The following is a 72089-nucleotide window of genomic DNA, read 5'->3' as shown; positions in this document are numbered from 1 at the left end:
GTGAGGCAAGTGACCTCGAAACGTAGGAGTAGACGCCTACAGTGATGAATTATCGCGTGTTCTTTTCGTCGCCTTAATTGGCACACGAGAGTCGTAGCTTGCATCCTTTACCGAATTTGCTGAAACGGAGCATATTACAAGTGAAAAGTGGAATCTGAGACATTATATTAAGGCCGTCGATGGTATGGATGTAGCTACTTGGTTTGTGTATTCGCTGGACGCCAAGGAGCCTCGTTCGGGGAATTTAAACGGAAGCACTCGCGCTCAGGCATAAAAATGTTCCACAGATCGAACGTACAGAACGTACAGTTTCAAAGGACACTCAGTGTGTACCGCACCGGTTTGCTCTCAAAAACGCCGGTCATCGGTCCTGCTTGATCAAGTTTAGCCCAGTGAAAACGGTGATTGGTATCGTGACCGAATGGCTTCGCGGTGTCAACGGCGGATGACGCAGGCGCCGCTGTTTTTGCTTCTGAAACCGCGCGACTATTCGAGCGCGACACCGGTGCCCCCCTCATCTGCTGCACAGACTGAAAGAAAACCAGTGATCATGTGCCTAATGGTGAATTCCACTCGTAGATCTTGAGCGCTTTCCAAAATCCGCGAGGGAGGCAAAATTCCGCTCCGTGGGACCTGCTCCGTATCGACGAGGGGAAGATAAACTTGCATTTTTGGAGCGACCTCCCCAACACCCCTCCCCACCCCTTCTCCTTCCGCCGTTCAAAATGGCCGCTGCTCGAACTTGACCAGCCCACCAACGCCTCAGCCGGCTGATCTTTCCGACGACCAGTGACGACTGTCACTGCTTAGCTGCAGAAGTAACACGCAACACAGGCCGGGCGGAATTATACGTACCACGGCGCCCATGTCACAAATAGCGAAGAAGTCCGCGTTCGGCACCGTCACATACCTTTCGGCCGCCTCGAAGCGGCGGGGCACGGACAGCGATTGCCAGCGGTGGAGTTCAGATTGCTAGTACGACTTTAATAAACACAGAGGTAACAAACCATCACTTGCGCGGTCGTTGCCTAACCACTTCTTGCTTTATTTCACGGGAAAACGCCGATGGAATGCAGTGTAAAAAGGTAAACAATCACTGGCTGCAGAATGAATAGGCCTAACCTTGCGTCTGCCTCCGGCTTTTCTGTCGTTCTTTTTTTCGTTCTTCCTCGGTGATCACAGATGTCAGCGCTTACGATTTGCCACGCTCCACATTCCCGGCTTTTTATCCCTGATCTATGCGAGGTAGAAGCGTTCGAGCCGTCACAGTCCAGAGTAAGCAACCGACGCACCCGAACAGATCCAACTCCACGACCCGACCGTGGCCCGACCGGCCCGCCGATCTCTCCAACCTCGCCGCGCATGCGCACCGCCGATTTAGACGGAAATCACGTGGGCCGCTCTGTCAATTTCCGGAGAGATCTGTGAAATCCCGCAGAGCAAGTTCGGCGGAGTTTGGGGCGCTCCGTGGAGCGGGCGCTGCCAGAGATCTACGAGCGGAAGATGACCAACTTGAGCCAGATCTGCGAGCGGAATATGCGCGCTCCAAATGGAGCGCTTTTGGAGCGCTCGAGATCTGCGAGCGGAATTCACCATAAAGTGCGCCGTCGACACACTTCTGAGAGCGCTCCTGCGATCCTTGTCACTGACACACACACACGCCGAAGTTCCCCGTTAATATCAGAAGCGCTCTAGCGATATCAGGCGAAGCCACGAAAATAAACGTGGCGCAATATATAGTTGCGCAAGCCGTCCAATATCGGCTTGAATGAAGTGGCGAACACCAATCACTCCTAACGACCTTTCCCTTTGCGGCGAAAGAGGAACCGAGCATAGCGACGATTAGCGCGACAGTGTTTCCCTGTCGAGGAACCGTCGAATCAACCAACCGCGCAAGTACGGTTCATCAGCGAGACTGCGCCGAACAGTTTCCAGTCCGCCGCCTCTCGGCTCTCGTACATTCTCGATACGTGCCGCAGCTCTCGACTCCCGCTTTGTGTGTGGTGTCGACGCACGGAGACAAGCTCGGGAGCCGCGCACACTCTAAAAAGAATGAGCCGCAACCCTTATCTCCTAAGTCATATAAATTAACGGACGGAATGCAGTATTCAAGAAGTGATCGTTTCCATTTGTTTAGAAGACATCAAAGAGTCGTTTCGGGGTGTAAGGAACATATTGTGAATTTATTGACATCACCCTCCCTATAAGTTTATCATGCAATACGCAGAGTATCGGTATATAATAAATGTACCAAGAGACGTAGGACAGACTGGTTAACCGGTGCGCGTAGGAAGTCGTCAGCTGACACAGATGTAGAGTCTTAAAAATTGAGATACAAACCGAGATGTCCTAGGTTCGTTTCTCGTAGGGGAAAAGAATATATTGGTTAAATCCGGAGGAAGTGTTTGTGTGTGTTGTTTTGCTTTGTGATGGTAAGAAGGTTAGTTTCGCTGATATGCCTTAGCATGGAGTATGTTGGGTGCATGGAGAGATGGACGGACGAAAGAAAAAAAAAACTTCGGGAGGTAAGGGGTTTATAAAACACTCTGTGCTTAAAACAAAACTCAGCATGTTTGTTGTTTCCTAGTACACTCCTGGGTTCAATCCCCACCCCAGCCCGTTTCGATCTGGATGAGCATCGTAGCTGCGTGCGGTCGTGTATCACTACTGCGTGGTGCACGTTAAAGACCCCAGGTTTGCGGTTGTACCGCACTGGCTAAATTGCTCATCTACAGCGAGTGACTCGTCGCAATTTTAAAATGCCTGACCAATTACACGCTGTGTAAATATTCACACAACCGGAATTATTATTCCTAGTACATTGAAAACTGCATTCTGCACAGGAACAATATTTATGCCACTTCACTTGATCATTGCTACTTTTCACGTATCGTGCTTTTGATTAAAATTGTTCGATGCACCACACTATTTGCTGCACGCGTCGTGCAGAGTATTGTGATTGGCCTGCGGCGTGCTTTAAAAAAAAAGTAGGCGCAGAGATATGCATTCTAAACATGCATATGTTTAGAATTCGTTGCTCGAATTACTGCTATACGAGAACACACTCTCGGGTGTTCCCGCATGCGTGTACTGCCCGCAGTACATTAGGAGCACCACTTTGAACCGTTCAGTCATTAACGACGAGAGATATCTCAGTGGAAAAATGGCGTTTACTTGTCTTTTTGCCACTGTCTTAAAACATACTGATCTCACTAGCCTGTTTCGATACGCCGCCGCTGCCGCATTCAATTGAGGGAACTTTAATATTTCTGCATGTGGGACAACCACTGACGTCTATTGTAGCAGGCTGGATTGCGGATTGAGGCTTGTTTTGCTGGAGTCGAATGGCACCAGCGGCGGCCATTGCTTGACACCAGCACATGCATTGAACCCTATGGAAAAAGCGTGAAAAAGTGCGAATTCTGTACTTTGTTTCATTTATTAGTCTTACTATTCCTGCGAAACCTCACACAAGTTTCGTTACAGGACACTTCACAAAAGCTTAAAATGTTGAGACTTATTCATTCCTCCCATAGACTCGCACGTATTGCCTGGTGTCAAGCAGTGGCCGCCAGTAGTGTAACTGTCGGGCTCCCTATCCACGATCCAGCCGATTACAATAGATATCAGTGGAGACAACCTCGCTACTGCGAACTAGAATATAGGGGCAGTGGAAAAAGCGTCGGCGGCGTCCCTTCGGCAGTGTGAAGCCAGAAGTGTATCTGCCGCGTGTGGCGGTGTTGTCGAAATCCGGAGGACATAACTACTGTAGCATGGGACATGGCGTCGCGTACATTCTCAAATGATTTCTGTGGCGTCTACAGTCGTTTACACAAATTGTTTTCGTGAATGTCAAGTGCTTGGCATTGTGATTACATAGGTTCGAGTCTTGTCGCTAAGGAATAAAAACGAAGAGAAAAAAAGACGGATCCGCACCGCTACGCGCCAGCGTGCAATACTTGAATCCCCTGTTTTCACTACATTGCCCAAGTAAGCTTTAACCATTATTTCATAGATGTCGAAACACCCATAAAGCATACAGAGGCCACACAAATGAACCGCTAAGATCAAAAACAGCTACGCTTGGCGTTAGCTTCGCTGGCAGGAGTGCTCCGAAATCGAACCCCAGCGCTACCTGGTAGGTTCTACGCAAAGCGCCTCACCTGGAGGCCGGCTATTTTTCCACTATACTCCTATTCTAGTTCACTGTAACCTCACCGCGGCTGTACGCGTGCAGAGCACGACACGGCGCGAGTCGCATCGTGCCCTGCGGCATGCGTCCTGTGAACTAAAGTTACGGCTCGGTCGCGTGTGCAGGGAAAGGTTATTGACATCGACCTATTGGGGTGAGATACTGTTCGTTCTACTTCGCTAAATAGAAACTGGTGTTTCTAGGGTACCTTCATGTGCACTTTGCTTAGGGTGCAGACATCTGGCCATTTTGTCCTACACGTTTATTTTTCTTTTTTGTTCAGAAGTATGTGAAATAGCGTATTCCTGCACGGGCTTGTGGCGCTGACTGTGCTATTGTGACATTTTGTTTTGTCGATCTTTTTTTTTTTTTGTATTTTAGCCGTGAGCGCGTGCTGTCGGTATCGGGTACTACAGAGGGTGGCATCTCCATAAGCAGAAGGACATTGAGGCACCCTATGTGTTTCCAGTGCTTCGCTGTGAGGCACACACCCAAGGATGTCAGAGAGTATAAGAAGCTCTCAATGAGCATAAAGTTCCAAAGGCACAGACTACTTGAGGACTTCTGAATCAAAACGTTTTTGCTTCCCTGGCTGGTTTACACCTTTGCGCGTGAGCGCGTTTGACTGCGTCGCAACCACTTGTGACTGCTCACAACAGACAACACACTGGCTTCACCTGTCGGATATCCCTGGCTCAATTAAATGCGCCAGGCGTATATTGTCAGAACTAGGCTGAGGGTTTAACGCTACTCGCGATATCAGATCTGCGCGCTATCTATAAAAATGGTGGTTCATAATATCATAACTATTTTGAGCTCATGGAAAAAAGATAATGCGTGAAAAATTAGAAAATACACTCAGATCCGAAGTGGGCCAGGGCTGCCCGAGTGGTTAGAAGACAGTTGGTCACACCCAAACACAAAAGCCTGAACCAGCGTTTAAGGGGGGAAACTACGCAGAAAAAAAAAATTTTGCAAAAAACGTTGATTTTGAACAATTAGATATTGACATCAACCAACATCTAGAGAGTATTTTCAGAAATGTTCTTTAGTTTACACTGCTTCGTTAATTTTTATAAATTATTTTCTGTCTACCGAAGCCTAAGAAAAGGTAGGGTTTGGAGCACTTTAAACACATTTTTCTCCGTTCCACTTTTTGGTATAAATTCCATTTTAGTCAACTTATCGTTTGATAATGGCAATACAAGGAAGGCTCGTTCTTCGCTTTTCCTGACTGAAATTTAATAAGGAATGCGGTTATGGAATATTTTTGTGACTTTACAGACGCCTTCTATAAAAAATGTTGACATTTTGTCAAAGACAGAACACCAAAATGTTGACCGATTTCGCAAAAGAGAACATTGATAGAAATAAATGACTTTTCACAAAAAGCTTTTTATAGCCGCACCTTCTAGGCATTCTGCTACATATCCAGCGAATAAAAATCTTGACTGTCGTGATAGTTTTGCGACCACAGATTAACTAAACAATGCAGGCGCGTTGCTGATAAAAGCTGCTCTAATTTGCTTCCCACTTAACCGACAGACATGAAATTTTGTTATGCACCCTCTAGCATGACCGCTAGCCTACCTTGTAAATTTAATTATTGTTAAGCCAAGGGTTCAAAAGTTGACCCTTCTGGGGGGGGGGGGGGGGGGGGTGTCCCCTTAAAGAACCTTTAAAAAATCGCCATCTGCTCTCAGCAATCTTTGTCTGCTAGGCTACAAAACGCCCTTTGAGTCTGCGCTGTTCCTCTGGTGTGCGGAATATCAGACGCTGCGCATGCGGCCACAGCAAAGTGACCCAGCATTTTTTGCCCTGAGTAATGAGCTCCGGAAATGGATTTACGCTAGACGGGCTCCAGAGATCACAATACGTCCCGCCGCGTGCTCTGGCAGAAAGCGGACTCACAGTCATTTCTTTTTTTTCGTTTTCAAGAGAGAAATATATCATGAAGACAGTGCACGACCAGACATACACATTACTGAAATAAATTAACTAAATACTCGAACTCGGTACTTAGTAACAAAAGGGGGCAAGTGCGTTATTCCTCTCTTCAATTTGAAAGGAACGCGTTAAGTGAGCCTGAAATGAGCGCGTCATTTTCTCCTTATACTGAATGTGTCACTATGGCGCGTCAACTGCTTCCAATATTTGCCGTCGTTAATGATTCCTCGCTTTTCAACGCGTTCATTCGGGCATAACTATGGCTAACATAAGATGCCTCGTGCATATTTTGTACGGTCTATCCAGTGCTATCTCGTCGTTCACATTACAGGCGCGAGCCGGGCTGAGAACTAGGTTGGGCGTTGTACACCTCCAGAAGTAAGAAAACGCCGTGACCCGTTACTTGATAAAAAGGAAGTGACAAAAATGCTCGTTCCAAGTCTTAACGTGTAGCTAGGTTTTACTTCGTTACCGAAAAAATTACGCAAGCTTGAGCGTGTTGATGGACAAGCGATCACGCAACGCGTTCAGCACAGGCTACCACGCCGAAGAACCCTCTCGAAGAAATTGACGCCATATGACTTGAGGTAACATGACGTGGAGACGTCAATTTTCCCGCGAAAATTAGCGGGAAAAATTGACGTCGTATGACTTGAGTTCTCATGATGAGGTCGCGCGACATCACTTACCCGCTAAATTTAGCGGGTATCACGTAATTTTAGGTCACGTGACGTCGTGTGACACGCCCAGAGTGTCGCTCGTTCGCGACACTAGTTTATGACGCTCATTCTCGTGGAAAACGACCCACAAAACACATTCTGTATTAAAAGTAACTCGGTACAAGTAACTCGTTACTGGTAACGCGTTAGGTACAAGTCTTTGCACGACGCTGGAGCGTGGTCGACGAACTGCTCCTGCCGCTCCGTTGGCGAGTCGCTGAGATGGGGACACCTCGGACTGCGCGCACACCGGCGGAACCTGGGCGATCGGCGCCGCGGCAGAGCGGACGGCGATTACTCGACGGGTTCGCGAGGGGGTGCCCCGCTGCGGCCGCGCTTCCGCGGAAGCCAGGTCCGGGCTCAGTCGCTCTCCGAACCGCGGCGGGGAAAGGTCGGTCTCCGCCGCCGCCCCGCTGAGGAGGATACGCTTCCGCCGCGCGTCGGGATGACGCCTCCTTGTGCCGCCAGATCGATTGATCAGAGACAGCGTCGTCGAGGGTGAGTACTGCAACCGAGCAGTTCATTAAGTGGCTGACACTCGACCCAGTGCTAACAGACGCAAAAAGGTACCGCGCGCTTACCTTTCTGCGTAGCTCTGAACTCTAAATCTGCGCTCAGACTGTTAGGATGTCGTACAAAAGTCAGTCTATAGTCACTCTCTGAGACGTTCCTTGTATGACGTTCGAATTGGCCGTTCAAAAACTGTCTGCAGGCTCTGCCACGAGTCGCGTGTCTTTTGCATCGTGTACGAGCACTGGGATAGCGACTCAAAACTTCCAGCGCGTCTACTTTTCCACAAGGCACTAGGGACAGCGAGTCGCTGTACTGCATGGACGGAACTGGGAGAATGACGAGGCTGAAAATATGTTTAGACCTAAAAAACAAAGGAGAATTGTCTGCGAAGTGACGTTTCGCTCGCTTACGTCTTGCTTTGTGTCGCAGTTCAATCTGTCTTTCTGGGAGTCAGCCACGTCATTCGCCGAGCTGCCTCTGCAGATTGCAGGCTCTCCCAAATGCTTTGCGGGAAAGTATACGCGCGAGATGTCTTATAGCATCCTCGATCATCCGCACCGGTGCGCACCGGGGCACTGAGGTGCGCCCCTTCATCTTCGATCAAGTGCACCGGTGCGCACCGGACGTCCTCGATCAACGAAGCGCACCCTCCCGGTGCGGCTTTTCGTTGCCCCAACGCGCACCAAGAAAATCGGCGGTGCGCCGGGGGGTAGTCCCTCAGGCATTGCGGCCAGGAGCGGGAATTGAGAAGATGGCGGGAGTAGCAGACGCGCAGACTATCGAGATGGCGATCTTGCAAAAATGAACACGCCTCGCAGCTGCACCAGATGATTTCCTCGGGTCTTCTGACGGCGAGACGACGAGCTTCTCACCATCGCCGCGATTACTGGCGATTGCTGCAGTGGCAAGGAGCGCCCGAAAAGCACGAACTTCGTGGAAAGCGGCGCGAGGCATTTCGATGACAGCGAGGTACGGCTATTATCTGGTGTTTCGTTTTCTTGAACCAATAATGATAGCCAACATATACAGGGTGTCACAAAAGAAAATTTACACGGTCTTTTTTACCGCAAAAATGAACTAGGCATCGCCGAACGCTCATTCTCCGCCCAAAGGTAGAGCTAGAGGTCACAATTAGGTGCCAAAGTTTCAGCCCGATCCGATAACTTAATCAAAAGTTATCAGTGATTTTCTGAAAAGTTCAATGGGAAAATGGAGCCCATTTTTGCCTGTTTTCGGTTTCTGGTGCCATAGAGCCCCATGTGTTCGAACACTCCGTCGGCCGCCATTTTCCCATTGAAATTTTCAGAACATCTTTTATAACTTTTGATTAACTTATCGGATCGGGCTGAAACTTTGGCATCTGGTTGTGACCTCTAGAGCTACCTTTGGGCGGAGAATGAGCGTTCGGCGATGCCTAGTTTATTTTTGCGGTTAAAAATACCGTGTAAATTTTCTTTTGTGACACCCTGTACATGTGGAATTGTCACCCGCTTCGTGACCCCATGGACAATCACGTCCACGATGTTTATTTCTGTGGGACCGTCAAATCCGCGAGTAAAAAAATAGAAGAAATTTACAGCAGACGGGCACCGTTCGCTGACCTACGCAAGAAAAAACGAACAAAACGCGAAGTGACGCAAGATGGAGCTTGCCGCGGTGCACCGGCGCGGCGCAGTTTGTCCTCGATGTTGCACCGACATCGCGCTGCACGACCGAGGAGCGCTGTGCACTGTGCTGGTTTCAGGGCGATTCCGGTGCGAGTTGATCGAAGATGCTATTAGATGATTGTAGTGTCCGCTGTACGTGAGGTGCTTACGGCGCCATCTCTTATAAGTCTCCACGTGTAAGCTGTGTCACGATGCAATCGGAGCTTCGAATATTGATCCCTCTTCCCTTATCCAGGGATTACTTTCGTCATTCTTGTCCAGCTCGCTTGCACCTTTGCATTTAATTGCATTATAATAATCTCTTCAGTCAGTTTGAGCAATCTGAACGAGTATCGTCTTCCAGTTTCGGTGGTCAAAGCGGGCGAACGCCTTCCCGCCACTGAGAGTGCGTGCGTGACTGACTTTGATACCGTTTTCTCTTCTGATTGGATAAACTGATTAATCGAATAATTGGTGCTCCGAGTGCATCGCGAAGCAGTGTTCACACGGAACATTTGGTGAGTGGTTCAGGTAAGGTGCGTTTGCAACATCATGTTGTTTGACGGTCACGTGCAAGAGCCTCGCCCATTTTCTGTTATTTTTCTTTTATAGCTTAGAAGTACGGCGTATAAGCGAGTGGGTTCGCGATAAAAGAAATAAAACGTTGTAAGAGATGGAAAATTTAAGATAAAATCGAAAGAGCGAGCACAATGATATATTTCAAGCACAGCTGCTTGAGTGTCCCTTATTTGTATCTGTGTATTTTAATCGACAGTCGACGATCTACGCGAGTTCAGTTCCTTTCTTCTTCTTCCAAGAGTGCAGCTGTTTTGTTTTTTTTTCTACTTTGTTCATTGACCTTGCGTTGCTTTGAAGTGATCATTTATTTTGCTGTTGAAAAAAGTTCTCTGCGTCTGCTTTTCCACACAGCATTCTGACAAAAGTTCCTATACATTCTCCTTGCTTTTTGCGCCGACAGTGCGACGATGCATCGCCGGCTTGCTAGAAACAGAGTTTTCGCCAAGACTGTGTGAAAGAGAGCTCTGCCAAAGCTACCGCACGACCGGAGTGGCACGCGACGTAGCAATCTCGCCCAGATTGTAGGAAGCAAATGGCGCACAGCAACCGAATGGACACACTGACTGCATTTTGTACCCTCTTTATGTGCTTCGTAATGCGTGTTGTTTCTTTTTACTTGTAAAAGAAAGCATCAAGAAAGTTCAATTATGAGAGACGATCTCTGCCATCTATGGATAAAGCTGAGCGAATGACGAAGGCGGGACGAAATAATTTGACTTAGAAATGCAGTGCACATTGTGACACTGAGGATAACATGACTTCTTGAGATGTCACGAAAAGCTTCACTGCGCAGACTTTATTTTCTGGTTCAAAAGTTAACTTTTGGCCTTGGGATTTGCTGAGCTCCAACCGTCAATTACAGCTATTAGCTTTACGAGTTCTTTGATTGAAGTGAACGTACGAGATTTTATTTACTGGTTTGCCTGTTTAATGGTTAATTTGTTTTACTCGTTGAATACGATGTCTTTGGACGCATCAGGCAGTGGACAGTTCTTGTGCTTTCTCGTCTAGTTCCAAGTGTAAGTTTTTTTTTTTTTTTGGTCGACCAGGTTTTGGTCACATAGGTTTGAATTCTATCCCTGGTAATAAATCTTACATCGGAAGCTCGGAAGCATTTCAACAAGAGCGATTAATTAGCGGAGGAGTCACGTCAATTGCTTTAAACTAACAACGCAATACACATCTGCGGGAATGATTAGAACGAGATATAATGGCACAGGCGCAGGCCCAATAAGGTAAGTCGAAAACCTACTCATTAAGACACAAACGCGTGCACACCGTGTTACAAGGTGATCAAACCGTCACACCGGTATAACACACTCTGCAGTTTCTTTATGTATTTTTTTTTATCGACACTATATCTTATGCAACATCCTGTTTATGATAAACTCAGGTAAGGAGCGATAAATACAAGTTTCATGACGGATGCATGTCTTTGTTTTCTTATTTAGCAATTTTAATTTATCTCTTGTGCCGTACAACGTTTTTTAGAAGCAACCGGGATAGACAACACTTTGTAAACAAGGCAATATATATATATATATATATATATAACAGCATCATTCTATTACTTTAGCACTCAACAGATTTTATTGCTCTTTATTTCTTCATTCGTCTCCCTTTTTCCTGGCACCAACTAGCACACCATCACAATGCCGCACGATCGATCTCTTTATTTTTTTTTTTTCAGTGAACTTCTCTCTAGAATAACTGACAAGGGTAGTTTACAAACAGCATGTTGCCGAATGAGTCGGCGACCGGTGCTTCCCGATCGACTCTTGACCGCTCTTCCTCACCGATGCTGCAATGTCCTACATGTCGCGGTGTCAAGGAGGTGGTAGAGCTGGCCTTTCCCCATAGATCATTTGAATAACCGCTTTCTGAGAACTCCCATCTTTGTATACTGGGCAGCGCTGTGTAAAAGGAAGAAATCCCCTTTGGCCACCCTCGTTGTGGTCAAAGGCGTGGTTTACTGCATGTACTGTGTGTAATTGGCAACGTAGCGCTCAGACAAAAAAAAAAAATGATGTAGATAATTTGTTTAAAGCGGCATTTATTTTATCACGGGTATCATACATGGCCAGTGGAAGGAAAATACAAAAGATATAGGTCTGTGCCGGCGACATTTGCGAACGCGGAGCACTCGGTGTTGAGAAGCGACCGGTTTCGAATATATGGTTCGTGCGATAGCCTCTGGCCTGAGGTTAATAATTCACAAAGGCAAAACCAGAGGGCGATTTTTAAATTTCGCATAGTGCACGCGATTAAAATTACAGCGCACTTTATAAACCCTGCAGTATTGTGTGCCTTTTCGGTTTTTTCGGCTTTATTTATTTTATATTTTTGCTTTTGCTGCGTGTTACGATTTTGTGTTAAGGCCCATTCACACTCTTGCGACCGGGTAAGACCGAGAGAGACCAGACCGGTTTTTTAGCCTCTTGCGATCTCTTAGGACCAGCTCCGCTGCAGTGCATCCGGTCATAAGAAGTCGCAAAAGGCTTAAAAACCGGTCTGGTCTCTCTCGGTCTTACTCGGTCGCAAGAGTGTGAACGGCGCTTTACTCTCGCTCGACCTTACTAACTTGTTTGAAGTTTAACGAGGTCCTGACCATGCCTGGCAGCATATCTGCTCCTGCGCGAAAATCCCCTCACTCTTCCACAAAATACCAAATCCTAAACCAAATCCCCCGCCTCAGCGCCTTCAACGGCTACTAAAAAAGAAACGAAGTAAAGGTGACCTTGAGCGCGCGAAATTCGGATAGCTGAGACGGCGCCTTGCTCAGTTAGAATGCACATAACCTCCTATATCACCATGCTTGATTGTCCTGCTTAGCAGTGTCCCGGCGATCCGTAGTTCACATCACGAAGCCCAATTATTACCCACCTGCAGCAAATAGTTAGCGAGTGAGTGACGGATTGATAACTACGCTAGTCAGGCCGTTGCGCGCTACCTACAGTGCCAGTCGTCGCATCTTTCGACCATCCAGAAAGTCCAGCGAAACTTTTGGCTATGCGGTACCATCTTGCTGTAAGATGAGTGCAGGTCTTGGAATTGCCTGGAACGGCACACATCGAAGGCTACATCACTCGCGTCGTAAACGAATAGCTAGCATGCCTCTCCTGATCATGTAATATGGCGAAACCGAAAACCAATAGCCATTTGCATGGTCTAACAAACCACCTGGATAGAAGAGGGCTCCCGTACCGCTCAGAACAAATAATTAGAATGCTCAACATCCTCAAAGACAGAGACCGCCCTTCTCACTCAAAAAGAGCTAATTTCTGAATCTTTTGAAAACAGAGAAATTACACTTGGTGTGTTTATAGATTTTTCAAAAGCTTTTGACTCCATAAATCATAAGACACTTCTTTTAAAACTTGAGTCCTACGGGTTTCGTGGAACATGTTTACAAATAATCAAATCATATCTAGAGTTTCGCTGTCAGCAAGTTGTAATAAATGACGAATTATCAGACCCCAAACCCATTTCTGCCGGTGTTCCTCAAGGTAGCATATTAGGACCTTTACTCTTTAATCTTTACATCAACGACATTGTTCTTATTGATTCTAACCCAACATTCGTTATTTACGCCGACGACACCAGTTTATTCTTTAGTGCCGCACAAGCGTCGGACCTCGAAGAACAAGTTTTCCATTGTTTGCGCTTGCTTCAAAACTGGACCATTTCAAATTCGTTAACCATAAACACAAGCAAATCTCATGCAGTACTCTTCAGACCCCGAAATAAATATTCTGATGTTCCCACTCTTGATCTTAAGCTTGGCTCATAATCCATTCAAATTGTTTCAGTGGTCAAAAACCTAGTAGTGTTATTTGAAGAGCATCTCACATGGAATCAGCATATTGATATGACTGCCGAAGAAATCTCCAAAATTGTAGGTGTACTGTCTAAATTACGTTATTTTATGCCTCAATGTATTAAGAAACTTTTGTACAACTCATTATTTTTTCTCTGTCTTTTCTTATTGTTTTTTGGTTTGGGGCACAACGACTTTCTCCAGCATAAACAAACTGCATGTAATTCAAAAACGAGCCATTAGAATCATAGCAAACATACCATATGATGCCCATACTAAGTCTGTTTTTGAAACACACAAAATACTCCCAATACCTCAATTATATAACGATATTTTACTAAAACGGTACAATATGAGCATCAGACAACATAACATGGCAATTTTAAATTTATCATATCTACAACGTAAGGTACACATACACGATATACGTTCCACTTGTCACTGGATTATTCCACAAACAGGTACAAATTACGGTCGTCAGATGCTTCGTTTTAACTTACCATCTTTATTAAATAATCTAAATGTTGATTAGCATTTGCAAGTCACAGTATGTTCTCTTTTTTCTGTTGCTATACCGCTCTTACAGTGTTTTGTTCGCAAAATTGAGACGCACCTCCAATGCGATTATCCATTTTTGTTATGACGTGCCTCTGTTGCAATGCTAAGTTTTTTGCAGGGGGCGCAGACCCTTAGTCAAGCCTTTTATAGGCTTTTTGTCTGCGCCCCCAACATCTGTGCGATGTTGAATAAAGATTTGATTGATTGATTGATTGAAAATATTTGCGGCGGATGTGTTATCATGCAACGTGAGGAACTGACGACCCGTCGAGAGACTTGCCAGGTTAGCAGAGCCAGCAGTCTGCAACTCTCCTCTGCTAGTCTACCTACAAACAATGAGGCTCATCGCCATGAACTTGTTCAACTCATTTGCAGAAAGTTCTACGGGTGACCACTAATAAACTATGCCTTCAGCAAAAAAAAAAATGAAGAGTACACGAAGTTCAGTGCGAAAGCCAATTTCTCGTCAGTGTCAAATCTTCAGCTAGAGACCTTCCTCGGTGTGGTTTCTAATAAGCGGAGAGACACAGTCAATGTACGCTGCATTTTGTCATACTCATTCGCAGCCAGGATACTTGCGTCGCAGATCCCCTCCGTGGTATATAACAACCAGACGAAAGACACTGGCAGAGGTCAATATCTTGCCCGTTGCCTTCATGAACGCCATTCAACGCAGTGCCACAATTGAATTTTAACTATATAGGTGTGATCTATTAGACCTGGTTTAATGTGTGCTCTGTCAACGTGCCGTCAACTCCTTTCTCGCTATTTTCAAAATAATAAGTTCCCATTAACAAGCCTCCTGATTCGAAACTTAACATGACACGTCTAGTGTCAGGATTTTTTTCGCTCGCGTTTTAATTCGTCTATAACGAATTTACTGCCGGTCGCTTCCTTCTATATTTCATCTATGCAGAGCTATAATCTCGGATGCCTCGTAAACCAGCAACAGTCCGCAAGATTGACGCGAGCGGCTGCCAAGGGCTACTCGCTTAGCCGGCAAGATAACCCATTCCCCGGCGTAAATGCTCCCTGCAAAGCCACTGGCGCTGATTAGCGCCACCAGCCGGGAGCCACGCGCACTTTTTGCCAGCTGCCCTCATATTGGGCGCGCTCTGTGTTGACAGGCATTGTGAAACTTCTGTAGGAGGCTCTGCCCTGACCCATTCGCGTTTTACAAACACAACTACGATCAAGCCTTAGCTCGCTCAAGCTTGGCTCTAGGCCTACGGTCCAGCTACACAAGTAGTGTTTCATCCAGCTACACAACCGTTCCTGTTTCATCCAAGCAGCGCTTCATACGCTGCTTGACTCAAACAGCCTACGTGGCTGATGTCTTGTAGTTTGCCTTTTCCTAGTTAGAAGTGGTGGTATACAAATCATTATTCTTTTGTCGTCAAAGAGTACAAAATTTTCTGAGAGATCACGGGGTTGCTACTCCGTCGGTTTTAGCCTCGGATCACCGGGTACGTCTGTCATAAGAGACACGTAAATGAGCCCTAGCATAATAACCCGGCCTTTAATTCTCTCTTCAACGCTTACCGTTGGTACCGTTTACGGGTAGAGATTTATGCCATCGAGAAGGCCGTGTAAATGCAGTCTACACATAGCGTCTATTGCTTTGATCCTCTGATTGCAAGAACCTGTACATACGACTTGCATATAATCAAAATGTATCACGCACTGGGTCTTCCTGATTTCTGATTCACTCTACCTCTGTCACGTAATCCAGCTTCAAGCTCCGAATTTACTATTAAGTGAAAGCCCGTATGCTTTGTTATGGCTACAAAGTTTTCTCGAGAGAGCGTGTCTTCAGATAGCAGTCCACGTTCACGTACGCGCTCGCATGATCGAGCGATCCAATCAAGCACGGCAACTAGCGGCAATATTGACATCGACTCAAAAACACGACAACAGAAGGACTGACAAGAACACTATACGACGCACGCCAAATAAGGCAGGCCTCCGTAATCAATTGCGACTGCGATTCACTTTTAGGATCAGACATTTACACTTTGCTGAAATAGTGTAACTGAATACTGTTACTTCTTGCGCTCTCGAAAAGTAACTAGCTTGTTGTTCGTTACAGCTACTCAAAAGGAGCGCGTTACATCAGCTTGAGAGTGACTAGATATTTTCTGGTTACTTTGAATCTGTCACTTTTATGAACTACTAGCCGCCTGCAATATTCGCCGTCGCTAATAATCCTTCATTTCTTACAGCGTCCAATCAGGAATAACAGTGGCCATAGTGATATACCTTGTGCGCATTTTTTCATGGCCTTCCTAGCGTTTTGCTCGTCGCGAAAATTAAAGGCGCGGGCCAGGGTAAAATGCAGGTTGAGAACTTGGGTTGTACAGGTTCCCCTCCAGTTTAAAACTAGTATTTGTGCGTCTGAAACTGAACCACCAATCCATATCGCTCGTGCATGTGATAGTCCTCCTAACCTTAAGGCCGACCTACATAGGACGTACTCTAGACATATTTACGTACATTTTTGCGGGCGCATTTGCTCCATTTGCAGGGCGCTTCTTCGCAGAAGGAAAGAGGGGAAAGTCGTTAAACCGTTAAACCACATAAGCCGCTTTTTGTCGGCACCTCCGAGCCATTTGGTACAATGCAGCAGGACTCGCGCCACTAAATAAGAGTTTAAATAAAAATTATAAAACAAGAAAGAAGTAGATCGGCTGCTCTATTATCGCGTTCTGCAAAGGGACAGAAATAACTGAATGGTAATCAGCAACGAAAGCCTAATTTGTTAACGCTTGTCTGAAAAAAAATGTGCATTGCAATTGTTAAGTGGGCAACAAGTTCCAGGAGGAGTACGATTGGAATCTGTGCTCAAAACCCTTTTTTTTATAATTTATTTCTCAAATCGTCCACCATAGAGAAAGCCCCTTTTCCTGTCTCAGTCGTTCATCGCTCGTTCGGAGGAGATAGGGCGATTTCATGCAGCTCACCGATAAACCGCCGAAGGCAACATGCGAACGGCACTATTCGGCAGCCGAGTCGAGCAAGCCAGCGGTCCGCAAAGTTCGATAAGCCCATCCTCAAGCACGTTAAGCAAGTTGCGGCTGTCAACTCACAACCTGATTGGCCGGCACTGCGCCGTACGCAGAAATGTCAAGATCTGTCTCGGTCGGGTTTTTGAAAACATACGTATTTATGCCGACATTGGGAGGCGTCGGAGATGCGTACGATTCAACGGCCGCCATACATTGAGAAATCAGTGTTGGAGGTAACGCGTTGCTAGTAACGACGTTTCTGGTAACGCGTTACATTTTTCGCTAACGCAGTAACGTACTCGTTAGTATTCTGAATGACTAACGAGTAAAGTATTTCCGTTACTTTTTTTACGCTATCGGCTGTCAAATTACGTTACTCGCTACTCGTTACTTTTGACCAAAACTGGTGAAATCCTGCACGAGCTTATCTCAAAATCCTGCACGAGCTTATCGCTGCACGGAACCAGCATCCGTCACAGTAAAGTAAAAAAAAACAACAACAAAAAGAAAGAAGAAAAACCTCACTTCTCGAAAGTGAAAAAAACCTTCGGCTGCCAGCTAATTCCGTTCATCCTCCTTTTTCTTTTTTTTTTTTTCCATAGTGTCACCACCCACAAGGCTTGAACGACCGACTGCGCTACAGCCTCCTCCCCTCCCTCTCTTCCTCCCCTGCTTTGCGCAGCGGAGGTGGACAGCGGGGGGGGGGGGGGGGGGGGGGGGGGCGTGGTGAGACATCCGTTTACAGCAGTGGACAACTAGTGGCGAAGCTATTTGCTCATCTCTCTAGTTAAAAAAAAAAAGGAACCACCCTTTGTGTAATTTTTTTACCCTCGTTCTCCCACTCGCTGCCTGAAAGTTCCTTACCCACTTTTGTAGACAGAATCTTTCGCTTGATTAATCTTTAATTTCCTAAGGTCACGATAAAAAAAAAAGAAAAAAGTTTTAAACCTGAAAAAAAACTTACAAACACGAAGCCTTTTTTTCACAGAAAAACTAAGAGCTACTGCTGGTAAGAGGCAGCAAGTGATTATAGCCATTGTGCTGGTAACCGGTGTCCTGTTCCAGATAGTGAAGTAAATCAGTCTCTGGTACTTCTGCAACCGCCTCTTCACCTTTGTCCGTGAAGGCGCCCGACGTTGTTCGATCGGGTTAGTTGCCCCTCGACGGGCTGCGGTTCCAATCTGCCGGCACCTTGAAGCAACTCCTTTAGGACTGATATGATAGTTTATTACATATTTACAGCAAGAAGCATGTTGAGTCCCGCTCGGGGTCTGTCCCCCTGACAAAAGAGTCCCCTGCTTTTATAACGTCCAGCCAAGGGCGAGAACGAGACGTCAGTCACGTAGACCGCGTAGCCCGCATGCAGCTAGACTATCCGGTGTCGCCGGAACGTGCCACACCGCCGTTCGGATGAGGCGCTCGCGGACCGGAGCTTGGCCGTCCCGACCGTAGTCCAAGGCCGAGGAAACGACGGGGTGTGTCGTCGACCGCATCCCGTACGGTAGGCCAAGGGCGCAACGCGCGCGCACGTAGCACCTCCGAAGACTACACCCGCGTTCCCCGGCGTGTGTGCGGTTGAGGTCATCGCCGTCAGTCCTTGAGGTTTGCGCCGTTGCTCGGTGTTGCGTCGATCCCAGGTGTTCCGCCGCCGGGCGCTGCATCTTGAGCAGGCGGCTTCAGCACAGCGTGATGGCCTTGTCTCCTCCAACCACGCGCTCCATCTGTGTCAGGAGCTTTGTACATGCGCAGTTGAGCCCGACACTGGTAATACTATGAACCGGACTGTTACGAAAACCGGCGTACAGATGAGGGGTGTTGGTTGGCTGGTTGTGTTCCAGCAGTCCTCGTTCGCCTGCTGTATTTTATAAAAGCCGATTGACTAACATCTCCGACTCATTCTGCGCGTGAGATGGACATGAATAACGAAACTCCGTCGCCATGACCAGCAGGTCTGAATGAAATGTATCAAATAAAAAAGACAGAATCAGGTAAATTACAGTTTCAATGCCTGTTTCGCGCGTCAAAACACTATGAAACCACTCCGTAAATTTCTATCTTTATCCAAGCTTGTTAAGGAGGCTTATCATACATCTCTGCCAGACATATGTACTCGAACACAAAAGTAACGTAAAAGTAACGTAAAAGTAACGTTCGTTATTTTTGAAAAGTAACGGTAACGGTATATCGTTACGTTTGTAAAAGAGTAACGTAGCTCGATAACGCGTTACTTTTTACCAAACTAACGAGTAACGCTATTTCGTTACTTTTTTTCGGTAACGGGCACAACACTGATTGAGATTACGCCCGCTAAAACCCCGAAAAATGCCTCGAGAAAACGCACGATGTGGTTCGGCCTTTAAACTCTATCGAGCTGTTGCGTGATACTGTTAACGCTATTGTATTCGTGCTTCAAACCCCTCGTTATTTGTTTTGGCAATTTTAGCAAGCCAAATATTAGTTGGTCTCAAGGTACTCCTGTTTGTGTTCCTTCGTTACCTGAAAGCGAGGAGTTTTTAAACTCTTATGACGACTCTGACCTCGCGCAACTGGCCCCCCACTGAGAATCACATCTTCAGCTGCCGATGTCATTGGTCTTGCCTTAAGCACGCCTTGTGACCCCGTGGAATCGATTTCTATTTTACCTGTCATGTCTTAGTATAACCATTTAATCCGAATGTTTTCTTTCATTAAGTTACGAAGCATTTTCTCTTCAAATCTGCTAAACGCACTCGTGATTACGCCAGAGCCGATTTTGATAGTATTAACCATGAACTGATCGATGTCATGGACTCGTACCTTTAGCATTTTTAGACTGGACTGTTGAAACCAAATTGGGTTAAAAAGTAAGTTACATTATAGACCACCAAGTGCATTACTTGCCGTGTTATTAAATCGAACTTTAAATCGCCTCGACGTAATGCTGCTCTGGAGAGATTGAGAAATAAAACGAAGCGTTTGTTCAGAGCAACTAAAGAATTGATGTAATCTTGCAGTTGGTGAAGGCTAAAAGGCTATCAATAACGCTAAAAACTTTTAAACTCAAAATTAGTGTCCACGTTTACTAAAAACCGAAATCAGTTTTGAAGCATTGTCAGTCTTGATGGAAATCATACTGTAGAGCTAACAATAACTGCTCAATCAGGTCTATTTTCCTTTTGCGACTGTGCTACTCCTCTAAATAAATGCATTGTTCCTTTAGTGATGTGTTATACACCACTTATTTGTACTTCCTCATTTAGATTTATTGCCAAAGTTTTCAATTGTATTTTACCCTGCCGATACAACCGCAGGCTGTCTTTGGCATTGAAAGTTGACGAAATAAACTCGAATTTGCTTAGAAATACTGTTTCTCTTTTTCTGTTTTAAAAATCACTCAATTAGGATGTATTACAAAACGAGCGGCAACCAGAGAACGTAGTCGTACTTTACAAAGCCGGTGATCGTTTTTCTCCTACAAGTTACAGGACATCAAAAATTCTTTCACAAGTTTTCGACCCTTCAAATCCGCTGAGCACATCACTTTCTATATCTACTGTCTCGCTTTTTCAAGTCAAATTCCTTCTTCAGTACTTATTAGCATAGATTCCAGCAATCATTGTTGTCCTAACCTTTATTCAATTCTTGATCACGGACCTCAGACTGACTTCTAACCCTGAACTTCAAAGCATTCTACAAGGTGTCTCATAAACCGGTACTATACAAGCTTAGTGCTCTCAATGCAGACCCTAAACCTTTATCTTGATAAGTGTGCTTCTTAAAGGCTAATCCACACACTTGGGTTTGGTTGCAACCGGGTGCGTTGCACACAGTGTTGTGCTCTCTTACGACTTAAGACGGACGCCATTGATCGGTTTGAAACACTTGCGATTTCCGTATATATCCTTTTTTTGTCCCGCGCGCCATTATTTCGCGATGGGCACGAGACACTTTTGACAATATTATAAACAACCACTTCACATAGTATGATCATTTGAGTGCAGTGCAAAACCTTCAGGATGTGAAATGAAGTTCCTGAATTACCGCATAAATGACGCCATCGTGCTTATGCGTTCTCTTCTCATAAGACTTCATAAGGGGGCGCAAGACAGCACTTCGCAGTCGGTTGCAACCCAACGCAGATGTGTGAACTTGCCTTGTTTCACCAATCACAGTGTGTAAGCGGGAATACCGGTTAAAGTACTCAAAACACAATTTGCTGCTCGATATTTGTTTTCTTTTCCGCTCGAAAACAGCCGGTCGAGAATCGGTCGGTTTCAGTCACACTCACTCTCGTTTCCATGGTCACGTGGCGTTCAAACTTTGTTTACGAACCATATACGAAGTCGTGGATTATCCAAGCCACAGATTGAATATTAAATACACAATATATTATGAACCCCACTGTTTGTGGCTTCCAAAAAACTGCGAATACGTTGATTGAAAAAAAAAATTATAGATCACAGGAAGTACATGTGCGCGCCATTTTCAATATGGCGACTTACCGCGGGCTGGACGATGCAATGGCGGCACACGACGAAAGAACGTTGCGACGGACTTAGGGTCGCCACTTCGGAACTGTTGTTTGTGGTACCGGCCAATCGGCCTTCAAACGCAGTACATCAGCTGAACAGACAGAAGTGCGAAACAATCGCACGACAAACGGTTCACGCAACTTCGTCGTCGTCTGCTTCAAAAACAAGAGAACCGGAGGAGGGAAAAAAAAAGAACGCGGTCGGGTGGAGCCACGTGACCTTGACACGGTCCGTCGCCGCTTCCGGAAGGTTTTACCAAACAAAACTCGAGGAGCGAGCAAGGTGCGCGATGTGTCACCTGTGCCCGTCGGAGTACGGCGCTCGCACCGGCTGGTAGGTTTAACGAGAGCAGCGTGAAGGCGAGACCGGCGAAAAGTGCGTGACTGATGGGCGGACGATGTACCACGTCAAAAGAACAAGCCAACTAAAGTGTTCGGCGTTGCCGAGACCAAGATGGGACTTTGCAGCGTGAACGGCTGCAGAATTCATCCGCTGCGAATTTCGTTCACCGGCACTCCCCTGTTGGATTACGTCCTGAACTTCGCAGCAACAACATATAAGCGGTTCTCTTAAGATTTCCGAGAGCCACGGGGCTGCGCAAACGACGGATGTCGGCCATTTGTAACAACAGTGAGTGTAGTTCATCAAAGTGGAGTTTCGTTCGCTTCAAATCTCATGACTTCGACAATCGTACCAGGTATGCCCCTGGCAAGTTAAATTGAGTTGATCCAACGTTGGTCACGATGCATATTGATAAAACACCCTAGTCAAACTCATCTGCATGGTTCAATGTTGATTTCGATGCATGCCAAGAGCACCCCCAGCGTTTTATGAACTTGTGTGACTGTGTGACTCGACGAAATATTTCACACGGGCGTTCAAATCGTAATCGTTGTCAAAATTCGTAAGTATATATATATCTTATTCAAAACACATTTCTCAAGCTGAATGAAGTTACGCCCATCGTTAGAACGCTGCTATCCACTGGCATGAAGGTAACGGAGCGTAAAAACAAAACAATTTCTTGAATTTATTTTTACACGACCAAGTACAAGGTAGCTAGTCCAATCAGCTGCCGCGATTCTTAACATAACCATGGTAGAACCTGGTGCCACTTAGTGTGCAGGCGCAACTATGTACTATTCAATGGTCACGTGTTGTTCATATTTGAAAGAGGGACTTGCGAGGAGAATGAAAAAGAGGCGAGTGACACGGGAGGCTGGCTTTTGAAAGCTACGTTGTGACGTTACTCGCTCCCCGTGACTGACGCAGCATGGGCGACGTGGTGTTTGCAAAGCTCTGTGTTACGTAAGGGTTACGGGGCTTTCGCTCGGCAATTCTTTGCTGAACCTACCGCAGTCGAACCGCGTTACCATGCAGCTGAAGGAGTAGATAGGAAAAACGCTCATTGCACCGCTCGCAATGTGCGTGAACGCTGCGGTCTGCCTACCGCTAAGCCTTACACTTCGCGCAGTTTGTCACCGACGAACGGACGAAGTTCAAAGAACCGCTGAAATTGTCGCCGTGCACTAGACATCAATCAGTAGGTTATAAATTTCTTCCCACAATAGCACTGATTAAAGGTACTGTTTCCATGGGACGATTCATCGACGGAGGCAGCGTGATCGAATTTGGCTACGCACTTGTACTCGCTTCCGTATACCCCGCAGAAAAGCGCGGTTGACCAGGCAGCTGCGGCTTGGTTTAATTTCAAATAAAATGTTTGGAAACGTTTTAAGTTTCAATGTTTTTTTTTAGGAGCATAGTTCCGCAGGAAGCACTCAAATCAAGGAGAGTATGCGAGATATCCTCCCGTCAGCGTGTACTAAATGCACTGTGATACGGAACGCACAACTCAAATCGGTCCGAGCAGGTAGTTTTTTGCGTGCGCTATACTATTGTGTATAGCCAGCAACGCTATAATAAAAGTGTCAATTAATAAACAAATGTGAACACCACAGCCATGTCTGAGTTCACACATCTTCAATAGTTCGAATAACTAGAATAAGGCATCTAAAAATTAGTTTCCATTCATTTCTAAATAATTACCAGGTTAAACAAACTTTAATATCAATTTCTTACACCAAAGCGCGTAAGAATACAATGGCATTCAACCGAATTACTCCAGCAAACAATACCTGTACGGGCAAGGGAGATTAAAGTAGTTGATGGGCACCGAGAAGAAAGCTATTGATCTTGAGGGGGATAATAAAAATGTTCAAATATTTAATTGCAGATGTTTCGAGGAAGGGCTGTATTGCCCAAATTCACGTTGAGAAAATAAATTTTAAATGTGCGAAGTGTGTTGCAATACACTTGGATCAAGGAGATTTGATGGCACACCAGCCGGCGCAAAGGACAAATGGCATCGCTCCAGCCCCGTTTTCAGCGGACAGTTGCGGGGCCACTTTTTCCAGAAAACTCAGAATTATGTAAAATAAAGTTAGGTGTTCTGTGGGGAAGCAGAAGCAGAGGACGTTTTTGTATTTTCAAGTTCTTACTGAAACGCTGGACTCAAGTTTGCGCACGTCTTAAATTAATGCGGAAAGGTTATCTGGGAACACAATTTTTGTGTATACGTGGCGTCTTCTTTCCTAAATTTACGTGTGCAAGTAGTTACGCGCAAATAAAAATTAGAAATATAAGAACAACAAACAGCCCGAAATATAGTTATTGTGCTTATTTGCCGACCTAATAACAAAATAAGTTGGCCAACTACGTGCGGGCTGGCTTTGTGGTAGGATTTTCATGTAGCCGGATTACACAGGCTTCAGTAAAACGTGCTTTAATTTATTAGTGGGATCAAAATAACCAAGTATTGGTGAAAAAAGAGTGCAACCTGTGCAGTACTTTATTAATCACTGTTTTTTTTATTTATCAATACTAATTTTCATATGATGTGCTATTTTCCAGCATTATTGTCAGAATTCAAGCGCAGATGCAAGGCGGCATTGGGGTGATTGGGCATGCTCGGTGCAAAAGTGGTCGCTGAAGAAGCTTGGAACCATGATTCTCGTTATTTTCTTTTTGAATTAGTTACACGCCTGATCGTACACGCACAGCATTTCTTAGCGCTACATGAGAAAACAATGCATAAAACAAACAGTAGTAATACGGTCAGATGCAAGCTCTTCGGTCTCCAGAGCTCTTTGAACCTTGCTTCCTACCGAACTAATGCATTCATTCATTTATTTCTGAAACCCTTAGAGAGGTTAATGGGAATAAAAGGTGTTAAAATACCACACCAATCCTCCTCGCTATTATAGATTTTTCCCTTGTCCTAATAGTTCCCGTTTGAATCGTTGATCTTGTATCGTTATTGTTTAGAATTACCTTATTTTTCTTGTTGTTTAGTTGTTTCTGGCCGTCTTATTGCCTCTTGTTATCATGTTGTATTATGTTGTTTCATTGTTCTAGTTCATTTTTGCTCACTGTTCTCTTATTGTTTAATTTCCTGTTATACTTTCTTGTTTTATTATGGCGTTTGCTGCTTGTTTTATATTTGTGTTGTCTTATATTGATAAGGCAAATATTGCCAAGGTGCAAGCGAGCTTGACAAGAATAGTAATAATAATCCAAACAGAAGGGAAACAAAGCGGACTCTCTGACAGACAAAAGCAGGGGTTTGCTGGATGTGCCCAATACAAAATAGTAAAAAGAAGCGTTGCCTCTATGTGTCTAAAGGCGGCTATCAAGAAGTCCTGCACCCAAGAAAGTTTTGAGAAGCAGGTAGCGCGGCTGGAGAGAGCGGGATTCCCTCAGGGCACTCTGGTTCAGGTGGCAGGAAGCCTGGCAGAAAAAATTCAATGGACGCAAAAGCAACCCCGCTTCAGAAATACTGCGAGGCCGGTTTTAATTCTGTACGTGCACACCGTTACGCTTAATCTTAAGAAAGTGGCCGCTCGGTACGATGTACACGTGGTGTTCATTGCACCCAATAAGGTGTCGCGCTTGTTCCGTAGGATCAACGATCCCAGAAATTCTATAAACCTTTGAAAAAAAAATATCGCCTCCTGCCCGCTGCCGTTTTTTTCTGCCGGGCTGTGGAACGCTTTCTGAGCATGCGCTGTTGTTCTGCTGTGCAATATATCAGACGCTGCGCATGCGTCCACAGCTCAGTGACTCAGCATCTTTTGCCCGGGTGATAAGTGATAAGGTCTATCCGGGCACCGCACGAAATACAAATATATCACACTAAAAAAAGTCTGTGTGTCTACTTTCCCGCAGAACACTCGGAGATCCAATCAGCGGGGAACTTACGGAGGCAGCTCAGCGAATGGGGATGCCCAGACATATGTTTAGACCAAAAAACGCAGTCTGAGTTATGACATTAAGCAATGCCAAATGTCACGCTCGCATTGCTTAATGTCAAAACTCAGTCTGCCTTTTTTGGTCTAACCAGATCTTTCGGCACCGCCATTCGCTGAGCTGTCTCCGTAAGTTGCGGTGATTGGTTCTCCGAGTCTTGTGCGGGAAAGCAGATGCACGGGCTTTTTTTTTTAGAGTGCAGACAGGCGAGTACTTCGATGATCATGCACGCGAGCATGCCGCAGCCACGCAAGCAACCTCGCCGAGACACCGTGCCACTCACTGCAGTCGTTGCCCATGTGCCCCGTCATATAGCGGCCGGAGAGTTTTGGCTAGGTATCCAGATAGGTTTTCTAGACATCTACGTGAAGCTTTCGAAATTAAAGCAAAGGGTGATAAGTGTACAACTGACACGTAACTGACTTTATCCGCAAACGAGTATTATTGTTTTCTTGTTACGTGGTTTACACCGGAGTCAGCAGGGACTGTCTGTTTGGCCACGGCTATATATGAGCATCTTTTTAAGAAATAAACGTTAACTTCGAGTGCGACCTGTTTCATCTATTTCATTCTCCCTGTGCTTTTTAGTGCTTGGCTACGTGATTATGAACTGGCCCAAATAGGAACTTTAATTGAATGTTGTAATTGTTTTTCATTCCATTGTGTGCCATCCTTCAGATACTTGATTCGTAAATAAAACGGTTACGATACGGTCTAACTTAACCCAGTGGTCTAGTTAACAATTGAAAATTTGGCGCTCTCGTGCGAACAAAGCCCTGAACATCAGGCGCACGTATGATCCGAGTATGAAAAAGAATAGCCTATGCAGAAAGCTCCGCATACTCAAAGAAACGGCGCCGTCGACATGCGCCAATCCAAAACGCGGTTTGGGCTCGGCGAAAGAGCCGTTGCTACGACCCTAATGTTTTTTTGTTTTTTTTTGTTTTAACGATTGTGTTAACGACAGTTTTCGTGTTAACGATTTAGCAATTTTAGCGCTATCCCAGCTTTTTGATTTGACTTCGGGATATTTTCTAGTCCTCGGTCACTTCGGGCAGGTGAAATTTCTTCAAATGAATCCCACTGATTTATATATTATGTCTCGGTGAATTCAGCTAGCCGTTAGCGGGAGTATCTGGGCATTTACGGATAGTTAAGCGGACGACATTGGCCGAATGTGAATTGGGATACATGCAAAACACATTTGGCGAACCCCAACTCGCGGCAATTCCAAAGTATGGTCACTCTCTGCATTACGGCTGGGACGTAGGGTTATATGACATGACGTCCGCTGCTTCTCATGGCAGAAACGATGTCTTCGTCCTTACGTTCGCTGCATAAAATGAGAGCTCGAGTGATGTGGTTGTTTCATTTCATACGCGAAGACATCACGGAATTCATGCGCGCGGCCAACTCATGGCATCTTTCGACTCTTCGGAGATCATTGTCGCTGACCGCGTGACGTTAGTTTTTCCCATTAAACACGCAACAAAATATAAGAAGAAGAAAAGAAGCGAAGTCGCGTTTGTCGTTCCCTGCTCTCAGTGACTCGACGAAAAGTCAGTTCTTCAGTTATTTTCTATTTCTGCAATACTCCGTGTCAGACTAAGTCGGACCACACCCGACGCTACGATCCAATTAGGTCAATCAAGCAAACGCCAAAACTGCTTCGTCACACTTTGCTGTCGGTATCTGAACCAATCGCGCACAAAAAAAAAAAAAAGCGCAGGATTTTGGCGCAATCACTGCACGTGATCAGTTTATTCAATGGTAAAAGAAAAAAAAAAGGCGATGGGTGACGTAACTATGGGCTTTTGGCGCCACTTGATTGACTCCGCCGGGTCGTAGCGTGGGCTGCTGTCGGACGTGAAACGGAGAATAGAAACATTCCAAGATGTATACATGTTTCCGAAGAAAATCCTTTGTGGAGAGCAAGTCGTCTGGTTCTTACGCAGGAGTTGCGGTAACGTCAGAACAATGCCGAGCTCTGATTGGCTTTGGTTGAAAGGATAGTGCCCTTACAAAAACGGGTCTCAACATTCTTTTTAATTTTTTTAGACTTCTTATTGACTTTCTGCGATCCTACTGAATTCCTTTATAAGCGCACTTTATTTTGACTATTGTCAAAAGACTTTCAAAAGAAAAAAATATAGAATTTTTTTGTAGACTTATATATAAAAAAAATTAAAAAGAACTTGTAAAGACGTTTTTCTATAGGATATTTTCTAAACAAATTCAAAAGGAAAAACAATAGATTTTGTTTTGTAGATTTATTTATAAAAAAATTAAAAAGAACTTGTAAAGACGTTTTTCTGTAGATTATTTTCTAATAAATTTAAAAGAAAAAACAATAGATATTGTTTTGTAGACTTATTTATAAAAAATAAAAAGAAGTTGTAACAACGTTTTTTGTAGCTTATTTTCTAAAAAATAAATAAAAAACCTATTGGCATTATTCCTTTATAATATTTTATAAAAAAAGACATTTTTTTATTATTTTATTTGGTCTGCGGTCGTGTGCAGGGTCCGATATGACGGATGTTTTTTTTTTTTTACTTTTTATTGAAAATGTGTTGACTTCTTGTTCACTTTAATTACTTTATTTTGACTGACTTCCTGTTGACATGGTCAACAAAAAGTTCGTTGATTTTGTGTTGAAACTTTTTTATGATTTCTTCTGCCTCAGTCAAAAGAAAAGCTATTGACTTTCTACTAACTCTACGTTGGATCTTTTTCTGTTGACTTCCTCTTGAAAGTATTATCAGAAATACTGCAGACGTTCTATTTACTTCGTGTTTAAATTATTCAGTTGACTTTCTGTAGCCAGTGTCAAAAGAAAAGCTACAGACTTTCTGTTGACTTTTTATTGAACATAATACTTCTTGACTAAATGTCAAAAGTCAGTAAGTTTCTCAATAGTCTCTGACAAGTTGAGAACCGTAGGGAGGAGCTTCCGTTCTCCTGCCTCCAGCGCGAGCCTTCTATCCTTGACAACTCTTCGACGTCTCGCGCCCCTCGAGCTCGACTGCGCGGTCAAAGCACGACGGAAGGCATGCGGCGCGTGCTGGAGGCCAGGCGTTCGAAGTACACGCCCTGCCGTTCTCACTTTGTAAATGACTATCTTTGCATTATTGACCCTATTCAACTAGTAAAGAAGAGCTAAATAACTATTTTAAAGTGGAGCAACCGCCTTGACTGGCTTCGTCTCGAGTGGTGCCATGCAGAGAAGCGATAACATTTGTTCTATGAGCTGTTTGTGTGGATGTTGTTTTAGCGACTATACAAAATTATTATTAGTTGTACCAATGCGTTTTAGAAAGAGATAGAGTCCACAAACTTCGAAACACTGTCTTTCCTTTAACAGACTTTCGAGAAGGAGACCGGAGACTTGGAAACTTAGTAAGTGCTGAGGGGGTCACCGGCCAAATGATTACCTTCGATATGTAGGCTATATAAGGCTCTGGTGCTGTCAACGGAACTGTGTTTCTGGTGTTGAGTGTTTGATGGTGTTTGTGTTTGTTTACATTGCTTATTTGTGGGATGTGTATGTATCGAAAATACACTATTTCCACACGAAATTAAAAAAAATATATTAAAAAATTTAGTGTTTTTTTACGTTAATCTGCGGTTTTGTCAAAAGGAATTCAATAAAATTTATGTAAGAAGGAATTCAAAAGAATGTACGTAAGAAGGAATTCAAAAGAATGTATGTAAGAAGGAGTTCTAAAAAATTTAAGTGGCCAATTTTAACTAGGAGTTAAATAAGTTGTCAAAACAAAGTCTAAAAAACATCAACAAAGTTTAAAAAGAAATTCAATACGACTCCAGAAAATTTTCAACAAAAATTCAAAAGAATTTAACTACAGATTTTTGTAAGGGTGGGTAGACCTCAATGCTGGATGTCTCCAGGTTTCCCCACTATTTTTTTTTTCAATCAGCCAATAAGAGCTCGGCGTTCTGACATCATCGCAACCCCTTGCAAGAAGCAGACGAACTTTCGCTCGGAATAGGAACATGCCGGGCGTGGAAATGCTGCGTCAGTAGATTATAAGAACGCCGAAAAAACGAACCACAAAGAAAGAAACGTGAAGATAATAAGCCACGTCCCGCATTGCTTCGAGGGTAAATGACCGTATATGTAGTTCACCAGAAAAATGTTCCCGGGAAAGGCGGCAACGATATGTGGACGCATAAAATACATGCGTGTTACTCGGAACACAATCTGAAAAACAGCTGGCTCCCTTCCCGCCAGTCTTGTACACGTTACTAAAAAAAGTAATCGATTACAATTACTATTACTCTTGGCTAAAAAGTATTTGATTAGATTACTTGACTACTCGACGGCAAAAGTAATTGGACATTACTTAAAGAAGTAATCGTTACTTTTCCGATTACTTTATCGTGTGAAGACACATCTTTAGCGCTCATAACAATGAACTATACTTCCAACCTATATTTCACATTTGCACAAGTATTGAAGAAGAAAAACTGGCTCCCTCTTCGTGGTCGTTGCACCTTCACAATGCGGACACAAGCATAGAATTCGTTTGAAGACGTTTAATGATTTGGGCGTTCGCCAGTGTGTGTGTGTGTGTGTGGGGGGGGGGGGGGGGGAGCGGAGGGGGTTCTAGATCTTGTTAAGCTTGAGCAAGGGTTGTCGCTCAAGGTTTGCGTCGCTCATTTTATTATTCACATGTGGATGAGCTCTCATGTTATACAAAAGAGCAGTAGCTCCAGGATTTGAAACGGATCATCTGTAGTATCCAATAGCGGAAAAGATCGCCACGACCACTTCTCAACTCGAAACATTGCTTGTCACAAAGACCACGTAGGGGAAATGGGGAAATATTTCAACTGCCTTTGTTATATTTTGCATCCGCTTTAGGCATTCTTCGGTTCTGGTTCTCCAACGGGCTGCGAGTAAATACCGTAAGCAGGATTTTTTTATTATTTTATTTCTGTGTGTGTGTGCGTGAGGGGGCTAGTTTGAACAAAGGACTCACAAAGCTACATTCTGCTTTCTCAAACTTCGCCCTGAATGGCCTTTGTCACGCACTGCGGCTTTCCTGGGGCTTCCCACTCCCAGTCCCAGCTGGAAAAAAAAAAACGGACATTCCACAGAAACTGTACATAGAAAGAGATTGACCTCGTTGCCTACGGCTCCGCAAAAATCTTTTTTTTTCCGTTCCAAAAAAAGAAGCAAATTTTATTTTTGTCATTTCATTAAAAAAAAGGCGTGTGCCCGGGGGGGGGGGGGGGGGGGGGGGCGTGGACAAAATGTAACGGTAACAAGTAATTTTATTACTTCAAAAAGTAATCATATTACTCTTGTGATTACTGCCTAATAAAAGCAATCGGCTGATTACAAAATTACTCCAAAAAGTAATCGATTACAAGTAATTTGATTACTTGTAATGCGTACGGTACAAGTCTGCTTCCCGCCAAGAAAAAAGAGAGCCAAGTGCTGCGATATACGAGGGGGGCACGGCAGCACTTGTCGAACGGCGTTTGTGCAGCTTTTTAGAGAGCAGCTCTTATAGGCGGCCGTTTCCGGCTTGAGCGGCGAAGCCGTCGTCATAACCATGCGTTGCGTTATGGGACGTTTCCCCATAATGACGTCACACGTGACGTCAGATGTGACGGCACGAGGACAAAATTTTCTGGCTAAATTTTTAGCGCTATTATCCGCTCAATTTAGCGGTACAAATTTTACCCTCGTAGCATCACACATGACGTCATGTGTGCCGTCACGTGACGACACACGTGACCCTCCCCTCCGTACTCTTTCTCTTCCCCCTCAAGAGCTGGGCTCTACTTCGACATTACAGGGAATTATAAACGTAAACGTATATATTCGTGAAGTTGACTGAAAATAAACATTATTATCATTGTAAGGCCGCTCGAGGCTGTCAGACACGTTCAGCCGTCAAATGCTCTTTGTACCTTCACACTGCATTACGTTCGACATGCTCGCGTGTCTTTCTCTGCTATTCCCCGAGCTCCATCGGCTGATCGCGGTAGCTCCACAGCCGATACGACTGCGGCCATTGCATAAAAGATCGTCGAAGAAACAATCACGTTGCAAGAAACTTGAACGTATGAAGCTGTTAGTGGCAATAGGTCGAGATGCTCGCAGTTTGACGAAGACGTACTGCGGAAAGGACGCGAGTGAGATTTTTGCTGCCCCCAGGTGAACCTTCGCAAATCCTCCGCCCATCGTTGATTTACATTACTTTATTCTCGCTTTATCCTATTCCAAAAGTTTCTGGAGGATTACATAATATAGGGTGGAGTGAACAGCGGTTCGAATCGAATAGCACCGCGTCTTACATAGCCTTCACTGTACTGGGAAACCGATGAAATTTCATTGCAGTGATAAAGAAAAGAAGGACGCGATTCGAGTCGAACCCCTATTTGCCCACTCCCATTAAATACCGATTATTTGAAAGCAGAAAGAAAACTGGTAGTTTTCATTCGCGTAGGACCATTAGTAGGGCTTTGTCGGGAATGTTCCATCGAACACCGGCGGGTGACAGAACGCCAGTGCGGTGGGCGATCTAATCGGACGTCGTTCTGGCAGGCAATTACTCACCCCGAACAAAGAGAGAAAAAAAAAAAAACAAAAAAAAACATCAACAAAAGCACCTGTGAAAATAACCTTATCACAAGGCCGGTCGGGTATTCTAACAAAGGTTAATATAGCCTTTAAGAGCTTAAGGGGTGTTCACACGGGAGAGAAATTCCTCCATTTGCTGCCCGGGATGCGCATCACGTGGTAACAACCTCACACCTTTGCGCGGAGCCTCGCTGACGTAGAGATCTCAGGGAAATGAGGGAGCTTTTGTTCGAGCTACACAAACGCCTTGGCTTGGGATCCCTTCGTAATTGGCGGTATTTTGTTCGCGTGTCTAGCAACTTTACAGATCTTGCTCGTGGTATACCGGCGGTGGCTTCGGGATCGCCTAACTTGTTGCAGCTGCTGCTGCTGCACTGTAAAAAAAAACAAGAGAAATAATGTAGCACCGGCGCGTTTTCCTCCGTTCTACTGACGCGTCCCCAAGCGGACACGAGAAGAAGGGAGGAACAAGACGTTTTTCTCCTCCAGGCAGACGGGAAGATAGTTCCGCCCTCCCGCCTCATCTTCTTACGGTTTCTTTTTCGTGCACGTAACGCGCATTGTTTAGTAAACGTTGTTGAGTTGGTTGAGCATTACCTTCAAATTCCCCGCTTCTGGGTTTTAATGACAAAAAGGCGTTTATCGCTTATGTCACTGAAACTGCCTCAGCAGTGAAGAACTGTACTGGCAGCCCGTTTTGGCCAAATGCATCAGATAAAACACACACCTTCTGCTCAGGGATCGCCGAACAGTACATGTTTTATCTGCCAACAGCAATGTTGGGCAAGATACTCTACAAACATATTTAAGATAAGTTACTAAATACCTCCTTCATAAATTATTTAGAGTACTACTCAGGTTATGCTCCTTGCAAAATGTCTTGAGTAGAGTCCAAATACTTAGAAATGTAATTCAATTACGGACGAAGTCACTTTCACATTACGTAATTTGTTTCGACTTCAAATTCTTTATTTCCAAGCAACAAATTCAAACGAAACAAAATTACAGTGAAATTATATGCAGCCCCAGTAGAGGAGTATTGTGATCACTGGTGCATGTTGCAAGATTCTATTTTTCAGACAAATGTGTAAAATAGGTTTTCTACCGGTGGAATTACTAAAAATCACAGATTCTGGCAGTTTTTCTTTTAAATTCACACATTGGAAGTACCGTTGCACTAGGCGCCGTAGTCGCTATACCCGAAGTGCACGCTAAAAAAAAACAAAAAGCAACAACATTATATACGCAAAATATGGAATTGTATAGCACGGCGGGCTCGGGTAAAGTAGGCGCGGCACTTGCCGTGCTTTCTTCAAGTAGGGCACACCAAACGCGGTATTCAGATATGAATAAACTCAACAAAGAAAGGTAGAATTGGACACAAAGAAGGACTGCTGCCTTTCTCGCGGTTGTCGACTTCTTCATTCCTTTCACCATACCGTGCTAAGGAGTCCGTTCAGAAAGGCGTATAACTTTGCGAGGACTATGCGTTTTGAGAGCTCATCTTGCTCGTAGCTATTTTCTACCTTGGTTTTGACAATCCTTTTCCCTATGAAAGGGTCGCGCTATCACGGTTCGCCCACAGACAGTTCCCTAAAGTAAGTGACAAAAAAAAAGTTAAGTCTTTTTCTGGTGCCCCTCCTCATTTCCTTCCAGATATTTTGTTCGTGGGATGTTGAGTCTGCATATTTTGTTGCTGGCTTGTTTCATGTTAAATTTTCGGTCGTTTCCGCTTCAAGTTTGCAATAGGTTTGACTCTGCGCTCGGGTATTCCCGTGCAATATTCTCGCAAAACATTTTTTTTTTGCAAATATTAAAAGTTACATTTGAGATAATGAGTACAATATACTGAGAAATGTAATTAAGATAGAGTAGCAAACACTCTCATTCAAATGTATTTGCAAGATACCATATTACTTCCAAAAGTAATTGAAATATAGTACATCGAGCAGAATATTGGAGATAGGCACAAGTCTGGTCAACAGTTAATAATATTTAAATCCACTTACCATTTAAATTATCCCATTAAAACTCCCCGCACCGTTACACTGTAAGAAAAATTAAAGAAAGTAGTCATAGTGGCCATCACTAGCTGTCAGCACTCCATATGCTTCAAAATTATTTTATTACAATGTTCGAAGTGTTTCTGCAAAGTACTCGATAAAAAATCTGTATGAACTATTCAGGAAGCGTGGTAAAAAATATGGCCTATCAATGAAAATTTTAAACAAAAAATAGTTTGGTACGAGTCTAACCATGCTTTGTCCATGTGAAGCGTCCTACCCAGTGCCATATCCCTGACTAAAGGGGAAAGTTTCTGAAGATATATACTAAACTAGGAGAACTTCCGCTACCAAATGGCCCTGGTAGTAGGAACCGGAGGGTTATTATAGCAGTGGCGGCAATATCTGATAGGAGACGTCAAGCCCAGTAGCGCGGTTCCAGATCTCCATGGCGATACCTTGCCGATTCGACCAAACTTTGTCGTGCCAGCGATCGCTCCGGTGTCTCTACAAAATACAGCTTGTAAACTAACGCTTCTACGAAAATAATTCCTTGAGAAGGGGAACAAGGTGGACAAAGGACAGACACAAATCTCCAAACACAGCTAGGTGACTGGTGCGTGACCGAAAAAATCCGCGTGGTCCTGGTATCGAACCATGGACCTCTCCATTTCTAGTGTAGTGCTGTACTAACTGAGCTTAAAGTTAGATGTCAGTAGAGCAAACGGGTTTTATCAGGTGCCTCGAGTCTGACACCAAAGAGGGTGAAAGGATTAAATTTTAAGAATATGATTATAATGCAATTACATGCAAAGGTGCAAGCGAGCTGGACAAGAATGACGAAAAAATGTCTGGAGAAGGGTAACAAGGGGGACGAAGGACAAACACAAATATCCACACAGAGCTAGATGACTGGTGCGTGGTGAAAAAATCCGCCTGGTCCTGGTAGCGAACCATGGACCTCTCCATTTCCATTGGGGTGCTCTTCCAACTTAGCTTAAGACCAGGAGTTAGACGTCAGTACAGCAGACGGGTTTTATCAGCTGCCACCAGTCTCACACCAACAAGGGTGAACGGCTTGCATTTTAAGGTTAATGATTTTAATGCAATTAAATGCAAATGTGCAATCGATCTGGACAAGAGTGACGAAAGTAATCCCTGGAGAAGGGGAACAAGGGGAGCAAATGAAAAACACAAGTCTTCAAGTACAGCTATAGGTGACTGATGCGAGACCGAAAAGATCCGCCTGGTCCTGGTATCGAGCCAGGGACTTCTTGTCCATCTCTCTTGCACCTTTCCATTTAATTGCATTTCAGTACTGGGGGATACCGCGACCCCCCGCTACGTCATCAAGTATTGCGAACGAGACATTGAAAGAAAACGCTCACTTTGCTCCTTGAAATTACACTGCAACAAAGAGGTAACTTGGACAATGGCGTTGCGTGCGAGTATACCTGGATTCCACTGGTGCCAATAAACTCGTGTAAAGTAAAAAAAAAACAAAAACATATCAAATGAATATCATTGCGCCACCCCTTTCAGGGTAAAAGGAGTATAGCATGGTCTCAAACGCAGATGTCCACAAAACCTTCCGCGCAAAGGTATTGTATACTGTGGCCAAGAAACCGGAAAAATGTAGCTCATGTTTTTGCTGGGTCGTTGCGCAGGTTCGTCGTTTCGTTCTTCCAAATAGAAGCGCAAGATTACGGTCTTCATCAAAAAAAGGATGTTTGTTGACCCTGGGATACTCCAGGGCAAATTTGATTTTCCAGCAAAAGTTAAGGAATGCTCCGGGACCAAAGTGAAAGAAAACGCGACATTTTAGCATTCCAAGAAACATGTGCCTCTCCAGGTTTCTCGTCGGAAGGAAAACTCTCAAAAATGCACGACGGCTCTGCGTCGAGCGCATTTTATAGTCCTTGTTTAAGTGTGCGAGGCTTTAAGGGCGGAGGGCGAGGGAAAGATTCAAAGTTTTTTGGGGCTATTTAATGTCCTGCTTTTAACTCTTGCTATGGAACTGAAAGTCGTATGCCCACGAAGAAGAGCCGGCGAGGAACACCGATGTAACGAACCATTTAATGTGTTCCCATCTCTAAAACATGTGACGATAAACTTGTTGCGTTTTGAAAAGCCGGGCACCCGCCGAAACAACGCTGATGATGCTAAATGTAGATTCATTCATATTTTTAATTACAGGGATTCTGAACCACACATTTTAGTGTTCGTAATAAGTGGCGCACTATCTTTCCACGAATCAACAGCCGCGAGTGTGCGAGGGACACGCAACGAAATTCACATCATAATCCTCCATTCACGCTTAAAATGACAGTGAAATGTGGGGGCGCCGGGGAAACGGAGAATAGCGATAGGCTTTTCGTCTCCACCGTGGGGTCTGGTGTCAAAGGTAGATGATTAATTGGCGTAACAAGCACGTAACATTCACCTGTGGAGATGAAAAGCCTCTCTTTACTCTACTTTTCCCCGGAGCCCACACATTTCAGTCATCTTAAGCGTAAATGGAGGACTTTGACGTAAATATCGTTGCGTGTGCTCGCGCGCACCGGCGGCTCGTGGCTTGTGGAAAGATCGTGCACCTCTTTACATGAACACTAATACCCGTGCCACACGGGAAACTCGAATGTCATTTACAACGAATGACATTTGAACGATCGGCCAATCAGCGCGCGACACTCCGGGCGTGGCGCATTCCACGCGCGACAAATCGCGAGCCGATTCGTCGATCACACGAATGTCATTCGTTCTAAATGGCATTCAAGTTGCCCGTGTGGCACGGGTATAAAATGTTTGGTTTAGTATGCCTTTGAGCTAGATCAAGGCAAAACGATAAAAACTCCGCGGGAATCATTTCTTCTTCCATATCTCTCTCTTTCACCTTCCCCTCCCTCCCCTACTTTCAGTCAGTCGTTATTCTTCTGGGGAGGTTAAAGGGGCACTGACACCCCAAAGGTCGTATTTATTTTTATTGTCTAAAACGATGCAAGTTGCAGTCATAGACACGCAAAAAAACGGCATCGCGAAAAAAAAATTTCCCGCGCGCGCGCGCGCCTTTTTATTTTTGGCGTTTGATTTTCCCGCCTCTCGCCTCCTCGCTTCTTTTGATCGGTGACGTCAAAAATGAGGAAATTTAGAAGCTTTGTAGGCGACATCTCTATAACATTTAATTACGGCAATCCTAAAACATGTTTTTTAACGCAATTGCGAACGCACTACGGCCCTTCTTTTTGAAATACCAAAAATCGGGAGTTCGTTGTGGTGCCGTCTCCTGGATTTGTATCCTCCAACGGAAAACAGGCGACACCGCTCAAAACCGGTCCGCCGCAACGCCGCCGCTCACACCTTTCCTCCTCGCTTTGGGTCGCCATGGCAACAGCAGGGAGTGGTGAAAGAAAGTCGACTCTCAGGTCTCCGCAATTTTTGACGTCAAGGCACCGGCGCCGATCGCGCGGGAACTTCGAATTCGGCATTTGGAAATTGTTTTTTTACTTCACAAATACTCAATTCCCAAATTTCAAATTTTGAGGGTAATGTCCCAGCATCGTTTTCAATCGTTTCGGATAATAAAAAAAAAATATGATATTGCTGTGACAGTGCCCCTTTAAAGGGATACTACAACGAAATTTCGGCGCTCATTTTTTGGTCTATATGTGTTCAAACGAGCAGTATCACATGGAACATACCAATATCTTGTTAAAAAGTCTCGAAAAGGAATTTTAAAACGAATTAAACGATTAGCAAAGAGCACCTGGTGGATGTCGCTAACGCCTCGTTTGTAATGCTCGTCTAGGAACCTTGACAGCTAGTGACGGAGGTTGTCTCGTCTCCGGCCACGACGAGAGAAGGGGGGAAGGAGGAACTCCCCTCTTCCCGAGAATCCCTTTTGCTCTTCCCGAGAATCCCTTTTGTGTGTCGCAGAAGTCGCTATTGTCCCCCTAGAAGATTATAGAAGATTAACCCGTCACTCAAAATTCGTACAAAAGCAGCCGCTTCGGTGGCTGGAACGACTAGGCGTCAGCCTCGCCGTAGCTTTGCTCGTCTTGAGACGACCTACGTCACGATTGCGTTGACTGTCACGTGCTCTAAGCTGAACCTTCTCCGAGCACTTGCCAGAGTGGGCCGTTTATAACGAAAAATACAGCCACCAGGCTCAAAATACAAACGTGCGATTGTCATTTACGGATATTGTGGATCATATTCAACCTATTTTTGAACACGACGGGAATATTTCAAATTTCGTTGAAGTATCCCTTTAAGTCGTCGGGAAGCCAGTGTGCTTTAAAATGGCGAGTAATGCATTTCTTCGAGATACGCAATTTGGACAGTGCTGCATACGACTGCTCATATGCTCACGCTCATATGTACTCTCTCGAACAATACCTACAGTGTTTTGTTGGCTTCCTGGTCTCACATAAAATCACTTTTACGTTCGCAGGCCAGCTCGTTTCTGTACGCATTCTAATCTCAAATAAAATGATTACGATGAATTATTGTCAATGGGGTCGTTAACGTGTACCATTGATCGGTGACTGTAGGAAACTAAACTGCGCGACACTGTTCACTTGAACACGACATCGACGTTTTCTTTTTGCTTGCTACTTAGTAAGAGTACTGACTAACATGAAACTGCAGGGCTTACCTTAGGTACCCGAATGAGCACTTTTCACCACACTACCAGCTTTGACGAGAGCTTTTAAAAATCACCTTTGAAAGGAATAGTAGTACCTGATTGTTTATAAGAGAATATACTCCAGGTCACACTTTTCGTTAAAAATGGTGCAATAAAAAAAAAAAAAAACTTGCCGTGAGCCGTTTTTTTTTTTTTTTATATAATTCGCAGAACTTGATGTGTAGTTGGGTGATTTAAAGTACTTGCCTTTGTCGATTCTGCTCAAGTTATCAGGATGAAACCTTCACGAGACGCTTCATTTGGAGTTTACAAAGTGTGTAGTTAAGAAAATCCGCAATATTTTAGGTCGCAGTTTAAGAAGAAATAAAGCGGAGGATCAGCGTTTCCTACTGTGCCCCATGAAACGATGCCTTTGCGTCTACATTCCTGAAGAGCACGATAGTTGGCGTCAAAGTTTTGTGGCACTGACGTCAAAGCTATGGTAGCCCATGAACTCGCAGCTTGCACTCTTCACTGCTTCTGAAGTGTCACAATTAGTTGTTTCCAAAATATTTATGGAGGAAGCTCAGAGAATGCGAATGCCGGAAATACGTTTCGACTCATATGCCAAATCCACATACGCCGCGACACTGAGGCACAAACTCCTGGGAGTCGGTAGCATCTCGTGCCCTGTGTTGCATAGATTGATTAAGATTTCGGTAAATAAATATTTCTGACTGTGTCATTTGCCGCCTTTCCTCTTTAGATCAAATCGTTTGACTCTCTGAGATCTCTGCCGGTAGATATTGCTTTAAAGCCGTTCATATACCATATTACAGCACCCTCCAGAGCGGCTGGCGTTATTTGTTAAACTATAATAAAGTTTGTTATAGTTACCGACGCTTCAAGTACTGCTTCACTGCGTGAACATAGCACCCTTCATTTGTAGCAAGATAAATATTTTTTAGCAACGTTTATTGGCGTGTAGAGTGAAGTAACCTTTGCACCCTTCTAATGAATCCTCGCTGTGTCCTTCACTCTAATCCTTGCTCCGTTGTTACCATTTTATCTCGAAAATGACTCGCTAATTGCAAATCTGAAGGGGCTGCCTAATTTGTTCGAGATTTTGAGAAAAGTAGGTCGTCGAAAAGGAGGAAACACGAATAATTTAGTACGAAACCTGAACCTTAATAACAGGGTATTAGTAAGGATCGAACCAGCGAACAGTCTCTTGGTAAATCCTCTGAGCACCAATAAGGTTAATACTTTTCGCGAGCCTTCAACCACAAAAGCCGCAAGCTCCAAAAAGAACACTGGTATGTTACAGAAACCGAACGGTAACCTCGGAAAGTAAACCTTTCTATGACATAGAATTGACAGTAGCCGGAGTGGGGTTGCAATCACCGTGATTATTTTCGGACGAGACCATGCACAGCCAACATAACACTCCGAAGGCGCCAGAACTTCGCCGCAGTTTTCCCATCTAATTAGGCAAGACGGTGAGAAAATAGGCCATAAAACACGTCGGTTGTTGCCTCGTACTTTCCAATTAGCTTTCACATTCGATGCAGTTGGCCATCACACTTATTGCGGTCTTTTTCTGGAAGAAACTCCGAAGAAGGTCGTCCTCTTGGTACTATAGCTGAACAGTTGTAATGTTTCTGACTCTACGGGAATTTCAAGTACAGCCATCAAGTTAAAATGGGGCTCGAGCGGACGCTGTTCCCACCAAGTGCCGCCCGGTAATCATTTAAACCGCTGAGACTACAGTCGTGCTAAAACGTGGTTTCTTGGCAGCCCGCACTGTTTTGGTGAAACAGATGCAGGGTGCGAGCGTACCTCTAAAAACGCATCTAAATCGCAAACCTGCTCCATCAGCTCTGCATTTCATTGCACCTGTATTTCATAGTCCTCTTCATTATTGCTCGACATTTGCAAAGTTCCACCATAAATCGGAGCCATTAACTCGCCACGTGATGTCGAGGGACGAACACTCTAAGAGGCTTCTGCATGTATATCGTACCGCGATGCACACGAGGCACAAATCTACCTCTAATTGGCTCAACCATTAAGAACTGCTATCCGTATAACACTCCAGTGGCTGGCGTCGGTGGAAAAATGAGAGAAGGTTCTTATGTAACTACGAGCTTAATGACCACAGGAGTGCCATTGACGACTGTGGTTTCGGATGCATCGTGGGTCAGGTTGCACTCAGGATGGTCTAAGAGTGTCAAAAAGAGCAGGGATATTTTCAACGTGTGTACGTATGATACGAATCCCACAGTTTGTTACGCCGATTCCTCGCAAATCCTTAGGCGGCGCAACACTGGTTCGCTTTTACAGGTTTCCGGTACTTTTCCTTTTGGGTCTGCTCACGGAGCCGCATACGATGACGGGAGCCACAGAAGAGCTGACCCCCAGTGTGTGCGAGCCCGCAGACCAGCCAATGTCCTGTCGCTGCGACGAAGTGCGGTACCCCGACATGGAGGGCGGCATGGAAGTGACGTGTTTCGTGGTCAGGACGTTGTCAGCCGACCATGCCGTCTTCAAGTCCCTGGAAAGGCTACAGTCGGTCGTGGCGGTCACCTTCACCGCTTTCGGAGAGAAGTACAAATTGGACTTCGTACCCAGTTTGTTCCTGCGTCGGAAACCGCTCCTCGAGCGCCTCAAATTCTCGCAGGCCGAGCTGGGCTCTCTGAAGAGTCACTCTTTCTACAACCTCTCCAAGCTCGCCGTTCTTTCTCTCGATTCCAACGGAATCACGCAGCTCCAGAAGGATTCTATCGCCCACTTACCACGGCTGAGGAAACTCGAATTGGGAGACAACAAACTCCAGCGGGTAACGACGCGCTCCTTCACCCACCTTCCCCTGCTGACCTACCTGTTCCTCGAACGGAACCAGATCGAGGTCATCGAGGATCTCGCCTTCGCGGGGCTCTCGAAGCTGAAAGAGCTCGACCTGAGCGACAACGCGATGACCAACCTGACCGAGCGCACGTTCGAGGGCCCCTCCCAGGTGAAGCGTCTGGACTTGTTCAGGAACAAGCTGCGGCGGCTGGACGCCCGGGTCTTCGGCGCCATGCCCCTCCTGTCCGAACTCGACCTCAAGTACAACGAGATCTCCGAGGTGGATCCGGTGGCCTTTGACGGACTCGCGCACCTGACGGTCCTGCACCTCTCCCACAACCGGCTGCGGGTCTTGCCTGCCAACATGTTCGTCGGGGCGCCCAATCTGGTGACCGTGGACCTTTCGCAGAACAGGCTGCTCACGCTTACCTGGAGGACGGTCGAGGACTTGAGGAAGATCGGCGCAGAGTCCTTCGACATGAGCCTCACTGGTGAGCACCTTTTAAGGAACCGTCAAGATATGTTGTATTTTGGTAGAACCATGAGAAGTAAGATCCAGAAACCGAACTGCGTTCGGTTTCTGGATGTACATATTATGTCTTGAAATATGGCGCTTATGGATACCTGTAATGTGAAATGAATAAAACATGTTAATTCATAAAAAGAAAAAAAATAACGTGCGTTACTTTTTATCGGTAACGTGAACGCGTCGCTTGTATATTAAGGTAACGTAGGTCGGTAACGCATTTCTTTTATTTGCAAGCAACAAGTAACGTATCCCAGGGGAAAAAAACAAAAAAAAAACAAAAAAAAACAAAAAAAAACTTCGAGACAAGAAACGAAAGAAAGGTGGTCAAACATAACATCGTCTCCATAATAACCCTGAGACGGAGGAAAAATAAAAAAACGGACAGTACAACGAAGTCTCTTTTAGAGACTTCGTTGTACTGTCCGTTTTTTTTATTTTTCCTTTGTCTCAGGCTTATTATGGATACCATTCACCAGCTCGCCTGTGTTTTGTACCTTTCTTCAATAACATCGTCTCTAGATTCCTTCGACATGAGCCTCACTGGTGAGCCCCTTTTAAAGCACCGTGAAGATATATTTTCTCTGGGCTAACTAGTGCTCAGAAGAGGCAGTTCACAAAGCGTAAAGCAGGAATCAGCGTTTGATGATTTGCACTGCCTTCTTTCTTTAAAAAAATGCATTTGTGAAATTCGCATTCGTTTTCCACTCCAACTTCAAATTTGTTTTGTCTCGACCCGGCAGTCTCGCAGTGTATTGAAAGTGAACAAGAGCATTATCTCCACTCTAGAACCATCAGCTTCGTCGGGCTTGCCAGAGGTTTAACACGACGAAGCCGTAAAAACTCAAAAATAGAAGAAAAGAAATAGAAAAACGTTGCAGCATACAGCCGCTTCGGACCATGAAGTGAGACAGGAAGGAGCCTTTGGCGCCTGTAACCACATAATACCGAACGGAAGAGAAGGGTCATCCGATTACCGGCCATCGGCTCCCGATTCGCGGACATTCTAAGTGTGTTTCGTTACTCGAACGCATCAAATAATTTGATTTTAACAGTCGCTATAAAGATTTTAAATTCTAGCTCTACGAGATTACAGTTCACGAACGTGACCGACACTGGTCGGTGTGATAAGTCGCACACTGGACGCCATACTAAAAAGTGAAAGCCGTTTACAACTCCCTGTAACGCCGAATTGGAGCGCAGCTCTTGAGGAGGAGGAGGGAAGGGTACTGAAGGGAGGGTAGTCCCCCCACGTGACCCCCTCCCCCCGAGGTCAGCTGACCCGAGGTCACCTGACCTCGGGGGGAGGGGGTCACGTGACCTCGGGGGTGGGGTTGTCGCGTGACTTCGGGGGGGGGGAGGGGGGTCACGTGACCTCGAAGAGGGGGGCCACGTGACCTTTGGGGGTCACGTGACTTTGGGGCGTCACGTGGGGGTCCCCTTGGGGTCACGTGACCTTCGGGGTCACGTGGGGGTCACCTTGGGGGTCACGTGACCTTGAGGTGACCGTGGAAAGGGTCACGTGACCTTGGGAGGGGTCACGCGACCTCGGGGGTCACGCGACTTTGGGGTGACCTGGAGGTCACGTGACCTTGGGTGACCTTCGGAGGGGTCACGTGACCTGGGAGTTCAATTGGCCTGGGAGGGGTCACGTGGCCTTGGGGTGACCTTGGGGGTCACGTGACCTTGGGATAACCTTGGTTACGCCGACGGCGACGCCGCTCAAGCCGGAAACGGGCGCGTAAGAGTTGCGCTCTAAAACAAGAATCTATTGAAAGTCACAGTTGCATATATACTATCATATTTGCTACCAGGTCGTTGCAGGCCTCGTGACATGACAGTGCATTCCAAGGCCCTGTTATCACAGTAGAAAGAACCCTAAATAGAACTCTTAGAGGTCTCAGAGGCAGTGCATATGCTAAGGAAAGAAGTCTTACGTTTCTTATCAAAACGTCGGCTGCCACTCAGAGGCTTTTTGAAGTACTGTGTACGCCATTTTAGCTTCCACGCTACATTTAGCGATAATCTTCACGTCATGTGACATACGCCCCCATTCAGTTTCAGCCCTAAATTTAGGGGTAAACATCGATATCCCGTGATATGACGTCATAAGACATATGCACCAATCCAGTTTTCCTGCTAAATCTTGCAGAAAAATTCACGTCATGTGACCAAGGTCACGGCCGGAAGCCGTACACCAAATCAGTTTACCCGCTAGATTTGGCGGAGAAATTAATTTTACGCGACCAATGCACCCAAGTCAGTTTCCCCGCTGAAACTAGAGGGAAAATTTACATCACGTGACCCTGCTTCACATGAAATGTATAGACCAATTCCGTCTAGAAAATATGGCGAGACATTTGATGTCACATGACCAGTGCTGGCGGTAACGCGTTAGAGGTAACGGCGCTACCGATAACGAGTTCTTTTTCCTGTAACGTTGTAACGTACTCGCTGCATTTTTAAACCTTAACGGGTCACATACTTACGTTATTTATTTCGACCAATGTGTAATGTAGTTACGCTACCCGTTACACATTGATCCCAAGACTTGAAGTAATTTCACCATAAAAAATAAGGCAATTACCTTCATTCTCTGGATGTACATAACACTTCTTGAAATTTGGCGCTTATGCATATTTGTAATGTCTAGAGAGTGAAACGTGTTAATTTATAAATACAAAAAAGTAACGCTAAAGTAGCGTACACATCGCGACACTGTTAGCGCGAACACGACATCGGCGCATTTTCGCATTTTACTTCTAAATAGTATTAGCGAACACGAAATGTTTTCGCTTACATTATAGAACTAAATAAGCTCTTTCCGTAGCAATAATAACTTGGATGACATCCCTTGGTTTCAAAGAGAAAAATTGAAAAAAAACGGTGATCGCTTGTTCGCGCTAACAGTGTCGCGCTCTGTACGTTACTTCTTAACGGTAACGATAACGCGTTCCATTTATTTGAGCGAGTAACGTATTTCGCTACTTTTCTTCGGTAACGCCTAGAAAACTGCACATGACCTACGCAATATCAGTTCTCTGGTTAAATTTAGCGAGGATACTGATAAAGATATAGGTTATTTTTCACTCCTCGAAACGCCTGTTAAAGGTATTTAAAACAAATTTACGCGATCGCTGCTTCAAATGCTGCGTTTCACTCATTATCTTACTTTAGAGATAAATGTCACTGCCATTTCTTTTTACTATCTCAGTTTTTCGTTTCAAGTAGCACGTATATGAAAATATGATTCGATTTCTAAAGCTAAACGCAGGAACTTGCCACGGGAAGCCGGGTCTCGAGTCGCATCAGGGTCTGGAAACATCCAGCGGGTCATTGTATTCGTGAGCCTCTGTCTCGCTCCGAGCCGAACAAACGACTCTCTGGGGTTCGCTCAATGAGCCCGAACGATTTCAAGTGAGGCATGGCGGCGTTCTTTCGGGGCCTGATCGGTCCGACCTTGCGGACCCCTCCCCGAAATCTCTCGGGTCTTTCAACCAAACTCGAAAGGCGTCGTCGGCGCCCTCCCACTGGCCTCCCTCGGGGAGAGCTCCCGTGACGGAGTACTCGAACAACGGTGATCCACCTTCCTCCTGGCGGAGCGGAATTTCTTCCGTATTCTGTGTTTCCGATAGAGAATACCAGCTTGTTATTGCTACGCGCTATACTGTCCGGAAAACAAAAGTTGACATTACTGCGAGTGTCACTGTCCTACCCGGAGATTTGTTATTTCAATTCGCAAGGGCCTGTACCGCGGTAGTTGTTATAGAAACCCATGAAATTAAGAAAAACTCATTAGTTCTCTGTAATCGTGAGTACATCCGCCTCAATATGACGTGGTAATTCGTGTCTCGTAAATATGGACTTTGATAGTGTGGAGAGCCAGTGATGCGGGAAAGACTGAGGGAGAGGAGATGATGCGAGCGCGCGGTGACCCGGAAAGCTGAGCTTTGGCTGGAATGATTAGTGAGTGCATGTAAAGCTAGCTGCCCTTGTCTCTACTCACACTTCGAACGCATTCAAAGGTTGAGCAGATACAAAGGCAGCTGGCTTTGTGTCTACCCCTTAATCGTTTAACCAGAGCTCAGCGCTCTCGCGGCTTCGCGTACTATAATAATATCCACTCCCTCATTTCCTCCCCGTACATTGACGTATTTCTCGGGAACAAACTGGGAAAATGCATGGATTTTGTGTCTCAGTATTAAGGACGACTCATACTATGAATGATGTTTTGGGAACGGAGGTAGTCGAGACCGGTTATAACGAAGTCGGTTATAACAAAATAGGGGATATAGCGAAGTGATTTCCTATTCCTGTTGACTTCGTTATAACTGCTCTCGAGAACCTTATTAATGAAACATGACTCGAAGGCGAACGCTAAGCTAGTGTGTGCCAATCACCGGAACAGAGCGAAGCATGTTACAGCCCCCCACGGGAGTCTCGCTCGCTGACGCTACATCGTCACGTGCCTCGTTCCGGCGCTCTAATTGGCTCAGTACCTTTGGCCATTTGTCTTATACTGAAAGAAAGTATAGAACGTATTGAACTAGGAAGAGTGATTAATCACTGTCGGTTCTCCGAGGCGCGTCTTGTGAATAAGCAACACGCAACGACTGAGAGGCCACCCTTCGCATCTCCCTGCAGACAGGCATTTTGCTGGATGATATCGCAGAAATCAGCATGCAACAGTGCAGAAGAGCACGTTTACAATCACTAATTCAGAATTATTTCGTGCGTAATGAGCGTGAGTCACACTATAACAACGTGTAAAGCCGTGCCTTTTATCGTTCGACTATCAGGATTATTGACGCTTGAAACTGTGCCGTCACCACAATAATGCAACTGCACCCACATACATTTTTTTTTTCAAATGCAGGTAACCAGGTTGAATTCTTTTAATACAAAACTTCCACCGTAGATAACTCTGATTTCTTCTTAAAATTTGAAGCACGTGTTACGGTCCAACGATGTTGGCCGGCTGCGAAATACCTGCGCCGCGATCTTCGCCGGCCGCTCGACGCAGGTGTAGTGAAAATTACAGGAGGACACTCAAGACTGCTTACCTGTAGGAATGCGAAAGCATTATAGTCTCGCGCGGTCGCATTACAGTCCACCACAGGAAGCACACAACGAGCACAGATGAAGTCCCAAGCGCATGCACCTTTCGCAGATGGCGCTCCGGCGGTGATATCACGAACCCCCATTGCGCAGGCGAGGCGCCTCGCCCTCTTCACCGCTTCTGTGACGAAACATCTGCGTTGTTGTGTTTTTCATTGTGTCTTATTTGTGAGGCGCGTCCGCTTTACTTTGAGCGGCACGTGCTCGATGACGTATTTTCATGTCAATCTTTCGGCCACAACGCCGACGTCACCTTTTCGTGTAACAGAACATATAAGGCCTTTCGCCTTAAAAAAAAAAAAAAGAAACAGAGGCAGAGTGGACTCGGAGATGCTTCGAGAATTCGCCAGCCGCAAAAGCTTCGAAAACAACAAGTTAAAGGGATAGTCCGCCGTTTTCTCGAACTACCGAAGCTAATGGTATTTTCTGAACGCTGGGAATTCGCCCTTTCTGAAATGGTCCTTGACATCTTGAAATTGACTGTAGTTAATTAGAAAAGTCCAAATTAATACGATAGCGAAACCATATTCGTGACTTCCGGCCGGGAGGTTTCGGTTTCTCGTGCGGTGGTGCTGTGACGTCACTGTTGGGTAGGCATGGCGGGCATGGCCAGGAAGGCTGTGGCGAGACGTGCGGCTGGTGCGGCTAGCTTTCTTTAGGAAACAAATTGCGCAGGCGTTTGACTCGAAAAGCATCCGCAGCTGCTCCGAACTCGACACCGCGGATTTAGAGTTCGATCTCCGTGAGTCTCTGTTCGCCTTCGATCCGCCGGCGTTGCCTCATCGCGCCAACGGCGGTGGCGAATACGGTCTCCCGGCCCCGCTGGGCAGTGCTACCTGTGCAACCCGCCGACAGTGATGGAGACTGGTAAGACTCTTTGAACATTTCTCTTTTTCTATGATGTCGGTGCTCTCTACTGATCACGTACACTTGCCACACGTGTTCCTGCCACAGGTGCTGCCCCGCGCTGCGGGACGAAGATCTATGTTGTGCGGAAGTTTCGTGATGGGTCCGCTCCTTGGTATCAGTTGCATCACGCGCCACGAGACGTTCTTCTGCAGGGACGTACTCGAAGTCCACGCTCGTCACGTGCGATACTACTCACCGATATACGTGGAGTGCTGCGACAACAACCGGTGGGGACAGTCCCCACGAGGTCTGCCCGTGAATGTTAGAAAGCGCGCGCGCTCATGACTTTTGGTGGGTTCCTCGGCGCACGAGGGTCCGTGCATCCGAGGCCACTTCTTGAAGCTGTGAGCACGTTCGTATAACCTTCACAGCACGAATGCGAGATTTACGCTCGAGCACGTCTATTTCCTAGGAGCCTGGTGTCGCTAGTTTATCCCCCCGCACATTCCAACACGCACTTGTTATGAAACGCTAGTGTGCAGCGCTACCAAATCTAGTGATGCGACCGCGTGAGTCTGCCTAGCGTCCCATTTGCGCGAGATAAACCGCGATACCAGTACTCTCGCTCGCGCCAGTAGCTTTGACATCGTTGTAGGAGAAGCTGTCATATGTTCGTGATGTGGCACACATGCAGGAAACACCAGGTGCAATGGCAAGATAAACCAAAATATGCTTGAATTTATTTGCTAATTACGTTATTTCGTACGACTCAGGTATACAGTCTACAGGCTCTCCGTGTGGTGGGTGTGGGGCTTCCTGGGAGAAATAAATTTCCAGAGGCTGACAGCTTGCGTGCTTTGGTGCATTCAGGAAGCTTTCCCATCAACCGAATAAGTCATGTGTGCGTAGGTAAGTGAAACAAGAACCCTTTCGGGGGATTTTTTTCTGGTCCGACCGCCCCCTCTCTTCTCAACCCCCACCGCCCATGAGGGCGTGAGGCTGTTGCATGTTGAAGCTGCACTCCATAAGCGACGAGGCACCACAGGCTAATCCGACGCTTTAGACAAACCGTGTGTGGAGAGTGCCTACACCAGGCTACACCACGTTCGAGACTCCAAAAATTCTATCAGACTGCAGCCTTCATTTCTCTACACTGCGCTTCGTCAGTGGTCATTGATATATATATATATATAAGAGAGAGAGAGAGAGGTGAACTACACGATGCGACAGGAGCCCACAAAAGTTGCCCCCCCCCCAGATCAGATGTACTTCCGGAGCTCCTGATCCCTGTTCATCCATTTATGCCACATTACCCGAACATGCACTTCCTAAAAGTGAACAAAAGCAAGTCTTCAGGGCACTATTCTCACAGCATTACAGAACCAAAATGCAGAGTAAGCCATTGACAGTATAGAAAACAAGTTGCTCCGGGTGCATCTGTACACCAGACATGCCTATTCAGCTGATGGCCAGCTGAAGTACACTAAAACGAGTATTTACGCTAGTTAGCAGATATTTTGCGAATTTTGCAAGCAGCAGGTTTTGGAATTATTTAGTGGAAACAATCGGCACTGGAATGCCCTGTATTCTGCATCGTGGCATGCATCATGTGTGTGATCTACCCTTCCCAATTGTTTTTCTGAAATTGCAGAATCCACAATTCTTTTTTTAAAATAGCAATGTTCATGATAATTAGCGTCAATTACCAAAATAATTGACGTTTTTTGTGATAACGTAGACTTTATTGCAAACAAATAAAAGATGGGTGCTTGTTGACTGATTGCTTTATTTTCAGTGCCACACAAACAGTTCTATGCCTGTTTAGAGGTGCACTACATCGAAACGATAGGAATTCACATCTCCAAAACAGATGTTGACAAGTCGAAACGAAACACATATCAATGCACTTTCTAAATGTATGCTTGCATCCAAAAATATCAATATCAAATTTATCTCAGATTCAAATTTGTTAAGAACCAGTTGCAGACGGATAATGGGGTCAGTGTTGTGTAAACGGAAAGGATAAAACAATGATCGCACACAGCTAGACCTTTGCACAACACGCAGATATACACTGTTTAGAATCCCATTAATGACCTTATGCAGGGACATCAAATCCCGCATCATTCGTCTATTACACAAAGAGTGTAAGTCAATCAGCTAACATAATCTCTCATAGTTATAAAATACCTTGGATTGCAAGTAGCGGCCATAAAAGAGAAATTTTCTTGTACTCGCTCAATAACACAAGAGTTAGTCTGCAATGCTGTTTCAAACTAGAGAAAAATCAAGGCGGCTTCGAACAAGAGAACGAAAGAATGCTGGAAAACAAGGTGCATTCTTAAAATCGCTCGATATATGCATAATGAACCAAACACACTGAGCAATGACAATATTTGTAACTTGATGATTAAAAGAAAATTTGGTATCTAAATAAACACCCAAAGCTCTAATCAGAGACACACGGCTAACAGTATTGTCTAAAACATAGCAAAATTGCAAAATGTCACGTTTCCTGCTGAGACAAATAACTGTTTTTGATTCGTTCATTACAATACCATTAGACGACCACAAAAAAAAGTAAAGCATACATCATGCTGTAGATAAACACAGTATTTGTCAGTCAATATAATTTATGCCATAGGCAAATAACCACATTTTTGAGTATTTCACACACAAGGCAAGGTAATTTAGAAAGCTAAAAAAACAGCAAAGGGCTGAGGTTGCTTCACACTGGGACGCCTGACAAAACGAAGAAAGGGTTCAATAGGCAATTAGACACACACACCAAGTTCTCACGTTAAGACAAGTAGCTCTCAAAAAGGTTGCAACGCCTGGGGTATTACAGAAGTCTGTGATCCAGATTGTCAAATGCATCTGTCATATAAGTCGCAAAACACGCGAGCCCATGCTCATGGCTTGATGGCGTCCTTGATGATGATAGCAGGCTGTCTGTTCAGTGTTCACTGCTGTCAACAGCAACCGCGCAGCTGCTTTGACATTTCATGTAGAAAAACGTGACCGATGCCTTGCAACTGCTTCACCCATCGATGGTTTGGGACCACATTTGCTGCTGAGTGTGTCGTGCGACACCCGGTACGTAGCTTTTCCGGCGATCGCATAAGTGGGCCACCTGTTCACGCACTCCAGCACAGCGTCGCACAGCTTCCGCACATAGTCTGCAAAGTACAAATAGAGTGAAGAATTATTACCACCTGTACTTTGCTTTCTCCATGTATAGACATTCTTTTTCCTCTCCTCTAAACTCACAGCCAAAACATTTCAGATTAGCTTTCCTTCGCTCCGTACAGAACAGAACAACTTCCGTATTGAATAATTCTGTTTGTGACCCGAGCATTATAAATGTTATGTGCTGAATATTGTGAGGCTTACCATATGTCACGCTTTCTTTGACAGGTGCAAGTGTCCACCGCTTCTGTGCCTTCGAGCATCTCTGGTAGAACTTGGGGCTCCCATCCTCATCAAGGAGCACGTCCCTGCCTGCATTTTGATTGTAGTGCAGGGCTGCGATGTAGGTGCTGCAATGATGATGTGTACATATTTGAATGGTTATCCTGGGGTGCTCATAAAATTAATGACATTAAAACTGTACCATGCACTTTCAATTTCATTGTCTAGTTCAATTTTTCTCACCGTGCGAGCATTCCGTCATACTGGAACTTGCTGGACTTTGGAGCAAAGTGTATCAAAACTGCATGAAACGATTCCAGCCCGAACGTCTGTTCCTTTGGGGACAGGAAGGGTATGTCCCTCAGCAGGTTGGGTGCCATCAGGATGGCTTCAAGCTTCCTGAATGTCTCTGTGCCTGGGCAAGTTTATAAACAAAACTGTGTTATGAAGTATACCAAGAAGCGGTCAAGCAGACCCAGCATTGGAAAATGTAGACATCTAGAAGATACTTCAAGTAAACTACAAGTTTACTTGAAGTAATTCCAAAGTTATATTCAATAAGTATACCCTACGGTGGTCACTATACTCCTATGAAATCTGCATATTGTGTCTTATTTTATTGGAGTGCTACACCAACTAGAGTATTATGAAGCACACACAGCCCGACAATTGGGAGGCCACTTTCTTGGGGAAGTCCAAGTGGAAACGAACATCACAGCATTTTTACCGGCTTTGATATTCGCATCAGTTGGACAATGACACTCTTGCACGCATCTATGACTCACCCTGACTGAGGTTGCGAAGCCATACGACCATCTAATAATTCTGTGTTCTTTTCGTTGGCGGAATCGGTTAATGGTTACCATTGCCTATGAAAATGTTTGGTACCACACAATGTGGTAACAAACTGTTCCTTTCAATATAATAGGACACCTCATGGCGTCTCGTCCTCATTTATTTCAAGCGAATTGTTACTATGGTGGTCAAATGCACGAACGTTGCCTATAGTATCACATTGTTGCATGAAGTATTGTGCTAGGCTCTGCTGGGCTCATCTCTGCACTGGAAGCTTTTGGAACAAACCTTGTGAACATAAACATTGGCTTCTATGTCAGCATTCCAATCACGTTTTATTGTTGGAGCGTGGTTCTCAGCTTTCGAAGTTCCCTAACTCAAATTTAAGCAGAAACATGCTAACTCGCACAACCAATCTAACTGCTAAATTCTCGCTTTTCACAGTCAACATCTTTTGTAATCATGTTGTATCCTTAATTTTTTCTTTGTATACACACAAACCCAATCTAGGCATTATTTTTGCTGTGAATAATATGTGAGCATCTTCAAGAACAAAAATAAAAGCCTGCTCGGCTCGTGTCAAAGCACGCTGGTTATTGTTGAAATTTAGGACAAGCAGCACACGGACTGCTTGTAGGGTTTGTATCACGGTTAGGTAATTGTATAGAGTTCGACATCAAAAGGACACTCTTGCGTTGAATGTGTCTCATGCTGACCTCGCTCATATTCAACCAGCTGCTCTAACTGATCACAACGAGTAGCGCTAACTATTTATGCGATCGATATGAGCACCGTTCGCACAGAAAAATGACAACTCTTTATTAGGCATGTGCAAATAATGGATTTTGGGTTTGAAGCAAATTTAAAGGTAATAGTAGCTTTGGCCAGATATTTTTTAATTGAATATTACATAGTTGCTGCACCTTTCTCCATGCCTTTCACTACTGTTACGCCATGCTTGAACAAAAATTCAGCTGAACTCGCAAAGGTTGTTCCCAAGCTTCTAATTGCCCACTTATGAGCTCTGTTAAATTTAATCTGGGTATATTTATAGACTTTGGCTATATCTTGATATATTTATAGACTGACAGTCCAATGCCAACATTAGGATGGGAAGTAAATGACAGAGTTAACATAAAATTAAACCTATAAGGGAGCCTCGTCATACCTCATTGAAAGCACTTATAAGTTCTTCTTGCTATTTGAAGATATTTTCTTCAATTATGAGAACAAAACAAGCACAAGTAATGAACACAGGTTGTTAAAACATTGCTGCCTATCATAACCCTTGCATAAAAGCCACAGTTGAATTTTGGACAATTGTTTACTGCAATATAAATACAGTCGCCGACGGAATTATCGGACGCCAAAATTACAGACTTGCTTGTTATTCCGGACATCAACGGGGAACCGTTACTTACCCGATTGAAATAGTACATATTAACAACCAGTTTTGCGGACAGTTTGCGGCCCTAAAGTTAAATTTTCCGGACTAAAATGCGAGCGGCGGCCGCCAAAGGGCTGTCATTTTGGATTTTTCGCTGGCTTGACCGTGGGCTTGGCTTGATGTTTTAAGTGGATTTGGATAGGTTTGGCAGAGCACTATTCTAGAGCTGCCGAATCAGCTGCTAGGCGTCCTATAGTATTTTTTTTGCTCCGCATCATCATCATCGTTTTCGTTTCTTTGTTCCATTGATTTTCCATCTCCAACCAAAGCCAGTCGCCATTTGTAAAGTGTGGAGCACGTTCTCGCCGTCTTCGTATATGACGCTGGCGCGGATGCAAGCGGACGTGATCTCCCGCAGGCGGAACATGAAACAAGGTAGCCTTCATGACTTTTTCAAGTCCGCCTAGGCTCAATAAAGCCAACGTTTGTGACCTGAGGATTTTTCGGACTGCTTTATTTATCGGACGTTTGTTCAGTTCTCACGAAGTCCGCAAAATCGGTCGGCGACTGTATCACCAATAACAATTTCTTTTTTTTTTATTACATCAGGCACGCACATGCTTCATACCCACTGATCTCCCATATATGATATAGGGGGCTGGACGGCACATTGAGCAGACAGGTATGGTATGAAACCACTGGAAGTAAGCGCCCTTGACAGGCTTTCTAACTCTTCCGAGTGCTGAATCGAACAGCGAAGCAAACAGACTGCTTGTTGTGAAGTAACAGCGCATGCGGACCCGAGAAGTCTCCTGGCAAACCATTCAATGTGAAAATTTTGAGATTCTAGTTGATCAAGTGTGCGTGTGTCCCACAGTCAAATGCCTCATTTTTGGGATTTAATCCAGAACGGGAGTATTAAAACCCAATCAAAAAAGCATGGACTGAAATATTGTCCAGCTGCACTAGGAAGCCCAGCACACGCAAGGCTACTGGGACAAGCATTGAACTTCTGGTGGCTTCACGTGCGCCAGGCTCGGAGAGCAGCTATCCGCCATACAGCCCCCTATAGTGGAAATCAGTGGTTATACCACTTGATGGTGTTTTTTTGCCCAAGTACGCAGCTGCACTGCGGTGAAGCGAGTTACAAGATTGCAGTGTCAGCTCAGCGAATATTGCTTCTTCGCAGTGCATCGGTGGTTGAGGAGAAGCACACTCAAGGGGGCTAACCCGCCGCGATCAACACTTTGAAAAGTATGGATATTGCAGTTAATTTTGAAGCTAATATCAAATAGCGTATAATTTAAAACTAGTATTTGATAATTTGAATATTTGTGCAGCCCTACTCTCCGCACATAGTACTTAGGCATTTGAAAAAAACAACTTTACATTCTTAATTTTCAGTGGCATTGCCAAGAATGCCACGTGCCAGATACTTTCAGTTTTCTTTTTGAGAACAGCTCTCTTTTGGCACAAAGATGGCACAAACTGTACACAAATACAACCTTTAGACGAGCATGTAGCAGGGTTTTCGTTGTGTCACAGTTTGGTGCAAATGGCACAGCAGTGCCACCACTGGCAGTGTCATTCATAATAAATAAGTAACTAAGATCATGCTTTGGTGTGGCCACTGTTTGGCCAAGGTTGTTCAATACTTTGTTGTTTCTTTTTGTATAATGTTCCATATGTATATATTTTTTTTCTGTATCTTTTCAAGGTCTCTCTCCCCCCGGTTGCCCATGCCTATGCTTGTACATCTAGAATGAATATGCTTACTTCCTCCTAGTATTTTTCAGAGTTAATGAAGATTTGCTTTTGTGAGGTTGACTTAGCTACACAAAATTTTATAAGTGTACCTGGTAGTCAAGCATATTTTGTTTGGAAAATGATTACTAGAAAAAAGTATACTTCAAACAAAGTACAAATCCCTGCTCCTGACAGAAAGTAGAAGCAAGGTACAAGCTACTTTACTTACTAGGTGAAACTTACCTTCTTCGAGCCAGAGACGATCTGGCACGTTGCCGTGCTCACAGGCTGGATGAAGGGGGTCAGGATGCCGGTGCACATTGATGATGTGGCGGATCAGGGAGGTCCACTTGGCCAGGACCAGCTTGCCGTCGCCATCACTGGTACTAGCACACCAGTGAAGGTGACGGACAATAGTCTTACTCCACTTCAGGAGAACGTTGTGCTGTTTGGATCGAGCCGCCGCCACGATTTTCTTGTTTACACCTAAAAAGTAATGTAAGAAAAGTATATGATGACAGAACTGCAATCTTTGGATGGTTCTGGTCTGGAGGCTTATCTGCCAGGTAATGCAAGAACTTGGGCTAATGGTGACATGAACCATGACAGATACAGTCTGGCCGTGAGGACAAGATTTATTATTTAACAGATTGATTTTTAGTATAATGTAGTGGCATTTATCATTATCAAGCTTAGTAAAGTTTTTCACCATTGTCTGTTTCTTTTACTCCTGACAGCACATGTGCTTATTCTCCCATCTACAAGGGCACAAAATGTACTCTAGTTTCCCCACAATTTCTCCTCGCCTGCATGTCCGGGGTGTATAACCCTCAGCACAATAAACCACACCTCGTCCAATGCTGGAACTGCAAGAGTGCTGAAATTTTCACAGTATCATACACAGTATACAACTAGGTGTGCCTCAACTACACTCATAGATGGTTCTACACATCGCGACACAGTTAACACAAACACAGCATCGGCACTTTTTTGCGCTGTGCTCGGCGAATAAATTGTGGGATTCCATGTTTTATCTCCTTGTAGCATCACATGAGCCCTTTCCTCCATTAAGTAGTTTTGATTATAGCAGATCATTTGACAAAGTAAAACAGTAAGAACTGATGGTGGTGGCTTGTTTGCCCTAACTGCGTCGCACTTTGTACGTATCAGCACGAAGGATTAAGTTTGCACCTGTAGAAGAAGGAAGTTCTTAGGATGAATATCGAGGGAGTTTCCAGGCCAAAACTATCAGGAAACTGCAGCGAAATTAGCACGGTCTCTGCAATATGTTCATACTTATCATGTACAAGTATTATGTTTTTACAATCATGTTTTCAGCATTCCACTGCCCACCATGTCATAGATTATGCACCATCCCCCATGTACCTTATTTCAATTAAATTTCAAAGGGGGTCTTAGGAGAACTCATGCCAAGCATAACTGCTATAGTGTGGCACAGGGAAATATAGTATTACAACACTTATGCGACACATGTACCTCAAACTTGCTCAACTGCAACAAAGCCTTCCTGCAGTGTTTTACATCCTTTCAGCAGATGACAACACTAATCTGAACTGTTTATCAACACAGTGTATGGTTTTGAGTAAACACGGTTGCTCAGATAATTAAAAGAGGTAATCGGGCCTGCTTTTGGCACAACTTGGATTCAGAAAATTTTAAAAGACCAGCAACTCTAGGCCAGGAGTTGATACATCATGACTAGTCATACGTTAGCAATTGAGAATCACTGGAATACATTTTAGCGCTCAAAAACAGGAACAAAAGAACGAGAAACAGACAGCACAGTGCGCTACTAACAACTGATTTTATTACATGAAACCGACACTTTTATACCATCCGAGTTTCTGATTTCGCCCCATCACTAGCCAACCCGATACCAGGCCGCGTCATTGAGGAACTCGCGCTCCTTGTCCAGTATATCAATCGAGGCCACGCTGACACATGCTGCACCATTCTTCTTAATCTCATCTGCCTCGACTATCTCCCTCACAGTCTTTTCCTTGTGACGTGCCAGAATCTTGCTCTCGAAAAACAAGGGCACACAAAGGCACAAGAATCTTGCTCTTTTTTTCCGAGAGCAAGATTCTGGCACATCACAAGGAAAAGACTGTGAGGGAGATAGTCGAGGCAGATGAGATTAAGAAGAATGGTGCAGCATGTGTCAGCGTGGCCTCGATTGATATACTGGACAAGGAGCGCGAGTTCCTCAATGACGCGGCCTGGCATCGGGTTGGCTAGTGATGGGGCGAAATTAGAAACTCGGATGGTATAAAAGTGTCGGTTTCATGTAATAAAATCAGTTGTTAGTAGCGCACTGTGCTGTCTGTTTCTCGTTCTTTTGTCCCTGTTTTTGAGCGCTAAAATGTATTCCAAGTTCCAAAACCAACTAGCCCAACAATCTACTCTACTGAGAATCACTGAACATGCATAGTACCTTTGGCAACGTGCCACACATCGAACCGGTGCTTGATGCCTGGGTGGTTCCTTTTCAGAGAAGCCTTGCCCTCCGAGTGTCTGTCAGTCACCAAGGTGTCCACCGTCATATCTTGGGCGCACAGGAAGTTAAGGGACCGTTCCATCCCCTCGGTCTCCATTCGATTACTCGAAGAGACTTCAGTGGACTGTAAAATATTTTTCAACGTATCAGGTCAGGTCTATATGTACCGTCTCACTGTCACCAAGGGGGAGCTAGGGTATAAATATAGTGAAATACTGTTTACAGTGCTAATATTATTGTATTGAAGAGCATCCAAGCTTGCAAATCAGTCTAGTCCTTTGCAGGGTCATTTACTGTCCTTAGCTTTAGTTGCTCTTCAACCTCAAGCCTGGATCTCTGTTAGATTTGTAGATAAGAGACACAAACTCTCTCTACAAATGTAGCACTCTTCATTTTATAATGACCTACCTTCACAAGCTCCGTGTGCAAAATACGATTAACAGATGTCTCGAGCAGAGTGTATGTGCCAAAGTCTGCACAATGGCCTGGTGTGTCGGCCCTCCCGTCTCCCGCGAGGCAGAGCTTTCTTCCTCGAAGCTCATCCAGGATGGTTGCTTGCTCATGGAACCAGACCTATGAAAAAACGAGGATATGCAAGTCAAGTCCTGTTTACTGTTGCACATTCCAAGCTACCCTAACCTCAGATACTGCAGGAAGCATGTAGCATCGCTGGATCTTGAAATACTGCGACTTCTTCACTGACTCCATTCCAAGGAAGGAAAATAGTCGCAGCACCTTTGCGGGACTACTTCCCGAGAACAGGGTAGCAGAACACACAGCGAGGTTCCCCATTGGCTTTCTGTGGAGGACAGGCTGACTGCGCCAAGTGCAGACGTGGGACTTGGGACATGTGATGTCAGCTCGAACCATTGTCCCCACGAAGGACAGTTTAGCCGTGCACTGTGGTGTGCCGCAGATCAGGCACCTGTCCAGGAGTTCCCTCAGGTTCGACTCAAAAACCAGGAACTTCTTTTCGTAGAACCTCTCGGGCTTTGGTTGCTCGGTGGATGCATCGGTCCTAGAGTAATAAAGGAAAAAAATATGAATTATATCAGGTTGCTAAGAAAGCGGGTGCAAAATGTTAGAAGTAGCTTACAATAAAAGTACTAAGTATGAACAGCTTTCAACTGATCGGTCAGTTTGGCCTGATGCAGTTCTGCCTCATCATAGGGGTATTCATTTTTAAAAAGTACCAGATTGCCACATCTTTTTTTTTTCTTTGTACATATGCATAGAAAGCATTTAGACCAGATATATTTCTACTTAATCAGCAAGCTATGCAAACCTAGAATAATCCCAACTATTACCGGCATCGGAATACTTTCATACAATGTTAATGCAGGGTATGAAGCTCACTTTCTACTTATTTTTGTACCACGTGCTTCCAATTGCTATCAGAAGCCAACACAAAAACTTACTTAGGTCTACTACAAATCTGCTAAGGAGGTTCAGCATAGACTAACCAGTGCGCTATGCAGCTTTAGGAGTGGAAATCCTCCGACGATTTGCTAAAAATCGGGTTATGCAAATTGTTTTTATAAATTGCTTCCAGACCATGCATCACATTGCTGTCTTGTTTAAACTTGGGACATCAAAGGATAGCTTACTCGTCATCAGAATCATCCATGTCGCTCTCATCACGGCAGTATGGTGGGTCTTTCCAGGCCTCCCTGCATGCGTAGAAAGCATTTTGCGTAATTGAGCATGCATAAAGACTTCAATATTCTCTTTAATAATAACCATTTCAAAGGTACAACACCACCTAAGAATCAGCCAGAAAAAAAAAAAAATGATTGCTTGATGTACCAAGCAACAATTTAACCTTTACATCTTCAAAATCACTAATAAAAAAAAAAAAAAAAAAAGAAAAAAAGAAAACTTCAGGAGGCCTTTATAAATCCTCGAGTTTTAGAAAGCCAGCAGTTCAGAGCAGGCCAAGAATGTTTTTTCTTTTCTTCTTTCAGCTAACAATATTTTAGAAACTGAATTCTGAATCTGGGATTTGGTCCAGGTGAAACATACCCATGAGCTTTCTGTGGAGCTCCCATGTTCACAAAATGCCTGAAGCTTAAATTTAAACAGCAAACTTTAAAACAGAACATACTTCTAGCCGATTGGAGCAAAACAGACCAAACATTTATATGTGGGCATCCCCAACTTCCTCACAGGGCATCAACTCATATTTGTTCTGTCTGTAAACAGACATGTAGCTTCTTTTGCTCCAGTTGATTTCTTGCACTAATTTCAGGCAGAGGAGTAAAAGCCAAAAAAAGGAGTAAACAAGGTTTGGACATCTTATATATATATATATGTGTGAGAATCGGCCCCGCCATCACCGTGAATGGACGCGGGAACAGGACCGAGTTTCATTTTCTTTTCTTTGCGTGTTTGCGTTTGCACGTGTGCCTTTGTGTGTGGGTGAACTGGCAACGCTCGTGCGGGCTCGGGCAGGGGACATTTTGAAAGAAGACGAGGGGGACAGCGCGTGGAGAACCTTCTACAAGGATTCGGAAATTGGCTTCGCTTGTAAATAGACGTGTTTTTTTTCTTCCCCCTATCCGCGGAGTCCTGTCTGCTTTACTCTTCCGTCAGCGACCATCAGCTGCCTCCGTCGTCGGGTCCCGGCGCAATCTCAAAGAAAGAACATCTTTACTGGTGCAGTCGACAGGATTGCGTCAGCAGACCCCGGCGGCGTGTTCTTCACAACGGAATCGGCGGACAGGGACTTGACGCGGCTTTGGTGGAGCCTTCTAAAGAGAAGACTGGACCACCGAGCTCCTTGAAGGCGGGACCACCGAGCTACTTCGTGGCGACAGAGCTACCTCGGACCAGATGCCGTCCCACTCCAGCGAGGAACGCCTGAATCTCCAGCTCGGACATCATTTTCGTGCCCGACTATTCTGAGCAGCGGGCTGCGTCTGTGATCCAGCGGCAATCGTTGACCTTGCGGTAACGTGATTCTTTGACGTGTGCCCGCCATGGATACAGACAGCGCAGAGCGGCGGATGCCGGTTCTAACGCCAGAGCAGAATAGGGGTCAGAATAGGGATGTTGACGGGCCAGGTGAATCGTCACCTTCGAGTGGAATAGTGGCAAACACACAGACACAAAGGGAGGGGAACGGAGGAATCCGATCAGACAGCTTAATCAAAAAGGAGATAGAACTAGTGAAGGAGAAAGAACGGCTAATACGTCTCGAGCTAGAGCTAGAACATCTACGCTCAGGGAACCGAACGTGAGCCAGTGAAGGCGGCATGGAGTTCGAACTCCGAAATGAAGCTTTAAGCTTTTCCAGATTGATGAAGGAAGTACTGACTCCCATGCCGTCGTCCGATACGTTAGTACCAAGCTGGTTTGACACCTTGGAGAATGTTTTCGAGAGGTATATAGTCCCTCAACGGCTTAGAGGATATCTTGTGCGACCTTATTTCACGGAGAGCATGCGTGCACTAGTGAATAGGCTAAACGTGGGTGAGAGAAGTGGGTATGATGCGGTCAAAGAACGGGTCTTGTTAGAGATCGGACTGTCGGAAGCTGAAGTCTGGAGGCCCTTTGTTGAAACCACCACTTCTCTCAAGGAAAAACACAAGAGCCCAAGGCAGGGCATCATACCTAAAAATTCTCGGGTGAAGTGCTTTAAATGCAAGGAATTAAAGCACCTTTCCCGCGAATGTCCCCGGAAGAAGACACCAGACGGAGATCTTCTATTCCACAAGAAAGGAGTAGATGCCGAGAATGTAACTGTGGAGGAAGACTCCAGCCGTGAGCCCGACAAGGCGACGACCGATGTGGGCAAGACCGACGGTAACAAGTTGGACCACCAAGGTCAGAAGAGACCAGACTCATCGGTCCGCGAGGCACCTCAGATTGTGTTACAGGCCGACGATACGAAGCGGTCGTCAAAGAACAATCGCAGCTGCGTGTCTGCGCGGGCTGACGTTGACGATAGAAATGAGCTGAATGTCTCGCGTGCCTGGGAAACGTCCCAGCGAGCCGAGGATGACGACGACGAGCAGGGGAACGTCGACGACGAAATGCCGTACCCTTTTCCTCGGCAGCAAGCATCCCGGCGATCTGAGGACGACAGATGTGTGAACTTCGACAACGTCGAGGCCGGTCCCGACATCTTACCTGGGTTGCGCAAGTTCCGGCAATCCAATGACGACCATGTTGAGAACATGGGCGTCAGTTGCAAGGAAGATCCGAGAGTATGTTTTGGGAGACGAACGTTCCGGCAAGCCGAGGACGACAACGGCGAGAAAGTGGATGACGATGAAGGACTGAACTTACCGCCTGGTCGGCAGGCGTTTTGGCGAGCCGTGGACGACGGCGGGGAGAACGTGGACGACGACGACGAACTTAGTATCTTGCTTTTGTGGCAGACGTTCTGGCAAGCTGATGATGACCACGAGAAGCATGTGGGTGTCGACAAGAAGCCGGACATGTTGTCAGGGCGGCTGACGTCACAGCGGGCCGGTGAAAATCTCAGGGAAAGCGGGGACAGCCACGAAGACGCCGTCTTCAAGATCAAGCCGTCCCAGAATATAGCTAGAAACGCCGATGAAGGCTCGATCACCTGCCAGCCGGCCACGTGTGACAGAGCTGCGAGTGCAGAAGACGTCGACAACGGCGACCGCCTGCGAGGATCATTCCTGATTCGCAAATCAGGACAGAATATAGACTGTCGTCGCTCTTGCGCGGCGATGTTCAGGAACCAGCCATACTTCGTCCGATTCAAGCCCCGTCGAAATCTGGATGGCTTGAATAACCTGTCAGCAAAGAGACCAAGGCTAGGAGCCTAGATGCTGCGCTAGTCTCGGCACGAGCTTTGTCATTCCTTTGGAGCCTTGGTGGGCACAGTAAGAATCAGTTTACTAGCATATGATTTGCGTATTGGTGTAAGTTTATTTTTTTTTATAGTTTGGATTCTGACGGGTTGAGTCACAAACTCTGTGTAAGGTGTGACGGATATGCGGACGCGTTTGAGTTTAGATGTTATATATTATTTTTGACATTTCGGGTCTAAAAAATATACTTAGTCGGGAGGTGTGAAAATCGGCTCCGCCATCACCGTGAATGGACGCGGGAACAGGACCGAGTTTCATTTTCTTTTCTTTGCGTGTTTGCGTGTGCACGTGTGCCTTTGTGTATGTGAACTGGCGACGCTCGTGCGGGCTCGGGCAGGGGACATTTTGAAAGAAGACGAGGGGGACGGCGCGAGTGACAATCAGCTGCTTCCGTCGTCGGGTCCATGCGCAATCTCGAAGAAAGAACATCTTTACTATATATATATATATATATTAGGAAATCCAGCAAACTATAGACTGCGCGCTGCTCAGGCAAAATGGCGGACGAAAAGAGGTCGTTTTCGTCGTTCAGCACGCGGACCACCACAAATTCCTGCACTGCAGCGTAAAATCAGTGTTACATTTCAAAGCAAAGCGATTTTTCGACGGTAGAAACCTTCTTATAGTCAGTGCGTAGGAATGATATGGCGGAATTATAAAAATAATTACTGGAAACAATGTTTGTTTCTATGCTGCCTACGAGAACCAAGCAGCGATAGCAGACGACAGAGTCGAAACGACCTCCTTTCCTGAGCTTCTCGGCGCTGCCGCTACGCGGCGACGATTTCGTTGGAGTCGCGAATACTCACGTGTCTCCATCACCACTTAGTGCTGTGACTGCCTCATCATCCGTGTCGTCCCTGAAAATGTATTAAAGTAAGTCAAGCTTTCTGCATAACTGAAGATATATAAATGTCCCTCTTTCAAAGCTGCAAGGAGTCCTCCCAAATTGGAACATTTTGTGGTGCAAGTACATATGTACCAGCAATAGGGCAGACAGGGAGCGCTAGCGGAATTAGGCAACAGGAGAGAGCACGAGATGGTGAACGCTTGCCTAACTGATTACTTTGTGTAAGACATGCCACATTTATTTTTTCCTCGCAATGACCTTTCTAAATAGTACTAACTGTACGTGAGACACATGAACCATCAGGTACTTTTAGCATTGTTGTTTGAGATTGGAACACCAGTAACAACAAGAAAGCAGTGCTACGGAGTCCGTCACAATGCAGATGATGCAATGTACCCCCTTACAACAATGTCTGTCATCAAGAAATGCTCAACAAGTAGCTGGAAGTGTCAGTTCCAGAATGGCAACACTGAAAATTGCTTAAAAACATTAGCTAGGCAATGATATCTAATTTGCAAGGTATTGTAAGTGGCCTTACATCGTCTTTTGCATGATGAAAGTTGTATCCTAGGATGATACCTGAACGGTCTTTGCTGAGAAAAGGTGAAACAGAGCCAGCTAACCAAGCCTGGGGCACACAGTTCATTGAGTCTCGAGTTAGCGTTTCACTCCACTCATGCACTAGTCTTGACTGCTTTTTTTCCCCCACTCTCAGCTGCGACGCTGGTTTTAGGAAGTCAGTCCTCATGTAGCACTTGACTGAAATTGAAAGCCTCACCCTTGTTTCTCGGCATCTGCTAAAACATTTTAATAACGACGGCATTTTACCTAGGCAGAGATATTCCTTGAAAACCTGTCTGCTAAAAAGATTTCACATTCTGGTATAGTGCCATATGTGTCCAAGCTAGGAGGTCTCAACGTTCAGCACCGTAAATACCACAATGTGCAATGCATACCCGTCGGCGTGATCGCCAGGTTCATCAGGATGATACACGGTTGAAGCTTGTAAAGGTGGCCCTTGTGTGCCTGCTGTGCTGTCGGTCTGGCTACCCACATGGCAAATCGATTGCTGTGTCTGAGTGCCTAAAAAGAAGTGCATTTTAACATGCTTGAAGCAAATGTGTGGCTGGCATCAATCGCAACGCTGGAAGATATGCTACTGATAACAAACATGCAGTTTTAAGTTAAAGCACAATAAGATCTGCATGGGTATATTCCAGCACTTCAAACAAGATTTTATATTGCCAACAGATGAATATCAGAACTGATAGACTCGTTCAAAAGAAAAATGATTTCAGACCATGTGCAACATCCTGTGCTGCTTTTCGTTTCAACCAAAGAACTGCATACATATATTGTTAGCTAAGCATGTGACTCACTTCTTGGTAAGGAAGGGTAGGCCACCATAAGGGTGCTGCAGACATAAAAAAGCATAAGGTTTAAAAGCACAAACAGACAGGGACAATAAGAAATAACAGAAACGGCAGGGATGGGAGGCTGTCGTTTGTGTTATTTCCTGTTGTCCCCGTCTGTTTGCGCTTTTAAACTTTATACCTACCGTAGACCAACTAGTCCAAACCAAGGTTTCAATAAAAGATCACCTTTCTTATTTCCAAAGAGGTGCTGCATGCAGTGTTAGAACGTAGCCAAAAAGGGAATTGGGGTATGTAAAACAAAAGCAATGAGATAGGCACGGAAGCATTACATAGGTAGGATGTAAGAGACCAAATAGATTGCAGACAAGCCCTCAAGTTTCTACACTCTTGGCTTAAATTAACCAAGAATCATGAAGATTGGATAGAAAAGTGATGTTAGATAAGGAGCACTAAATTACCTGGAAGGAAAACCAGGCACATGTTTTTGAACAATATGCTGCACCTGAGAACATGTTGGCAGAAGTGTTTTATCGACATTACGGTGGAGACTAAAAAGTCCTAGGTAAACGGTGTGAATCATATGTCCTCAACCGAGGCATCTCTTGCATAATGTCCATTAACATAATGCATCTTTTGTCTCGTGAAGCATTCCACAAAGCTGCCGCATTATATACGACCACAAAAAGCGCACACAATGTCTTCACGCTTGGCTACCAATCAGGCAGTCACAAATGTTTAAAACAAGTAATGCCAGTTCCCTGCAACTATCATGTGAGGAGTGAACTGTGCCATTAGGTTAGGTTAAGTTGTGCCATGTCAGGAGTTGGGCTACACAGTTGAATTTTTTATTTCACAATAAAAGAATAAGCAAAGCAAATTCCAAAGGAAGGAAAGCAATCTAATGATTGGCTTTTTTACGTACCAATGCTTCTGCACCTGAAGGCTGTCTGGGTCATCTTCTTGTTCGTCCCCAGGGGAATATTGGCTTGGCAGCCAACATCAGCACTCACTGATTGTGAGTGTTCCACGTTCGAGCCCTCACTGTCTTCATCTGTGACCGGAACCGGAGAAGCTCCTTGGTCAGATGGTCCAGGCTCAGCACCACTCATTGCATCCTGCACCAGCTGTGTTCGATAATGCATGATTTAGACTGAGACAGAATACTTTCATTACCAGCCTACCATGTTCTGTACTATACTGCATTCTTTAAAAAACACAAATAGCATGAAGACATGTACAAAGTAGAAGGGGACTAACAGGAAAATGCTGAAATGTTACATGTGTTACCTGCTGATATTCATGTAACACACCATGTAATGCAATGACATCACCTGGCAAATGATGTCAAGTACATAACGTCGTCACGTCACTTTGTTACACGACCAAGTAACCACGTCACATAACGGGACGTAATAATGTCACATGACATCCCGTCATAGATAACAGAAGTCAAAGAATTACACTGCCATCTTAAGCTACTCTGCTATGCAGGTCAAAAGATGTGCACACTGTTTCCTATCAAATGTTTGAAGGACAAACTTACCCCAGTGAAAAGTAAAACAATTAGAATGCTTTTCACCTATGTCAAGCATCTGTCTGCTAATTACATAAGTCTGGCGGGCGGAAGTGGTCGTGTTAAAGAGAGTGGACAAGCTCGATGAGCCAAAAACAGCGCTTGCTTTTTGGTGTTTGTGGGCCAGCATAATGTTTTAGCGAATTGAACGGACATGAAACGAATAAGGAACATAGTGTGTCGGGGTTCTTTTGGGTATTGCTTTCAGCTCCGTATGGGTGGACACACTTTGTAGGCTGTTTCAACCATCTGTCGGCTATGAGAGCAGTCAGGCTCCTGTTGTTAGCAGACGGGTGCCTTATATAAAAGAAAAAAAAAAACAATTTTTTTTATTTCTGTACTTTTTACTCAGGTATGTTTTTTCTTCGAAATGTTTACAGAAAAGAAGCACCACCTATGGGCACCACTAGTAAATCACAGCTAAATGCAATAGCAAACTGATTCATGCAGTCTCTTCAAAGGGCCATTGAACTCACGCAGAATGTGATTGTTAGCAATCATCTCTTGCTTCTTAACAAATTTGCATTTCTCTTCCTCAGACTCAAATAGTATTTTACCTCGCAGAAAACAAAGTAAAGATATGTGGCAACAGAGAGATGTTTTAAAAAATCAAGGAACTACCGCAAGGACCTCTCATAATATTAATAAGTGTGGCGACACCATTCCTAACAATGAAGGAGACACCATCTAAAAGGACGAAGCAATTACTGTGTAGCAGTTCCATAGGCAAGCTGTGCATTATTTCTTTATATTTTTTTTAACCATGCCACTAGCTACGTGATGCAACAGGTACACAGAAATACATTTCTCATCTATGGGAATGTCACCTAATGCATGCGGCACGCCCCCAACGGACGCTCCCCAAGTGGGACAGACGATGACCGGACACGAGTCTGTAAAAAGCTCCTCCGCGAGCGGATATCATGGAGAAGCCTACGCACGAGCAGACGGAAAGCAATTCACTATTTTCGCCTTCTTTATCTTTCCCTTCTACCTCATCGTATTTAATATTAATAATATAATGATTAATGATTTGCACAAACCTGGGTGGCGTGCAAGGCCCCATTTCCCTCCGCCTTCGATGGGGGCACGGGTGCCTCGATAATAACCGAAACCCTGTCTAAATTCATTCACTCGCTCGCTCGCCTCGCCCGCCCCCCCCCCCCCCCCCCCCCATAATAATTAAATAAATACGTAACAACGCTGACAACAATCCACGAGCCCCCGAGAGATGTGAGGTCGATCAACGAGGCGCATCAAGGGCCGCCGCATTGAGTGACGCTTCGAACTTCTCTCTTGTTTTCCGGTCCAATCGCTGGCACTCAACTCGCCCAGCACAATACATATGACATGCAAATACACGGACAGTTTCAACTCTCCTCGAATCCACGCCATTTCGTAGAAAGGAAACGACAGCTGCGTGAGAAAAGCGAGATCGTTTCTCGAGCGGTCACGTGAATGAAAGGAAACCCAAAACAAACCTCTGTTCTTCTTCTCTTCGCCAGCGCGCCTCTTTCGATGCGGGGTCGTCGGGGCTCATTGTACTTGAATACTGTGGGCACGGCACCAGGCTTCAGCTTACGATACCCACGGCCAAGGCCGAAGTCCAACTTGAGCAGGCTTGTCACCTCAAAACACTCGGCTTCAAAGTGTTCGGAGCACACTCGAGTTGCAGCCGTCGGGCTCCATGCTTTACGCCGTACAGCTCGGAGCCACTGCTCGCGCAGGACGCCATCCTTCGGAAAGCTATGAAAGGACACGTTTGGAGAATTTTTGCTGCTGTTCGTGCAGTCAACGGCACAGCACCAGCTTCCGCCACCCATTCTATGGGTACGGTAACTGAGTCGCGATTTTGCCTACCATACGTTCACGGTAGCACCTCGAGATCGAAGCGGGCGGGCGCAGAAGCAATGGCGGGGATACCCAACAACGACGTCACTTCCCGTGCGACTAACATTGTTGCCAACTAAGGTCCGCTGGTTGGAACTGACTTCAAACACGTAACTTAAAAATTTAATAACTGCACGAATTTTTTTTATTTCTTCGAAATATTTCACCAAGTTGTTGACTAGTGCCTACTTGTGCGGTGAGGCAAGTTTGAGGCGAATCGGGGGGCATGAAAAAAACGACGGACTACCCCTTTAACGGTCCAGAACGAGGACGTGGCGACCCCTGGCACAGCGTGGAAGGCTGAAACTGGAGTATATGTTATCGGCGTCCCTTGTAAAACGCGATTCTGCATATATTATGACGGCATTTTCGACACATTGAAATAAAACGGTAGTATTAATTTCACACATGGACAGGGTCACAATCTCTCTAGAAATGTCGGCTCTGTGACGTCACAAAATCTGGAATAATGAAGTGAAGACGTTCTTGCTACACTTTTGGAGACATCACCAATTGCGAGGGACGTGTGCCTCGGCGACTGAGGCAATAACTGGAGTGACTATCCGAATTACTAACCCCTGTAAGTGGCCTCAATCGTAGATACCCGTAGGCGTTAAACAAAAGGAAAGAGGGGCGCCAATTATGATCAGTGCTGATTGTTTACGTCACGACCGGAGTGGTCCGTCTTGTGTTTGGACGGGTCCGCCTCGCTCTCCCTTGAAGTCATAGGTTTCGTCTGGCAGAAGGTCTTGTTTATCGAGACGCACGTACTCAGGACCTCGTGCCCGTATGCCGCCTTGCGATGACCTCGGAACACCAATCACAGTTCTTCTTTTTCGGGGCCCATCGATTATCTATCTGTTTTTTTTTCTTTATTTGTGTGTGAGGGAAAGGGGGGTGGGTGGGCGGGGGATGGTTATTTTTATCTAATTTGATCTCGTTGCGATTTTTTGATAGTTTGTTGTATTGTCGGTTTATCGGTGTATTGCTAAATTCTGCTATAGCCCCAATGAGATAGATAGGTCTATCTAGAACTATTTATCTAAAAAAAGGGATTTCTATAAATATAGAAATCCCATTTTTTCTTTCGCTAACGCTGGGACCTATTTCTTAATATAATAATAATAATAATAATAAAAATAACTCTATTCACAGCATGTATACCCGTTGCTTCTGCGAATATTTACAAATATTCTGAAAATCGTGTGGTTGAGAAAAGAGAAATTCTTTTCGGGAACAAACTGCCAGTTTTGGCGGATCCAAAAAATTGCAAAAAAAATAATAATAATTTAAATAATTACCTAAAATGAGATAATTAGCTGTTGAATGAGGGCAAATAAACATATGGTTCCTGTTAGAAACTTGCTGAGCGTCATCGAAAATTCCCATAACAGTAAATTTTCGAAGTCGCAAGGCCGTACTTGCGCTTGCTGCACGAGTGGTACATGTAGCGTCCCTTCGCGCTTCTCCAGTCCTTCTAGTCGTTCTACAGTTGTTCGATATAGGGGATTTCGACGACACTCAAAACATTTCCAATTGGAACCATCTGTTTATTTTCCCAATTAAAAAATAAATAATTTTGCCGATTAGAATGCCCTTTGCAATCGTCCGCCGTGGTTTGCAGTTTGTTCCCGAAAAGTTTTTTTATCTTCTCGAACACCCTATTTTTAGGGATGTTTGTAAGTCCTCGCAAAAATGTCCGGTATATACATATACGAATATATGCATATGGCACAAAACTGTACCGGCAGCTCGTCTGGTCCCCAGCGCTCTTCTAGAGACAGAGCGGTGCAAAAAATAAGTTATATAAATATTCTTTGAAAAACGCAACAGCAAAGAAAGAAAATATCAAGAAACAATAAGAGAGGAAAAAAACTTTGAGTAGCCATTACCTTTCATACGGATAAAAGAGTAACATACAAATGCCATAGACGTTTATTGAATTTATCGTAACTTCGAAGTGAAGGAAGCTAAGCAAGAAAAAGCAACATATTTTTATTTTGAAATATGGTATTCACGAAGTTCACGTGAGCTAGAAGGTATCTTCTAAAAAAAACGTAACATACATATTTTTTTCGCACGTCTTAGATTTGTAAGGCCAAGCAACTGTGAGGCTCATATTCTTGTTCTTTTGACCACTTATTATCCCATCCAAGGGAGCGGTCCCAACCTTTTATTGATGCAAGTAAAAAAAAACTCTTTTTACGATAATTTATCTCTCTTAAAGAGAATGTTGTCGTGTGCCCACATTGAACCATGACGAGTCACAAAAGGAACTTGTAAATGTCGATTCACAAGTTTTCTTTTATTATTTTTTTTCTTTTTGTGAGCTTGGAAGAAAAGGTGTAACTAGCCTTTTAAACCGAACTTGACAGGTGTGAGCCTTAAGGACGGTTCTCACATGCAGTGTGGCGCTGATATAGCGTTGCTGATGTGTCATCAGCTACTTATTGCTACCATGAGCAACCGTTTCGACGGAGCGATACAAAGCTGGTGAACGCTCCCGTCAGCACGCGCCTAGCGCGGGGTCAGCGCTGAACTTGTAGCGCTGCGCTGCATGTGGGAGCAGGCCTTTACTGTTCGATTCGCCAAGGAGCACTATTACGTTTGCCGCCATGCGCCACCAGAGTCGCGCAATGGACGCATCGCAAGAGCTCGGGTCCTTTGCTTCTGACCTTCGAAAAACAAGCAAACATGTGGTTATTCCTGCATCACTTCGACTGAATAGTCAGCCGCTGTTTGTCTTATTAATATCATCACGCAAAACACGCTGATATCCCCGACACCATCGAATGCACCAACTGTGGCCGTAGGTCGGGTAGCGGAATCCAATAAAACAAAAAGAAAAGAGAAAGCAAAGGGTGCAGGCATGGAGTGCCTGCAACTGCTTTGCAGGCAGTTCATACCTGCAAAGCAGTTGACCTCACCGTTGACTGCGCTGAAGTTTACTTCAATATCCTTTTTGTTTACCAGAACTTGACCTACACAACCCAAGCACCTCGGACACCGAAGATTACAATTAACGTTTCCTTTTCTCCAGTAAAACTACAACCAAACATTGCAACACGCAGCTTTGCGGGGGTGATTAAATTCTGTTTAAGGCAATCTCTACCGTAGCTGACCATATATGACTTAATTTCTATTTTTTATGCATGAACATTTCACCAAGCGCGCAGGAAATCCATCTCAAGTCCGCAAAGACCGTTGACTTGTGCATAAAAAAAAATACGGCATTGGATATCATTTATTATTTAAATAACGCCCGAAATACAAATATTTTGGGTGTAACTATATCATGCTATTTTCGCTTCTCTTAGC

General features: G+C 45.0%; 2 protein-coding genes across 2 annotated transcripts; one reads left to right on the top strand and one right to left on the bottom strand.

The window, feature by feature from the left end:
* The first annotated feature begins 41427 nt into the window (after nt 1–41427).
* LOC121835607 (insulin-like growth factor-binding protein complex acid labile subunit) lies at nt 41428–48697 on the top strand. Its single transcript, XM_042290041.1, has 2 exons — nt 41428–42376; nt 48591–48697. The coding sequence occupies exons 1-2, from the start codon at nt 41428–41430 to the stop codon at nt 48695–48697; spliced, it is 1056 nt and encodes a 351-aa protein (XP_042145975.1).
* Nucleotides 48698–50304: 1607 nt separating this feature from the next.
* Nucleotides 50305–68978, bottom strand: LOC121835606. Its single transcript, XM_042290040.1, has 12 exons — nt 68363–68978; nt 66231–66432; nt 64889–65015; nt 63892–63942; nt 59843–59905; nt 58875–59253; nt 58644–58808; nt 58173–58359; nt 55961–56203; nt 52033–52204; nt 51772–51917; nt 50305–51557 (listed from the first exon to the last, which is right to left on the bottom strand). Exons 1-12 carry the CDS (start codon nt 68702–68704, stop codon nt 51382–51384), a joined length of 2253 nt encoding a protein of 750 aa, XP_042145974.1. The 5' UTR covers nt 68705–68978; the 3' UTR covers nt 50305–51381.
* Between the last annotated feature and the right edge of the window lie 3111 nt (nt 68979–72089).

This window comes from Ixodes scapularis, unplaced genomic scaffold (assembly GCF_016920785.2).
Source record: "Ixodes scapularis isolate PalLabHiFi unplaced genomic scaffold, ASM1692078v2 PGA_scaffold15__6_contigs__length_5221840, whole genome shotgun sequence".
In the NCBI taxonomy this organism is placed as follows: Eukaryota; Metazoa; Arthropoda; class Arachnida; order Ixodida; family Ixodidae; genus Ixodes; species Ixodes scapularis.
The sequence above is the reverse complement of the archived record's forward strand: the minus strand, read 5'-3'. Positions and strand labels throughout refer to the sequence as shown.

What these genes read in the sequence shown, in the direction of transcription:
- LOC121835607 (XM_042290041.1), top strand. Translation starts at nt 41,428, where the DNA reads ATGACGGGAGCCACAGAAGAGCTGACCCCCAGTGTGTGCGAGCCCGCA. An exon ending in CTTCGACATGAGCCTCACTG is followed by an intron (nt 42,377 to 48,590) that starts GTGAGCACCTTT and finishes GTTCTTCTGCAG; the next exon opens with GGACGTACTCGAAGTCCACG.
- LOC121835606 (XM_042290040.1), bottom strand. Translation starts at nt 68,704, where the DNA reads ATGGGTGGCGGAAGCTGGTGCTGTGCCGTTGACTGCACGAACAGCAGC. An exon ending in ATGGATGATTCTGATGACGA is followed by an intron (nt 59,254 to 59,842) that starts GTAAGCTATCCT and finishes TTATTACTCTAG; the next exon opens with GACCGATGCATCCACCGAGC. An exon ending in TCGTCTCTGGCTCGAAGAAG is followed by an intron (nt 52,205 to 55,960) that starts GTAAGTTTCACC and finishes AAACTTGCCCAG; the next exon opens with GCACAGAGACATTCAGGAAG.